This window comes from Littorina saxatilis, linkage group LG2, assembly GCF_037325665.1.
Source record: "Littorina saxatilis isolate snail1 linkage group LG2, US_GU_Lsax_2.0, whole genome shotgun sequence".
In the NCBI taxonomy this organism is placed as follows: domain Eukaryota; kingdom Metazoa; phylum Mollusca; class Gastropoda; order Littorinimorpha; family Littorinidae; genus Littorina; species Littorina saxatilis.
Window position 1 is genome coordinate 19,522,401 of NC_090246.1, and position 72,089 is coordinate 19,594,489.

The window sequence follows — 72,089 nt, forward strand, 5'->3', positions numbered from 1 at the left end:
CCCTACACGTATTATATCCCCATCGTTTTTTCGTTCACATTTGCCCAACAAGTTAATTTGCTGAGCGGGGTTAAATGTCATCTGCTACTGCTAGGCTACCTGGGCAATCGAACCACTGCAGTCTGCACTGAGTCTGCACGCATGACGCAGGCTGGTAATAAGTCTTATATATTCAGCTGGTATTTCCTTGTTTTTACTACCTATTCTATTCATGTTTTTATTACTTAATTAGTGGAAGAATCTGTTGTAATGTATGTTTGATGGTGTATGCTTTTAATCAAGCGTTGCTGACTATGAATGTAGATGTAAATGCTTGTATAACTGTGTTTGAATTTTAAATGTGTCAAGCGCAAAGAGCATAATTGTAAAGTTATGATGTTGCGCTATATAAATGCTCATTTATTATTATTATTATTATATATGGTAAGAACGTTCTGAACCTTACACGTTTTCGATTACGATTGTTCTTGCCTTGAAATAATAATTCGGAAACCATTCATTTTACTGAACTGATGTAGTCGTATTTCTGTGTAGTCTGCTACAGAGTCGATCGAGTCAGTCTTCCAAACTGGTCTAGCTGGTACGTTATCGGAATAACACTTGTGTTTTCTGTTAGCCGCTGGGAATTGTATACTAACTCATCATTTGGTAATGTGGATGATAAGCTACATGCCACTAACACGGCATATGAGAAGAATCTATGCAAGTCGGCGAAAATTAGATGAAACACAGCGGCTTCTATTTTTAGATCACTGGCACAGGCACATGCAATCTGTCAGAAAAAAACCCACTTCTGCTTTAATTGAGAAGCAGGGAATTTATGGTCATTTGGTATTGTGGAGAATATAAGCTACATGTCATTAATTAATTCTGAGGATGAGAGCACAGTCTCGCTTAGGCAAAGGGCGGAAGAATACGCTCTGTGGAAAAGTTAGCGCACTCCAAGAGTGCGCTAACAGTTTTAGCGCATCGCCATTAGCCAATCAACTGGTTCACATCAGTCATGTGACACCAGTACTTACTGACAATTATTATTATTATCATTATTATTATTATTATTATTATTATTATTATTATTATTATTATTATTATTATAAGATGTCCGTAGACACTTTTATTTGTTTACCGCATAATCCCTCTCTTGATTAAATCAAATCAAATCAAATTCATTCTAATATCTCAAACTGAGAAATTAAAGTGGTCTCGCATAAACATGAAGACACACGAAAAACTACATTAAAATACATGTACTAACTTATACGTTTCTCCTTGACCTAGCCAACACCGTGCTACAAAATTGACAAAATTCACACTTGAATTCCTCTTACAAATAACCAGCTACAGCACCATAAATGGCGCAATCATGTTATAAAAGCTTAAACAGCGCCATCAAAATCACAGAAACTAAATCTTACTATAAGGCTTCTATGTTGTTGGTGGTACGACGTATGATTACACATCGTAGCTTCTGTTGCAGTGTTCATCGTGTGTTGGAGTCCTTTCTTCATGTACAATCTACTGGAACTGTACGGAGCCATCCCTCAGAACGACCCTCTGTCCACTCTCATCCAAAGTGCCGCCCCTCTCAACTCTGCTGCTAACCCCATCATCTACGGCATCTTCAGCACTAGGATCTGCAGGAATCTCAGGTAGGTCTCCAAGGCATGGTGCGTATTAGTGTGCCCAAGTTGTTTGCTGTCTCAGGTAGGTCTCCAAAGCATTGTTTTGGTGTTCCCAGGTTGCTTGCTATCTCAGGTAGGTCTCCAAAGCATTGTGTTGGTGTTTCCATGTTGCTTGCTATCTCAGGTAGGTCTCCAAAGCATGGTGTTGGTGTTTCCATGTTGCTTGCTATCTCAGGTAGGTCTCCAAAGCATTGTGTTGGTGTTCCCAGGTTGCTTGCTATCTAAGGTTGGTCTCCAAGGCATTGTGTTGGTGTTCCCAGGTTGCTTGCTATCTAAGGTTGGTCTCCAAGGCATTGTGTTGGTGTTCCCAGGTTGCTTGCTATCTAAGGTTGGTCTCCAAGGCATTGTGTTGGTGTTCCCAGGTTGCTTGCTATCTAAGGTTGGTCTCCAAGGCATTGTGTTGGTGTTCCCAGGTTGCTTGCTATCTCAGGTAGGTTTCCCAGGCATTGTGTTAGTGTGCCCAGGTTGCTTGCTATCTAAGGTAGGTCTCCAAGGCATGGTACGTGTTAGTGTGCCCAGGTTGCTTGCTTTCTCGGGTAGGTCTCCCATGCATTGTGTTAGTGTTCTCATGTTGCTTGCTATCTCGGGTAGGTCTCCCAGGCATTGTGTTAGTGTTCCCAGGTTGCTTGCTATCTCGGGTAGGTCTCTTCCAGGCATTGTGTTAGTGTTCCCAGGTTGCTTGCTATCTAAGGTAGGTCTCCCAGGCATTGTGTTAGTGTTCCCAGGTTGCTTGCTATCTCGGGTAGGTCTCCCAGGCATTGTGTTTGTGTGCCCAGATTGCTTGCTATCTAAGGTAGGTCTCCAAGGCATGGTACGTGTTAGTGTGCCCAGGTTGCTTGCTATCTGAAGGTAGCTCTCTAAGGCATGGTACGTGTTAGTGTGCCCAGGTTGCTTGCTATCTGAAGGTAGGTCTCTAAGGCATGGTACGTGTTAGTGTGCCCAGGTTGCTTGCTATCTAAAGGTAAGTCTCTAAGGCATGGTACGTGTTAGTGTGCCCAGGTTGCTTGCTATCTAAAGGTAGGTCTCTAAGGCATGGTACGTGTTAGTGTGCCCAGGTTGCTTGCTATCTAAGGTAGGTCTCCAAGGCATGGTACGTGTTAGTGTGCCCAGGTTGCTTGCTATCTGAAGGTAGGTCTCTAAGGCATGGTACGTGTTAGTGTGCCCAGGTTGCTTGCTATCTAAAGGTAGGTCTCCAAGGCATGGTACGTGTTAGTGTGCCCAGGTTGCTTGCTATCTAAAGGTAGGTCTCTAAGGCATGGTACGTGTTAGTGTGCCCAGGTTGCTTGCTATCTAAAGGTAAGTCTCTAAGGCATGGTACGTGTTAGTGTGCCCAGGTTGCTTGCTATCTAAAGGTAGGTCTCCAAGGCATGGTACGTGTTAGTGTGCCCAGGTTGCTTGCTATCTAAAGGTAGGTCTCTAAGGCATGGTACGTGTTAGTGTGCCCAGGTTGCTTGCTATCTAAAGGTAGGTCTCGAAGGCATGGTACGTGTTAGTGTGCCCAGGTTGCTTGCTATCTAAAGGTAGGTCTCCAAGGCATGGTACGTGTTAGTGTGCCCAGGTTGCTTGCTATCTAAAGGTAGGTCTCCAAGGCATGGTACGTGTTAGTGTGCCCAGGTTGCTTGCTATCTAAAGGTAGGTCTCCAAGGCATCTAAGGTAGGTCTCCAAGGAATGGTACGTGTTACTGTTAGTGTGCCCAACTTAATTGAGACATATTTGCTTGCTAAGTCTAGTGGAAACCTCGTTCAAGAAGAGAAGATTTTCACTCATGCCAAGTGGGATGAACCCAGGCATGCTGTATGTTGTTTAATGTTATGATATGTATGTATTCACCACACGGGAATTGCTTTTTGCGAGATGACACAGTTTTCTCTGTCTATCTCTATGTCTATGTCTCTAAGGCATGGTAGGGAATGTTTGCTTCTTACGTGTAGCAGAAACCATCGTAAGGGTGGGAAAGGACTTGTACTCATGTCAGATATTACATGAATGAACCTTCGTGTTGATTTGCACAGCTGAGACAACGTCCACTCGGTCAGTCAAAAACATTCGTAAAGTTGATCTTCTTTGCTATCTGAGCTCTGGAGGCTTGCGCGAAATGGCAGAATGTCCAGGTGAGTTTTGACTTAGTTTTTAATTAAAGGTACGTATGGTAGTATGATACGTTTATGGAAGTATTTCAAGGTAAGTGAGTGTTTTATTTGTATGCACATGACCTTTACAACAGGCTTGTGACAAATAAACAAAACTGAAGGCTCCTCTGGTTGACATTAAAGGCGAAGACAGCAATCTTGAAATAAATCACAACATAGATATCCGAGGGGTTTACCATTCAAACACACGGCATATTCAGGAGAGCTGACAGACATGTTATGTACCTTATAGTGACAACGTATGCAAGAAGCGGAAACGAGAGGGCTTTGATTCAACTACCAGGTAAGTCACGGTTTAATAGTTTTATTCCAAATAACTTATTGCTAGAAAATATGGAGGGTTCAGATTTGACATTATGTGATTGTTCGAAAAAATAACATTCCCTGGAAAGCCATTACATCGATAGAAGCTTCTTTTATCAAGTATTAACACCCACAGCTGCCGGTGGATTTCGTGCAATATATAAATAGGTTACACACCTCCTAGTCCTGGAGGGTCGATTTTCAGATATTCCCGAGCCTCGGGGGAAGTAATACCTGAAAATCTACCCGAGAGAAAACATGCAAGCTATCCAAGACGAGGCGTATAACCTTATGATCCCTTGACCACGGCGTTTTCATTCAAAACACTAACTTGTTCAACACAACCACACCGGAGCCTGCTTTCCTATCGCCCAGACCTTCCGCATAACAATATTATGCGCTCAGCTAGTTTTCTTCCCCGCATTAAATCTGGATATGAGCAAAAACAAATCAACAACACAGAAAGCTTACATTTTCTTTTCTTTTTTTTTCGTCGAAAAAGTTCAGTTAGTTGAACGAGTGTACGATTATCGTTTGAATGACATTTCGTCGCTTAGGCACTACATTTAGAAAATTATAAACGTGTTTCTAATCCATAAGTTTTAGATAGCGACGAATCGTGTTTGCAGATCAATTGCTATTATATTTGCAACCGTTCTTAGGAAATTACGCAAACGAGGCTCTGTATCCATGGAATACGCTGCGGTAACCATGGTATACGTAGCGTATTCACCTACTCGGGATAGCAGAGATAAAGAAGCAGGTCATCGGATAATTTTATTTCCTGCTACATTTTCACTTTTATTACTGTATTATCCCATTATACTGGAACATTCGGGTCGCATATTCCCAGTGAAAAGCTTGCATCTTCAAGAGTTGCGCTACCTAGGCCTATGGGTGTCAACTGAGATGCAGCCACCTGCACAGCTGTGATACGGGGGTGGGACATGGATGGCGTCTCTTAGTGAACACATACAGTTTTCCTGGATTCGCGCCCGTGCCCCGAGGATCATATGCACAAGTCCAGTGCTTGCCAACTGTGCTGCCAAGCCCCAGTATTAACTCAGAACTCTCTATACTTAACGAAGGTTTGGTCAAACAAATCGTGGCTGACCCATGTGCTCACCGTACGAAATCTTAGAAAGCTGAAGTAGGTGTTGGTTGTATTTTCAGGAGACGGTTGATCCGGTACTGCATCAGGTAGGTCTGCATGGTCCCCGCTCTGCGACAGTGCCTTCTGCGGTTTGAGGTGAGTTTCTCAGCGGCCAACATAGTTTTGTTTCACGTCTGATTAAAACCGTCAGCAAAACGTGCACTGATGACCGGTAACATAGCACAATGGCATGCCATTAGTTTTCCATTAGGTTTTTTAATCTTTTTTTTTATTTTTATTTTTTACAAATCTTTGTATTTATGTTACATTTTACAGAATTATGATACTTTCCACTATCTTACGCGCGGTTGTCTTGTGTTCTGAATGTGTTGTCTTTCCTTTTGTTGTCCAATTGACAAAAACGACCATTTCCTGCAATAGAGAAGTCCTTTTTATGTTGTAATATTGTGATAGCGTGACAACGTCTATTCCAGTCGTGTATGTGTTGCAGAGGGCTGAAGGCAAGCATGATACTGTTGTTATCCAGATATAACATAATATGTCTACGACTTTTCATTGTAATTGTGTTCGTATTTCATTGACCGACGTTGTTTGCATGCACAGTATTTCCTCGATGGTAGGTTGTGATTTAGAGAAGGCATGACTACAACATTGCTTTCCAGTTGTGTTCGTGTTGCCAGCTGCTGAATACGACCATATGTTGTGATCTAGTCGTAGCATGGCGAGGATTTTACATTATAGCTGTTTTTTGTGTTTATAGCGACTGAAAACAAATGTATATTGTGTTCTAGTGGTAGAATGACTACAATATTCTCTTACATTTGTGCTCGTGTTACAAATCGCCGAAGACAACCATATAATTATGGTGATCTGGTCGTAGCACCACTACGACATTCCCTTCCAGCTACTGTCATCTTGTATGCGACTGAAGACAACAGTATTTTGTGATCTAGAGGTGACATGATTAACTTCTACTAGCCATTGACTACCTCCTTGCATGACTACCTTCAGTGTTGACTATGCCTTCTTGATATGTTCATGTTTTATTGGACTGATTACAGCCGCATGTTGATCCTAATTTAGTGCTAGCATGACTACCTTCTAGCATGGCGACCTTCTTGCATGACTACCTTCTAGCATGGCTACCTTCTTGCTGTTTTCGTGTTGTATTAGACTGAAGACAACCGCACGTTGTAATTAGGGGTAGCGTGACTACGACATTTCCTTCCAGTTGTGTCCGTGTTTCAGGCGGCTGCCGCTGGTGGCCTTGCTTCAAGACGCCATATGCCGGCGCTGCGCGAGGAAAGCAAGGAAAGACAATCCGGGTCCCGCGGCCAGGGGCAGCCGAGGAGGCAATGCAGCTTCGCTTAGTGACCAGACCCTGTCCACGCTCGACTCCCAGCACCGCGACAAGCGCACTACTGGGTCAGAGGTCAGCCCCGCCCACCGTTCTGGGCCCTCCCCTAGGGGCGGGGGTTCCCTCGCCAAGCGCCGCCCCTCGGGGCTGCCCGTGGTCCGGAGACAGCTGAGCGAGAAGGACGAGCAGCTCTTGAGACGCGTCATGCAGAAGTCCGTGCCTGTGGCCATTGAAAGGGAGGCCACCACTTGCATGGCGGCTGAAGGCACGACGGAGATTGCTTGAGAGTTGTCGCCCTTACGGAAAGGGTGGGCGGCCATTGAAAGGGAAGCTACCACTAACATGGCGTCTGAAGGCACTACGGAGATTGCTTGAGAGTTGTCGCCCTGACTGAAAGGGTCTAGGAATGGAGGCCACCGCTGATAATTATTGTGGATGAAGTGAAGACGGTGATTTTGTGAAAGTTGTCGTTTTGATTGTGGGCATATCGCCCAGATGTCGCTGCCTGCGGGGTTCCCTCACCAAGCATCGCCCATGGGATCTGCCCGACGCTCGAAGACAGCTGAACAAGAAAGATGAGCCGCTCTTAAGATATGTGTCACATGCCGGTTGGTCCCAGCAGTGAAGAGATAGGCCACAACTTACATCGCAACAGAAGGGGCGTCGGAAATCGTGTGAAAGATGTCGTTTCGTAAGGTGGCCACTGAGGTATTCATGGATCTATAATATGTGACCCTCCACCACGAAATGAGTCGCATGTCACCTTTGCATGATTTTAATATTTTTACATTTTCCTAAAGAGTTTTTTATGCTCTATCCAGTGGTGAAACCCGTTTTAGAAAAGAGCGAAAACTGTTTGAGTTATAAGCCTGTGACTAAGGTGACCCTCACACTGTTACCAGACACTCCCCGGACTTATATTAAGCCTAGCGCAGAACCGCGCGAGGTGACATGCGACTCATTTCGTGGTGGAGGGTCACATATGGACGTGTCATTCAGAGGTCGTTAAAATTGTAGGCCATCCACGTATATCACTTTTGACGGAATAACTGAGATCGTGTGAAAGTTGTTCATAATGTGGGAATGTCGCTTAAAGGGAGGCAACACTTACATCGCTGCCAAAGGGACGCCTCATAACGTGTGAGAGGTATCGTTTTCAACGTGGGCGTGCCTTGCACCGTTATGACACTTCCTATGGCTGAATGAGTGGGAGGCAAATGCTTCCGTTGCCACTGAAGGAACAAGTTCAACAACAGAGTTCGTGTGAGAGTTATCTCGACTCTGTGCTTCTGAAGAGTACATGGCTCAGTGATGTAGCATATCATGCCTGCGGTTGGAAAGAAAGGCAATCACATACATCCTTTCTGAATAGACGCGATAAATCGCGTGGGAGTTGTCGTTTTGAATGTTGGCGCGTCGTTGGAAGGAAGGCTACCACTTTCTTCTCTGCTCAACGGACGACAGAGGTCGTGTGATACATGTCGTTCTGAAGGACAAAACAAGGCGTTAACATGTTTCCCCCTTTCATTTGGAGAATACTACGAGCTCTCTCTTCAACTGACGTAACGGTTATGTCATCAAGCGGCGTGTTTAATGTGAACAGTGATTATATAGCAAACTGGTGTTTTTTTTAATAAAGTAGATGGTCGCCCTTTTGTTTAACTTATGGAATATTCTGTAAAACTTTCCGCGTGAATCCTTATGGGCATTAAGCCATTTAGAGCAGTTGAACCCGGTGGAGTTAACAGACGTACACAAGAATTAATTGTCATCGCATGACCTAAAGTACTCGTACAGTATAGTACCCAGCACGATTACGCACCACCTTCGCGCGCACTTTTGGGATTGATATTTTTTTTCGTTTTCAAATTTTCAAATAATAACAGAGGAGGAGGGGGGGGGGGGGGCGCGAGGGGACCTGGTTAGAGCAGCAGGTGGGAAGCGAGAGTTTGGCGTGAGTACCGCGTTTTGTGAAGGTCGCTCTTGTTACGTGTTACCTTGATATTCTTTTGTTCAAGAGTTCATTGGGCTTTGCTGTTCTCAATTCTTACTTTTGTACTTACTTATTTTCCAACTATTTATTGTTATGTTTAATGTGTGTTTTTTCCTTAGAAATGATAATTATGTTAGAAACGAAGGGAAATAAGCGCTTACTTCCCTTAACTTCTGAGATTTTGTCACGAGCGGTTTGCTTCACTTGATTATGATTGTGGTTGTGTTTTTTTTAACTTTGAAATGTAATGTTGTCTGATACGTATTCTTTCTTTTCTTTATTTGGTGTTTAACGTCGTTTTCAACCACGAAGGTTATATCGCGACGAGTCTGATACGTATGCCTTATTACATTTTCCTGCTCAGTTACGTTATACATGCATGGAATAAGGAAGAATTTCAAGAGGGATTGCAGATTCCCTTAATGAGTAATATTTCGTGGGTTCAAGCCCCCCCCCCCCCCCCCAAAAAAAAAAAAAAAAAAAAAACAGAAATCAGAAGCTTGTACTTTTTCTTATCGGGCTTGAACCCACGAAATATTACTATGCGCTTCGTTCAATAATGCATTTTCTCGATTTGCTCTATAAATCCCTTAGTGCACTGGGATGTCTCAATAACTTAAATAATAATAATTACGTCAGCGCAACAATTCTTCTGAAGTATGTTATCCATTTCTAATTAGAGTTAACCGACCATGTTTTATTGATAAATACACCAGGCCGAATATAACATGTTATAGACTATAGATTATAAAGTGTAACAGGTAAGCACTTCACCCTAATGGAGTGTAAATCGTCTTTGGTAGATGTTTTATGATTGTGTCTTTGATAGCAAGGTATCCGTCTCTATTGTCATGATACATATATAAATGTTTGTTTAAACGGATTCATATTGTACATCATTATATTGAAATTGTTGTGTTGCTCTGATCTATATATTTGTTATTTGTACTTACTTTTTCTTGTACGGGTATTGAACTCTAGCTGCTCCTAACGAATGTTGACGCACAGTGTAACTAACTCACGCATTCACACGCCCACAAGAACGCACGCACGTACGCACGCAGACACAAACATCCAAGCACGCACACACGCGCTCACACACGCACGAAGAAATTGATCCAACCTGAAAAAAGAGAGGAGGTGGGAAGAGAGAGAGAGAGAGAGAGAGAGAGAGAGAGAGAGAGAGAGAGAGAGAGAGAGAGAGAGAGAGAGAGAGAGAGAGAGAGAGAGAGAGAGAGAGAGAGAGAGAGAGAGAGAGAGAGAGAGAGAGAGAGATATCAGTACAGTTCATCCGAACTTCTTCTTCGTAGTCAGTTGTGGTTGTACATTTTTTGTCGACGTTAAATGTTACGTTGTTATCTTTCTACTGTTGTCGGGCCATAGTACACACTGGTGATTTTCTTTTAAAAACACAAAAACATGTTTTCGTTAAATTGATTGTTTAATCGTTTGAGTGCATACGTGTTTGGTCCTTTGTTTATTTTCTTCGTGATGGATGCATCATGTTTGTTTTTGTCATATATTGACCTGGCTATAATGAAACGCTTGTGTGAATTCACTCAGATGTGTGAGTATCGACAGATTGACTGACAAGTCATGCTCATAGTTCTCATTGGTTTGGTGTTGAAATACTAATGTTTTTCTGGATGAATGAATTATCATTTTGCCCGTCTAGCTGGGGGGTCGTAGCTCAGTTGTGATCATCGGGGGCACAGGTTCGAATCCGTTCCGAGACGAATATAAACAGGATCAACTTTATGTAATGACTCAAAGACGATATCCATGTTCCATCCCTGTGACACCGCCGTGCCACGTAAAAATCCTCGGTCATTCTGTCAAAAGTGCAGGTGGCTGGTTACTCCTTAACATGCATACACCTGGGTAGTACTTACTTTTTTGCCCTTATTTTTTTTATATTTTTTTTTATATCTCTGATGGCGAGGAGCATCCTTCTTCATAGGTCTTTTTTAATTCTTATTTAAATGTTGTTGTTGTTTATTCTACATTCCTTAACCGCAATTCATAATCAAACATATATATAGGCCCTGTATATAATTTCTCCTGGAGTTCCATACTTATAAATCCCTATACATATTTTTGCCATAATAATTAAAACATTAACACAATCAACAACTGCATGTAAATATTCAGAACAATATATCATACCAAACAAACAAGCATGTACATTTATATTTATCTTTACGTTATAGCCTACTTTAGTTGTGCGATAATTCTTGTTGTTGCAAGCTTTCCACTCGGAGGAAGCGAGCTGTGTCACATTCCCAGGGATGGGACGATACAGTAGAACATAAATGAGATACGATGGATGTGTTGATAAATCCATTATCAGTTTTTCATTCTTACTGTTGCATTGTGAATTTCAATTATCACTGACTGTTAGGAATGTTCTTCTGAAGTTGTAGAAGGTTCTGCCGACACGTTTCTGTTTACTTCATCGAACACAACATGCCGTTCAGCATCTGTGTGTTCATCTTGTTCTTCTTCTTTATTTGGTGTTTAACGTCGTTTTCAACCACGAAGGTTATATCGCGACGGGGGAAAGGGGGGAGATGGGATAGGGGAAAGGGGGGAGATGGGATAGAGCCACTTGTTAAGTGTTTCTTGTTCACAAAAGCACTAATCAAAAAATTGCTCCAGGGGCTTGCAACGTAGTACAATATATGACCTCACTGGGAGAATGCAAGTTTCCAGTACAAAGGACTAAACATTTCTTACATACTGCTTGACTAAAATCTTTACAAACATTGACTATATTCTATACAAGAACCACTTAACAAGGGTAAAAGGAGGAACAGAATCCGTTAGTCGCCTCTTACGACATGCGGGGTGCAGAGAAATAAGGATGTGGAAAAGAAGACTTTTGGTAAGTGAAATAAAGGTGATGGATCCAGTCAGGTAGAAATAAGACAACAAGAAAAGAATTGGAAAACTGCAGGGAATAGTAGGGAGAGTTTTCTTGGAAGGAAATATAGGTGACAGGACTGGTAAGGCAGAAATAAGACAAAAGAAGAGAAGTAAAGGGGTGGGGTAGCTTGGTAAAAACACTCCCGCCGCGTGAAGGCGACCCCATGGGAGCGTTCATCTTGTTCGCAGTATTGCATTTGATTCATTCTAAAAAATATGTATCCTGTTTTTGATATTCGGAAGTGCTGTTTTATTATTGCTGTTGTTCTGTTTTGTCTCAGCTGGAACTGATGTGATTGTGTGCCTCAGTATTGGTTGTCAAAAAATGCTTTGTATTGAAATAAGAACTGTTGTTCATACTCCGTGTCTTGGATGACTTTTGGTGTATATCTGTGTGTGTGTGTGTGTGTGTGTGTGGTGTGTGTGTGTGTGTGTGTGTGTGTGTGTGTGTGAACTGACAAGAATGACATAAAGGGTGTAGTGCACGAGAAAGTACCCTACTGGGTAGGAACCAAAGGCTGGGTCGGACTGGTTAAAACAGATTTGTTGGATATTCCAACCAATCCGACCCCGTGCTTGGGTCCCACACAGTTGGGTATTTTATCGTGCACACCAACCCTGTACAATCATTCACGGAAAATGGAGACTCTCTTCTCACCTGCATAGATACAAAAAACAAAACAAAAACAAAAGCCACATCATTTGAATCTTCGCAAACGAAGCGCTTGACGACAGTTTATACTTTGAATCTTTAATTATTACTTCAGTAAGAAAATATATAAGGATGCGCTTTTCAGTAAACGACGTGGTATACAAGAGACATTGAAACAGAATAATTATGACAGTGTACCATTTCAAACTGTGCGAAAAACAGGTTATCATAGTCTTTGGCAACCGTTTAATTTGAACAAGAAGAGGACACACTCTGAATGACATTTTTTTTAACAATTCAATAACGCAAAGACAAACGAGCCAAATCAGACACAAATAAATGGCAATGACAATGACGAGACTGCACTGCATTTAACTAGCCTAACACGCTGTCAGTCAGACAAGCCGACCTCTCTCTCTCTCTGTCTCTCTGTCTCTCTGTCTCTCTCTCTCTCTCTCTCTCTCTCTCTCTGTCTCTCTGTCTCTCTGTCTCTCTCTCTCTCTCTCTTTCTCTCTCTCTCTGGCGCCTTATTGTGGAACTCCATTCCTGATTTAGTTAAAATGCAATTCAGTGAAACTTCCTTCAAGGAACTCTGCATGCTGTTTCTCTTGGAAACAAGTAAATAATTATGTGATAATATTACATCATTGCTTGATATTCATAATGCATTTTGAAATGTCTTTTTAATCTTTTGACATGTTAATTATATAAATTGTATTGTAATTAACTTAACTTCTATGTCTTCTTGCTATTAATCGAGTTACCCTCAATGGGCGAGGGCCGGATGAAAAAAAGCATGTATACATTGATTATTCTGCTACCCTCGATAAATAAATAAAGTTCCAAAAAAAAGTTAAAAGTTATCTCTGTTCACATGTAGTGAGAAAATATTGCCAGAGTAGGCCTGAAACTTCTATCCTTACGTACAAAAGAACAATCAATCAATATCTCTGTCTCTGTCTGTCTCTCATTCTTTTCAAAACACACACATACACACACACACACACACACACACACACACACACACACACACACACACACACACACACACAAATATAGGTCACACCACAAGGTATTCACAAGTTATTCTGCAAAGTCGGTCTCTGAGTCAGAAAAGTCAGTGTCATAATCATCCGCGCTCGCACTGTTGACACTCTCATCATCATCATCATCATCATCATCATCATCATCATCATCATCATCATCATCATCACCATCATCATCATCATCATCATCATCCTCTTTCTCTCCGTCTTCGCTCTGGGCCGCAAGAAGACTTTGGTAGTAGTCGAGCTTTCTCTCCATCACTTCCACAAGAGCTTCCAGTCCCAACTGCCTGGCTCGTTCTACGACAGACAAGTATTCCACTCGCACACCTCTTTTATTCAAGACGTCGGATTCTTTGTCGGTGTCTACGTTTCCTTGCTCGTGTGCTTGGTCCGCATCCTGCTGAGTCAGGTCTTTTGCTTGTAGTTTGGTCTGCACTTGGTCTGCGTTCAGGTCTCCCTGGTTCTGGTCTACTCCATGGGGTTCTTGGCAGACTTGGTTTTCTTTCTGTGGTTCTTTTGGGTCTGCTTTTGTTTGACTTTTCTGGTCTGCTTTCTGCTTTGTCTGGTCCACTTCCTGGGGTTGCTGTCTCTCTGTTTGTGCCGATTCCTGTTCCGCTGACGTCAGGTCGCTTTCCTGTCCTTGGTCTTTGTCTTGTCCCAGGTCCGTTGCTTGTTCCTGGTTGCTTTCTTGCGTCAAGTTGATGGTCGCAATGAGTTCCATTTGCTGGAATCGTTCGGAGGATTGACTTAGCTCTTGTGATTCTGGCTCCACAGCGGTGTCTTGTGATGTCGATTCTGGCAGGGAGGGGGAAGACACGGAGCTAGTGTCGTCGGCAAGAGCTTCTCCGCTAACGATGTACTGTGAAATGAAAGTACGAGTAAAGTGCAAGAAAACGGTTTCCTGCGAAAAGTTTAACGATGTACTGTGAAATGAAAGTACGAGTAAAGTGCAAGAAAACGGTTTCCTGCGAAAAGTTGTCACTATATCTGTCTGCAGAATAAAGCTTTGAAAGCAACTTTAAGTGTCGTATACATCCTAACATAAACAGACGAGCTACTTAAAATGAAACCATGATGTTTAAGGGATGATAGCACACGTTAATCATGATCACCTATGGGTTTGTTGTGTTATAAAACGTTTTTAAGCTTATCCTTATCCTCCCGAGACATACAAACCTCTTGGCAAAATGCATTGTTCCATTGTCTTTTCTTTTTTCCTTTTGATTTGCAACCAAGAAGTAAGATTGAGTCGTTTCAAAACATACCTTCTCCTTACGCTTGAGATCAGCACCAAGATGGACCAAGTATTCTGCAATGTCCGTCTGCCCACAGTCCACTGCTAGGAAGACCAAGTCTTTGTAACCGTCCACCACCGGTGCAAGCTTCAACAGTCAAAAACGGGATGTTTCACACGGTTAGACTTAACAAAGTCTTCGCTAAGTGAACTTCGGGCTCAGTTACCATGTAGGAGAAGATACCTATAGTTACAGCAGAGGAGAGTTGACAGCTTCACCATCTGAACCGAAGGTACAGTGGTGCCCGCCTTTTAAGACCTCTACAAATCTGATAATACTGTAATACATGTCGTGCATTCATACCTGTGATACAAAGGACACCTTTGAAACTAGCCCAAAATGTCTCTTTCTTGACAGGTATTTGTGTTTTTTTATCAAGCTATTAGATAAAGGGATGAACAAATGTGTTCTTTGTTGGGGGAGGTGCCCTCTCATCGTACGGGGATTCGCATCACAGGTACCACTGTAAATACCATGACTACCAAATGCAGCAATAGCAGTTACATTAAGATCGTATACGTATGTGTACGTACCAAGTGGGCAAATGATGACACTTGGTGTTTGAAGTCCCTGACTGCAGTCTTGAAATCTGTCAGTGTTCTGCGCTTGTTGCGAACAAGTCTCCGCAGCTGTTCATACTGAAAACGGTAATGACCAATAACCTTTGTAAACAACTGCAAAGCGTTTCTAAGTCAATTTGTGTTAAACATATTTGCTACAGGATCTTGCTGTATATTGAAGGGTAATTTTGTTGTTGTTGTTTGTTTGGGGGGGGGGGGGGGCAGTTGTACCTACCTCTTAAATTGGACAGGAACTCAATCGGGAAATAGTTTTGGTATTATGTATCATGCCAACTATGCATATACGAGCATGCTTCTTTGTGAAAGAATCTAATGTGTTAGTGAGATATCCATGGAGGATGACAAACTGGTGAAACGTTTTCAGTCGTATCACACTTGAAGTGAACATCTCTCTCTCTCTCTCTCTCTCTCTCTCTCTCTCTCTCTCTCTCTCTCTCTCTCTCTCTCTCTCTCTCTCTCTCTCTCTCTCTCTCTCTCTCTCTCTCTCTCTCTCTCTCTCACGCACACTAGCACGCACACACATCGTCACTATTTATTCAGTAATACATCTACAACGATATAGCTACCTTGTTCAGACACTTCAGCTGCTTGTCCATTCCGTAAACCATCTAGGGAAAAAAACAGACGAGTAAGAAAGAAAACAACAAATGTAGTTTGAAATTTGCATGTAAAAGGTGCACATCGTTGTTCTCGTGCCTACCCAATCTTACAAAGTATTGATGAGTATTACTAACATCAATATCTATCAAGTAAGGTCAAGGTTACGGACACCATTTGCTTTTCGTAACGTTTGTTTTTGCGTTTAATGACAGCTCTGCCGTGAGCAGTATGTTGCAAAGTAGAAGATCTCAAGATGGTAAATTTGACTAACTAATAATACACAAAGCAACTTTCACATTGTGAATTAACTTAGGGGTCAAGATCATCATGCCGAAAAGTGGTAGGTCAACAATTAAGTTCTAACCAAGTGTTAACATTGAAGAGAGGATATGGGTTGTGGGCAGAATAGTAGTTCCAGATGCACATGGTAGGGCGCATCCACTCATTAGTATATCAATTACAAAATCTGAATGTTCTAACACTGACCTTGCGTTCCTTGTCCAGATCCATTGCTTTGTTTGGCATCCTTTCATAGTCTTGACCCGTCAGGCAACCCTGTGTACACCATGAAACACATGAATGAATGTATATATAGAAAGGGCGGATGTTTCTGTTCCAAGTTAAATCCAACCTTCTTGAAATTCCCAAGCATTGACAACGACTGTTTAATGAATGGAATTAACACTGCATATTGAGGGGGGGGGGGGGGTGCAGTACAGGTAGCATTTTTCCACCTTTTGAGTCTTCAGACAAAAACATGCATAAGATTAACTACAGTGCATCCTTGTTTTCTTAATTTATTTTCTCAGATGAAGCTAAAAAAAACCAATGTCTTCAACTTATAATAACTTGGAATTTTGTCTGATTTATCTGTACAATGCAAGACTGGAAGAATCAAATGATGAGGTTTGAAAGTCACTTGTAAACGGCCGCTTACACAATCCAGAACGTCTGTATCACATCCTGCCTGTTGAAGCTGGGATTTAAAGTCTTCTCTCTCCTCCTCCTTCATTGCACAGGCGTAGTGGTAAGCTGTATGAAAGCGCTGCCAGAAAAACAAAGAAATGAATCGAAAAGTGACCTTACTATGGGAACACGGACACGATTGAGATGACACAACACAAAGGCAATCTGTAATGCAAAAGACTGGTCGGACTGCTAAACCAAAATGCGGAGAACGCTAACATCTTTCGTGCATTTCATATAACAATAAACATCGTCATTCATTGGAGAGAGAAAATCATGAATGTTAAGACACACGCCTTGCTTTTTATATTTTACAAATATGCAGAAGGAAATGGGAAAATAAACGTTTTCACGACGTTTGTTTTGTTCACAAGACAAAAGAAAAACATAAAGAGGTTTTCACTTTTGTACACTATTGGCAGAAGAAATGTATGACGACAGTTCTCTTGTCGGAACGACTGAGACAGAGACGGATATCTTGCCCATTGTAGAATCGGTTGGTAGGTGAATAAAACACAGTGCAACATCAAAGGTACTATGCGTGTTTCATATATGTTGAGACGCACAAAAAACAAAACGATCATCCATTATTTCATAAGTCCATTTTTCTAAAAATGGAAAGAAGGAATAGCCTAGGACACTTACATTGTCCTGCACATCGAAGTCTATGTAGGGCAGAGACAGGAGGTACTTCATCACGTCAGTTCTCCAGTGCAACACACACAAATGAAGCAAGCTCCGTCCTCCCTGAAAAAAGTTGATAAATAATAATAATAATAATAATAAAGATAGCTTATATAGCGCCGCTTCACAAATTTAACTATGCTCTTAGCGCTGTACATCGAGATATAACAATTTCAATAATATAAATACAAAGATGATATTATAATAATACACATTTACAAATATCACTCACGTGCATACATCCTCGTGCACACCACGCGCATACACACTCCCACTCATTAACAAGTGCTTCCATCCCCCTGCCACTGAGATGTTCATATACCCCCCTGGACAAGCTCACACCATGTCCGTCTCCTCTCTGGACTGTACATACACTCAGCAAGAAAAAGAAAGAAAGACTAAATGACAAATATATGCAGATATATACAGAAAACAAATTTGGAGCGGAAGAATGCTGTGTGAACATTTTGAAGACAGGACGTCAAGAACTACCTCCAGCATCTTAGCACAACTTTCAGAGGCAACTTACCGTACTGACACACACAAAGCTCACTGCATTCAAATGAGAGAGAAAAATGCATGATACACACGATTTCCTCATATGTTTTCACATTATTTAATTGTCTTTGACCGGATGGTTGATTAGTTCGTCTCAGATTTGACATGGCAATACCTTCTTCACAATTCAAGGCTTCGTGTCCTCATCTTGTCGATGCAGAAACGTTACAATTGAGGTTCGGAAAGATAACCATGCGTCAATGCAGTTGGTGTGAAATGTAAGACAATTTAACGCTTGATGTTCTCAAAAGACGAGTCCTCACTTTGTCCTTGCAGTTTGCCAGCATGTAGGGATTAGGGTAGTCTTCAATCAGCCGTCTGATGGTTTCCACTGGTTCCTTTCTCACACCTTGTCTCAGTTGGTAGGCTCGCAACTGAAACCAGCAAAAACAAAACCCCACACTATGCAAGATCCACCACTGTCAAAGCATATTCTAGTACTGTGTTGGAAAGTGTTTCAGTATTATGCATGTTGCTTCGCATGTTGCATGTTGCATGTTGCTTCGCGGCGGAATCTACTGCCAATCAGGATTATGAAAAACGCTGTATTTTTACGAATGTCATTTAAAACCAAGTGACTGCTAAACAGCAACCTACAGAGACAAGGCAGTTCACGATATCCCTCTCAATACAACATACACACATGTTGCTTTGAATAACACCGATAAATCTTCGCGTTACCTCTACAGCTCATCACCACAAAGTGTTTTGTGGGTGAAGAACACCTGCATTGTTCAAGACACGCCTTTTAAGTTTAATTTTGACAAGTTCATCAACTGTTATCTAACAATATTTGGGATCACATGGATTAAACGTCACAAAAGGAATACAGTGGAACCTGCCCTGGAGACCACCTGTCCATACAGACCACCTGTCCATACAGACCACCTGTCCATACAGACCACCTGTCCATACAGACCACCTGTCCATACAGACCCCCTGCCCATTAAGACCACCCCAAAGGATCCTCGACGGTTGTTACGACTATATAAATCACCTGTCTAAAGAGACCACCTGTCTAAAGAGACCACTTGGCTGGTCTCCTAAGACAGGTTCGACTGTACAATTTCAGTAAAACTGTGACGATGCACTTACCTGGAACGCCGGAAGCTTCTGCACAAACTGTACCACGACATCTGTTTCGTTGCCACAAGCATAGATGTATGTGTCTCGGTACTGAAAATAATAATAATGATAATAATACGAATATTTGTAACGCGCACATATCTCACCAACAGGCGACTCAAGGCGCACATACACTCATTCACACACACGGAGACTTAAAGTCACTAACACACACACACCATCAACCATCTAAGGAAAACAATGTGAGCATTGCAACACATATTTGTCATTGCAGACTGTGGGTCACTTCGGGTTACGTTTTTGTGTGTGAATGTTTCGGGAGTTTAACATTTTCTGGTGGACCCTTTGGTGAAGATTTAATTTCGCCAAATTACAAATTCGAACACATATCATACTCTCTCCAAACTACGCCTCCAAGTAGCATAACATCAACATATTATCTGTATTTGGTTTACAAAGTAACATGGACCTTGAGCGTTCACATAACCCTATATCAGTAAAAACCCAGTAGTACTCCTCATGCATCGTCAAATAGTACAGTTTGCCTGAACAGACTGCCCACACACTGTTTAAAGATTCAGTCAAGTTAGCCCGAATCCTTCTACACGTAACACATACTATACATAAAAGGGTCCAGAAATTATAATTCTCTTTTCCTGTGTGTTACCGACGATGTGATATAGGTCTGTATCGGCCAAGGATGATGTGGTAGGTTCACAGAGACATGCGCCATACTCATTATGTATCATTTGAAAACTGAGTTTGCTGTCAAGAGCAGACAAAACGAGTTCACTCACGTTGAAGTCGATCAGCATGCTGTCATAGCCATCTTGGGCCAACCTCTCCAGTTTCAGCATCTCCTCTTCTCGCAGTAGCTTGATGTACATCTGTGGACAAAAGACTCTCCTAATTGAGACCGAAGTTGACGTCGCAAAGACTTCGCGAAGCCTTTTTATTAAACATGAAGTTTCAAAGCTTTGTGCAGCGAGCTTCGTGAAGTTGATTTCGCGAAGCCGACTTCGCCCAATATTAGGCTTCAGCTTCCTGTTGAAATGTTCATAAAGACATATAATTAACCTAGCACATAGTCTTCAGATCCTCAGTAAACGTATAACTAACCAACTTGCAGATGTGGAAAAAAAATCATGTAGAGCTGACACAGTACGCACAAATGCCGGTGCAGTCTTAGAATTATACCTTTTTCCCCTAGCTTTGTGTACAGCTTTTGTGAAAAAGATGACAGAGTTTTACGGCTTCGACTTTCTCAGAGACAACTCCTCTATGAATCCTTATACAGTGAAAAAAGCAGCATGTAGTTATCAAAATATTAGCTGCTCCTGTAAACTGCGGATCAGAACCAGAGTCATCAAACCGTACAGAAGTTCCCACCCCTTCCCACATGTTTGATTTTTGAACGCACATATTGCAATACTTATTGAATCACATACGTACTTACCCTGTCCAGTAGTTTGGTCACGTCGTGTCTTCTGGCCAGTCTGGCAACATCCCGTGTCGTGATGCCTGTCTGTAACATGCACGTACACAAGATACCTACGTGTAGTCATTGTTGACACAATTGACACGACCTCATTTACATGATATACACACGTGTGGTTTGAACAATATTGTTATCTCATGAGTGGTTGTTGACATAAATTCTGCACATTTTTTTCCTCCAACATTACTATATCACGACAGGTACTTTCAGCTGGACATTGACATTCCATCCAAAAATTTAGTTTTAAAAATGAGAACAAACAGTGTTTAAGTTTATGATGCGCGCTAGAAACAGACAGCAAATGGATTTATAGAGGGGGGGGAGCACGGACAGAGACATAGATAAAGACAGACAGACAGACATACAGACACACAGACACACTGACAGACAGACATAGACAGCGAGATCTGATGTAGCAACTGACCATATCTCTGTCTGCCAGGTAAACGCCGTTCTGCATCATGAACTGAATAATCTCCAGAGGTACTTCTCTGTTGCTTTTGTCCAAAGCAAAAACCACCGCGTTTCTGCCTCTCTGGAAAAAAAAGTAAAGCATACTCGTACTGGACTGTTTCTTTTGTTTTCCCCAAGGTCGGATGATACAAGGTAAAAGAAAAAGTATAGGTAGAGACTGTTAATAATATATGCATTAAGTCAAAACACACAGGCACACAGACTTAGACTGAGACACAGACACATATAGACACAAACTGACAGAGAGCCACACAGAGGCAGACAGACAGGCAGACAGACAGACACACACACAGACACACACACACACACACACACACACACACACACACATTCTGACACACACACACACAAACTGTGACACAGACACACATACACATATCCTCCCCCCCATACACACACACATATACTGACACACACACACACACATACTGACACACACACACACACACACACACACAACCACACACACACACACACACACAAACACACACACACACACTAAACACTAACACACTAACACACAAACACACACACACACACTAACACACGCCCGCTCAAAAGTACGCACGCACACAAGCACAAACGCAATAACAGCTGTAAAATTGTCTCACCTGATCCTTGAGCAGAAAGTCCGGTTTGGACTTGAGCACTGTCCAGACAATGTCCACGGGCAGACGAGGACTGATGGCCGCAAAGTACAGAGGTGCCTGCAATGATCAGTCCTCGTGTAAAGCAATGGTCTAACCAGAATTATCCCAAAACAAATCAAAAATCTTCGCAAACGTTTTCATTCCTATAAACTGGTCTACTCGTGACCATGAAAGGCTTAACAAGATTTGCTGGAAAGTGTAGTGGAAAATGGCTAGTGGAATCTACTTATTCGTGTATATATATATGTATGATATTAGGTCTTTCGAACGTAAAGCACTGAATTGCGGTCTTATGTCCCAAGAAGTGGGTCACTGAATTCAACTTCTCTTTTCCTGTGTGTTAGCGACAAGTGGCGGTTCCATTCCCTGTCAAGCTTCTGGTTTTGTTTGTTCTTGTTTGCTTGTTCACTGAATTTGTTTTGTCACAAATTAACGTTCTAAAAACTAACCGTTCTTGTTTTGTTTATATTCTGAATTTTTGAACGTTGGCAGTCTATCCGTATTGAATTTCTTTTTTTGTGTTAGTGGCTATACCTTGAGATAGTTGTGTAGCGTGATGGGCAGGTTGACGTTAGCACCAGCTCGACAGACAAGCTGCACCATCTTCAGATGTTAGTAGTCTATCTGTGTTGAATATGTTTGTGTTTGTGTTAATGGCTATACCTTGAGATAGCTGTGTAGCGTGATGGGCAGGTTGACGTTAGCACCAGCTCGACAGACAAGCTGCACCATCTTCAGATGTTAGCAGTCTATTTGTGCTGGATTCGTTTGCTTTGTGTTAGTGGGTATACCTTGAGATAGTTGTGCAGCGTGATGGGCAGGTTGACGTTAGCACCAGCACGACACACAAGCTGCACCATCTTCAGATCCTTCATGCGCAGCGCGTGCAGGAGGATATGCGTCAGCTCAGACGCCTGAAGACACACAACCATGACACGACTGAACACCACGACAAACTACACCTACTTCCACTCCGCTAAGCCTCAAATTAATTGGCCAAAGTCGACTTCGCGAAGTCTATTTCACGAAGCTCGCTGCAGAAGCTTTGGCACTGAAGTTTTGGTAACAAGATATCGGGAAGTCTTCGGAAAGTCAACTTTGGGCTCAAGAAGGGAAGACCTATAAGCCTCAAATTATTGGGCAAAGTCCACTTCGCAAAGTCTAGTTAATGAAGCTTGCTGTACGAAGCTTTGGCACTGATTGTTTGGTAGACTTCGTTTGGTAGAAGTCTGCACGAAGTCAACTTTGTGCTAAATATTAAACGACAGTCTTATCTGTTGTAGCGTTGAATTCACCTCTGAATAAGGAGCTTTGGTGGAGGCTGTGAAAGTTTGATAATCGTTGCAGAACGGATGACATTCAATTCACCGCAAAAAAGGGTACCCCCAAAATCGACCTAACAAAAACGTAATGTGCCTAATTAAAAGCCGAAGCAAAATTCAGAATAGGCCCACCTTGGCAACGTTTACATACAAGGAGAAAGTCCCATCAATGATCTTTCCAGAACAGGTAAGGTTACAAATGACACGGGAACGAATGACAAGCAGCTATAGGGAGGACGTTAGTCAGCTTTGTTTATCTCACATAAACTCATTACTGACTGTTCCCCTTCTCCACTAAAGTGATGCTGATCGAACTTTGGACCATGTATTCCCCTCATGGAGTGTAATTTGTGACGAACATTTTTATTTTGACTTTGAAATGAGCTTCAACGCAATCTATTAATTTCAAGGGATCGTCGCGATATAACCTTCGTGGTTGAAAACGACGTTAAACACCAAATAAAGAAAGAAAGAAAAGAAAGAATTTCAAGGGACTTAACCACTCAGTGCGTTTTCGAATAAATTGAATTTGGGGGTAAAATCGATCGAATTTTATCACAAATCTGCTTTAATTGCAAGATCTTGACATGCCTTTCTCCCTGTAGATAATTGTACAATGTACCTTGTTGAGGTAGTTGATATTGCATTTCTCGCTTTGGGTTGCGTGCTCCACCTTAGCGTGGTTCACCTCAAGTACTCCAAATATGGCGTCCTGGCACAAACAATATACAATTAAACACGAACCAAAAGTCGAGGTACGAGTTATAGGAAGAATTACAGTCCAGAATACTCCAGTAACATTCTGAATGACAAACTCCTTTAAGTTCTGGCATTCACCTTTTCTTTTTCTTTTTCTTTTTGCGTTTGAAGACACATTTAATTTATTTTATGGAAGAGTGCGTGAAATAATTTTTTCGAAGCAACATCCGTTCAGAGTACTAGTTTTGAAGATCACAACAGAGGTGTTTGCACAGTGTCAGTACTTATTCCAAGTATCTTCGCACACACACACACACGCACACACACACACACACACACACTGACACACACACACACACACACACACACACACATAAACACTGACGCAGGACCGCACACACACACACAAACAAATATATATCTCTACCAATGTCTGTCTATGTTGATCCAGCAAAAGCACAAGGTCATGGTGCTTTCTGGCGGCTGCAAACTGGCGTAAAGTCAGGCCATCCTGGAAATTTAAAAAAAAAAGCATGGAATTCGACGACCGTTGAAGCGGCAATCATGTGTGACTTGCGATACGATTTTGTACCCCAGTGAGGGAGGGGGGAGAGAGAGAGAGAGAAAAAAAGTCTAGCACCATTCGGGAGGGGAGACAAAGTCTAGCACCATTCACTTGTTCGACCAACGCAGAGTTCAGAGCTATAGTACGATTCGTGCCATAAAATATTTTTATTACTATGGTATTAGTGTAATTATTTTGAACTGACGTTTGCAAGTGTTTTCTTTTCAATTCACAAGATACAAAACATTAATTTACAAAACACCTTGAACCATAATTATAGCAAAATACAAACATTTTCCATTTATGATTGTTTTCGTCAAACTTCCATGAAACTTTCGTCAGACTATTGAATTGCCTAGCTTGTAATTTGGTTTTTCAACGTAACCGACCCTACCTGTGAATACACTAACACTAGTTAGATAACTTTTACTGACAATGACGTCATCAATTCACGTCACACCTTACCCTCATGGCGTCAGCACGGCTCCAGCAATGAAGGAGATACTTGAATCGTTCAACGTCATACTCTTCCACGGCACCGAAAATACCTGGCTGAAACACAATACTGTTGATGGATTGCTCTTCTGATCAATCATTGTGATCGAATTAGTCTAATGTTGATCATGATGGTACGTAGGCTAGGCCTTAATCAAGTTGCTGTCTTTTGCAAAATTTTCCTTTTGGGTGAACATCAGAGAACAACGTTCTTAATAACCTTGAACAAAGATAAGAAAAAGAAAGAGAAAGGGAATATCTACACATGTGGTGTATCCCTTACTGAAATGAAAAACAAAAACTTGAGATTAGATAAAAAGAACAAGTACAGACACTGTATTTCATAAACCGTTTTTGCGAAATTTATGTGTACCTGATATTTGTCGTAGATGTTCTGCCAAAACATTCCTTTCTGGTACATTTCTGCCGCAATTTTTCCATCCTGAAAAAAAAGAGTACAGTTTTAAGAAATCGTAAAAAAATACAACACTAAACACTTTGGCAAAGAAGCTACGAAACACTGTCACGATCGGGTGACAGAGACCAAGAAAGCGTCACTCAGTGGAGTGCCTGTTCTGGGTCAATGTATGATAGAAAGCGCCTGTGCGTGATATTGGACACAGCAGAGTTTTTGCTGACAGTGCTCCCGAGCACGGATGTTTTGAAACGCACGAGCTTCACAGTGCAGGTTTCTGCTGTCATAGGGCTGACGGTTTTTTTCGCTGACAGCGCGCACGGGATTTTCAGGGATTGAGTTTCTCGTGTCTTTTTTCCTGCTTGGGGAGGCAAAACTGTGTATAGCTGGACTGGTTTGGTGACAAGGTCAGTCACGTGTATTTGGCTAGGTGGTCTGTCAGAGACTCAAGGACGACACACTTGACACCCAGCGGCAGAAGGGGAAGGACCTAACACACAGTTACTAGAGTATGATGGTTTTTCACCGAGTATCATATTCGGCACTCTAGGGGAACTTCCACAAGTTATTCCTTTCCTCTGCCACGTATTTTGCTGAGGACAAGTCGTCACATTTCCTTCGTCGGCGATGGCTTTCGCATAAGGATTCGACAAGGGGTTCTGGACGTTTTGGGTCACTGTTGACGAACAGAGACTGTTCCAGGGAGGAGGCGGACTTTGCTTCCATTGAGAGTTACAATCATAGGCTTTTGAGGTAATAAATCATTATTTAACGCTGTTGATGAGTCTGTGTTGTGGAATGAAATACTCTCTGTTGTTCTTTCCAGGTTAGCGCATAATTTACTCTCTGTGACGCTAAAATACTAATCTGTATATGGTTTTGCAGATAGGGAGAGAAGGACGGAAAATGGCTGTTTTGTTGTTGTAAAAAGTCAGTTTTGTGCAGGCCCACGTGCTCGATGAGATATTTAAAGATGACATGTTTTAAGGTGGTGGGTGAGGGGTAGCTGACATGTTAAGTGCACCGATGCTTTCTGTTTGCAGCCTTCCTTCGTTCGTTCGTTACGTTCCCGTAACATCGGCACGGCTGACTCTGGCGGGAACTGTTGAGGCTACGCTAACCAGGAGACCGGCTAACCAGGAGACCGGCTAACCAGCGAACCGACTAACCAGCATACCGGCTAAGCAGCAGCAGCAGAGATAAAGCTAAGTGCACCATGTCGTACGCACCCCGTTGACCACCGTTGTCTTTTCGTATCTATGATTTCATTGGAGTAGTGACAACGTGGGGTGTGTGACACCTGCACGAACTAGAGCTTTTCGAACAGAACATTCTCATTTCGACTGTATTTACACGGGTTCAGCGTGTTACTATAATTTTCTACATAGTACTGGCATTTTGTCAGTGAACACTGGTTTTTTACGTGTTGAGAACGTAAAAGGAACATATTTTGAGTGAAGGCTCGAGGGAGGTGGAGAGTTTATACATAAACAGGCGTCTGAAACTTATACTTTTGTTGACTCTATTTAATTGTATGACTGCGAGAGTGGATCGTGGTGTGGTTAGTTAATTAGTAGTAATTAACCGGTTCATAATCACCTTGAGTGATATATTGAAACGTGACACGTGGGGGCCAAGCCGGGATTTACTCAGTTAATTTCCAACTGATAAAGACCCACCAATTAAGGAGAACTAAGAGCAGATAATCTCGTCAGTGCTCGACTTATTTTCTGCTTGGTGCTACCCTTTTTTGTATAGTTTTGATCATATACCACACCTTAAGCGATTCACATCTTGCAGGAAATGTAAATTGTAATTTGTGAGTTATTGTATGCGCTAACTGTGATTATCTCCCTTTCCTTTGTTTGTGAATCTTTGTTGTTGTACGTTCAGAGTTTTCCGTTGCAGAGAGCTGAGCGGGGTTAGCGGATTTGTTATTCGTTTTACTCAGTTTTCTCTACATTGTTGTTTCGCATTCCGTAACAGGTTACATTTTCTACCGTCTTGTTTTACTTGGATTTTTCTCCATATTTTGACTTTGTTGGAATTTTGGGGGGGAAGGGTCCGAGGACTTCTGTCCTAACCAAGGCTGTGGGAAACACTCTGTTTCACCGCAAAAAGCAGCCGATAAAGTAGGCCACGGCTGTGGGAAACACTTTGTTTCACCGCAGAAAGCAGCCATAAAGTAGGCTACGCGATTTGTTCTACACCGTTTGGATTTTTCTTCTGCATTTTCCGGTTGCTGGATTTTTGTATCCACCGCTTTCGTCACCGCGTATTCTAGCTATAGCTGCGTTAGACTTACTTTTGTGATAAAGCTTTGCTAAAACTAACCATGGCTACAGGGGGATCTCCGACGAGGAGAAAAACTTTCGAGACTCCTGGCAGCGAGCAACCGACTGAGCGAGACGCACGCGTTAGAGCCCGAAGCGTTCTAAAACGCTTAGAAGTAGAACGGAAGGAAGAATTTGAGCGACTGACAAGAAAAGAAGAACGTGACCGACAGGACAAGAAGGACGAACTTGACAGACAAGAAAGGGAACGACAGGCTGAACGACAGGCCGAACGTGACCGACAGGACAAGAAAGAGAAAGACGAACTTGACAGACAAGAAAGGGAACGACAGGCTGAACGAGACAGACAGGAAAGGAAAGACGAACGTGACAGACAAGAACGGAAAGAGAAAGACGAACGTGACCGACAGGATAAGAAAGACGAGCTTGAGAGACAGGAACGACAGGCCGAACTTGACAGACAGGAACGGAAAGAGAAAGAGCAGGCGGATCGCGATCTCCAGCTAGAACTAGCTAGGCTACAGGCCGAGAAGGGTACGCTTACTCAGGCTAGCGCGCCGACGTTTGTTGCCGACCGTACGAGACTGCCGACGTTCGACGATGACAAGGACGAGCTCGACGACTTTTTACGCCGGTTTGAGCGCATTGCATCTGACCAGAAGTGGGAAGAGGCCACGTGGGCTAGCCGCCTTAGCACCTGCTTAAAGGGACGCGCATTGCAGCTCTACAACGCTTTGGAGGACGACGAGGCGAGAGACTATCAGGCACTTAAGAAGGCGTTACTCCAGCGCTTTAACCTGACTGCTGAAGCCTACAGACGACGTCTGCGTAACAGCAAGAGACTGAGCGGCGAGCTGAGTCATCAGTTTGTGGCACGCCTTAACCTCTACCTGCGGCGCTGGGTGGAGATGGCCGAAAAGGACTGGACCGTCAACGACCTTGCCGACCTCATAGTCATGGAACAACTGATGTCCAGCCTGCGACCTGAGGTGGTGACCTTCGTGCAGGAGCACCAGCCCAAGACTACTCAGGAGGCAGCCGACTGGATCAGAGTGCACGAGGACGCCCAGGCGATCTCCGGCAAATCTTCAGGCTCACGGCCAGGAAAAACGGGAAATTCGGGTTCTTCAGGACCCAAGGACGGGAAGGACGATCAGGGACACAAGGGATCGAGTTCCAGAACTGACATCCAGTGTTACTACTGCAACAAGCGGGGCCACGTGAAGAAGGACTGCCACAAGAGACAGGCTGACCAGAAGGGCGTACACTTTGTTGGCAGTGAGGAGTTCAGGGACGTCACGAGCTCATGCACCATCCCACAACTCTGCGTTCCGTGCTCCAGGAAACATTTCCAGCCCCACTGCAACGTCTACGTTAACGGAGTGAAGGGCGAAGGTCTGCGGGACACAGGGGCAGACATGATAGTGGTTCGGGCGAGTCTAGTTCCAGCTATGGCCTACACAGGAGACAGCATCAGGGTGAGAATGGCCGAGGCATCTCACGCTTACGACTTGAACACGGCAGTGATCAAGGTCGTAACCCCGTTGTTCACGGGGACCATTGTGGCCGTCGTCATGGACGATCCTCCATGCGACCTGCTCATTGGAAACCGGGTTCAGTTTGTGGACGGCGTCACCAGGGAGGTTCCCGTTTATCGGTCTCCCGACGTCATTTCAGTGCTCACGCGGGCACAGGCGGAGCGAGAGGACAAACCTCTCAAACCCCTACCTGCTGCACGAGCTGCCCTGGGGAACGTGACCCCCGCGCTTCTCGCGAAGGCTCAGGATTCTGACCCGACCTTAGCTACTCCTCGGGAGCACGCGAAGTCGGGGAAGGTGAAGCTGAGCGGGAAGCATGGGAGGTCAAAGTTCCTCAGGGACAAGAAGTTGCTCTACCGTGAGTTCAGCAACCAAGAAGGTACATTCAAACAGGTTGTCGTGCCTCGCGAGTTTCGCGAGGGTGTCATGGCAACGGCACACGACTCGATTCTGGGAGGTCATCTTGGTACCAAGAAGACCACGGATCGTGTCTGGCGCCACTTTTACTGGCCAGGCATCTGCACGGATGTCCGACGTTTCTGTGCGTCCTGCGATAAGTGCCAGAAGGTGGTTGCCAAAGGAAGGGTGAGGAAGGTCCCCTTAGAGAAGATGCCGCTCATCGACGAACCCTTTCGTCGGGTGGCAGTGGACATCATCGGGCCCATCTTGCCTGCGTCTGAGGACGGAAACAGATACATTTTGACCATGGTGGACTACGCTACTCGATACCCAGAGGCGATCCCTCTGAAATCGATTGAAGCCACGCGAGTAGCTGAGGCTCTGGTTACTATGTGGTCCCGGCTGGGAATTCCATCAGAGGTACTCACCGACAGAGGCACGCAGTTCACGGGAGGAGTGATGGCGGAGGCAGCACGACTGCTATCACTGGAGCAGCACTTCACCACTCCTTACCATGCTCAGTGCAACGGACTGGTGGAAAGGTTCAATGGCACCTTGAAGACCATGCTGAGGAAACTAGCTCAGGAGAAACCACGCACGTGGGACAGGTACATCCCAGCATTGCTTTTTGCATACCGCGAGGTTCCTCAGGAGAGCTTGGGTTTTTCCCCATTTGAGTTGTTGTACGGCAGACAGGTACGCGGTCCCATGGCTATCCTGCGTCAAGCTTGGACGGACGAAGAAGCTGACGAGGAGGTGCAGACGACAGCGACCTACATCGTAGAACTCAGGAACAGGATTGAAGAGACCTGCAAATTGGCTCAAGAGAACCTGGGAAGAGCAGCACAGCGTTACGCGCGAGGATTCGACCGCAAGGCACGGCCGCGCAGCTTCAAGATTGGAGAACGGGTGTTGCTACTTCTACCTGTCAAACACAACAAGCTACAACTGCAGTGGCAAGGACCTTTTGAGGTGACAGCGAAAGTGGGCCAAAACGACTACAGGATCATGATGCACGGGAAAGCACGCCTGTACCACGCCAACCTGCTGCGCGCCTACATAGAGAGGACAGCCTACGGGGAGAAGAACAAAGACAAGAAGACAGAGAAGGTTGCAGTCATCAGGGGTGAAACGAGGGGTTGCTCGTTCTTGAGGACGACCTTTCTGTCTGGAAACAGACCATCAACCTCTGCAATATCTTCAGGTTGCAAGGTTGGCAAACGCCAGACTTATGCGCTGGGCGTTGATTCTCCAACCGTACCAATTCACGGTACGCGTCATTCCGGGCGCCAACAATGTTGGAGCTGACTTTCTCTCTCGGGCTGGAGAGGAGAACATGACTGTGAGCGAAACCGAGGTTTCGTCTTGAAGAGGGGAGGTGTGTCACGATCGGGTGACAGAGACCAAGAAAGCGTCACTCAGTGGAGTGCCTGTTCTGGGTCAATGTATGATAGAAAGCGCCTGTGCGTGATATTGGACACAGCAGAGTTTTTGCTGACAGTGCTCCCGAGCACGGATGTTTTGAAACGCACGAGCTTCACAGTGCAGGTTTCTGCTGTCATAGGGCTGACGGTTTTTTTCGCTGACAGCGCGCACGGGATTTTCAGGGATTGAGTTTCTCGTGTCTTTTTTCCTGCTTGGGGAGGCAAAACTGTGTATAGCTGGACTGGTTTGGTGACAAGGTCAGTCACGTGTATTTGGCTAGGTGGTCTGTCAGAGACTCAAGGACGACACACTTGACACCCAGCGGCAGAAGGGGAAGGACCTAACACACAGTTACTAGAGTATGATGGTTTTTCACCGAGTATCATATTCGGCACTCTAGGGGAACTTCCACAAGTTATTCCTTTCCTCTGCCACGTATTTTGCTGAGGACAAGTCGTCACATTTCCTTCGTCGGCGATGGCTTTCGCATAAGGATTCGACAAGGGGTTCTGGACGTTTTGGGTCACTGTTGACGAACAGAGACTGTTCCAGGGAGGAGGCGGACTTTGCTTCCATTGAGAGTTACAATCATAGGCTTTTGAGGTAATAAATCATTATTTAACGCTGTTGATGAGTCTGTGTTGTGGAATGAAATACTCTCTGTTGTTCTTTCCAGGTTAGCGCATAATTTACTCTCTGTGACGCTAAAATACTAATCTGTATATTGGTTTTGCAGATAGGGAGAGAAGGACGGAAAATGGCTGTTTTGTTGTTGTAAAAAGTCAGTTTTGTGCAGGCCCACGTGCTCGATGAGATATTTAAAGATGACATGTTTTAAGGTGGTGGGTGAGGGGTAGCTGACATGTTAAGTGCACCGATGCTTTCTGTTTGCAGCCTTCCTTCGTTCGTTCGTTACGTTCCCGTAACATCGGCACGGCTGACTCTGGCGGGAACTGTTGAGGCTACGCTAACCAGGAGACCGGCTAACCAGGAGACCGGCTAACCAGGAGACCGGCTAACCAGCATACCGGCTAAGCAGCAGCAGCAGAGATAAAGCTAAGTGCACCATGTCGTACGCACCCCGTTGACCACCGTTGTCTTTTCGTATCTATGATTTCATTGGAGTAGTGACAACGTGGGGTGTGTGACACCTGCACGAACTAGAGCTTTTCGAACAGAACATTCTCATTTCGACTGTATTTACACGGGTTCAGCGTGTTACTATAATTTTCTACATAGTACTGGCATTTTGTCAGTGAACACTGGTTTTTTACGTGTTGAGAACGTAAAAGGAACATATTTTGAGTGAAGGCTCGAGGGAGGTGGAGAGTTTATACATAAACAGGCGTCTGAAACTTATACTTTTGTTGACTCTATTTAATTGTATGACTGCGAGAGTGGATCGTGGTGTGGTTAGTTAATTAGTAGTAATTAACCGGTTCATAATCACCTTGAGTGATATATTGAAACGTGACAAACACAAGACAGAGCAACGGATTAAAAGGCTGATACAGACCAAGAAAAAGACAGAGAACCAGACACAAAGACAGACTATTCAAACGACAAACTCACTAATTTACTTACTTAAAACAATAACTAGATGTCGTGGTAGATTATGGCTGGAGTGAAAATCACCCAAAATCCCCAGCAGGCATAAACTTAGTACAGCAAACAAACATCAACAGAAAAAACAGAATAATCTTCACAGCATATAATCCTACTAGATGAATACCCGCTTCGCCGGGTACGGCTTCGCCTGGAAGAAGTCGAGCCGAATACCCGGCTTTGCCGGGTGTACGCCGGCTGTGCCGGCGCACCGCACGAAGGAAGGGAGATAAACGCGCAAAACACTGGAGAAGAGTAGTGACCTTCTAAAAATAGTATAACGGGAATATGGATTGAGCGTTGTCGACAGTGACCTTCTAAACATAGAAACGGGAATATGGATTGACGCCACACGAAGGGAGGTAACCGCTGAAAACACTAGAGAAGATAAGGAAGAGTTACTGGAAATGGATCCAGAGAAAAACCAAAATCGGTTCAGCGCTGCGCGCTGAGAGCACGTGTTGAAAATTCTCATCGACCCGATTGTGTCCGGGGTCTCTCTGAATAAGCCCACCAAATTTGAAGCAGATCCATCGAGAACTTTGGCCGTGCATCGCGGACAGACACACAGACACACATACACTAGTCGTATATTATTTACTAGAGGAATACCCGGCTTCGCCGGGGTGAATCGCGAGACAGAGACAGACAGCGTGGGGGTTCATCACAATCACCTCTGCAGGCGAAGTCCTGTCAAACGGGATTGGGAATTTTAGAGCTTATTTCTTAGCCCTATATTATCTGTTGTGGCTTCTCAAATGCCAGAACATACAGACAGACAAAAGCCGCTAGACCCCCATCACAAACAGAACTCTACAATCCACAGGTTTTTGCCCACACACACACACACAAACACACACACAGAGAAGCCGTATATATATATATATATATATGTATATCTATATCTATAAATATATAGAGATAGGTGAGAGTGTATTTTTCGCGTGGCTATAAATTGATTCGACCTTTTCACTTTGACAGTAAGAACAACTTACGGGTGCAAGGGAAGCGTTCTGGACAGCGCAGTGACATTCTAAAAATAGTTACTCAGAAACGGGAATTTGGGGTGAACGGCGCGAGACAGAGACAGACAGGGTGGCGGTTCACCACAATCACCTTTGAAGGCGAAGTCCTGTCAAACGGGATTGAGAATTTTAGAGCTTATTTCTTAGCCCTATATTATCTGTTGTGGCTTCTCAAATGCCAGAACATACAGACAGACAAAAGCCGCTAGACCCCATCACAAACAGAACTCTACAATCCACAGGTTTTTGCCCACACACACACACACAAACACCCACACACACAGAGAAGCCGTATATATATATGCATATCTGTATCTATAAATATATAGAGATAGGTGAGAGTGTATTTTTCGCGTGGCTATAAATTGATTCGACCTTTTCACTTTGACAGTAAGAACAACTTACGGGTGCAAGGGAAGCGTTGTGGACAGCGCAGTGGACAGCGCAGTGACATTCTAAAAATAGTAATAGTAACTTAGAACTGAACGGGAAAGCCACACGAAGGAAGGGAGATAAACGCCAAACACTGGAGAAGATAAGGAAGAGTTACTTATAATGGTGAAATGAACACAAAAACGAAAATCAGTTCAGCGCTGCGCGCTGAGAGCACGTGTTGAAATATCTCATCGATGATATTGTGTCCGGGGTGTAGCTGAATACGGTGTCCAAATTTGAAAAAGATCCACCGAGAACTTTGGCGTTGTGATGTGGTGTAGCGGCTATGGTGTGTCGGTATGGGGGCCCGGGTAGCTGAGGTGGAACCAAAATAGCTGAGTTGGAACCAAAATCGGTTCCGCGCTGCGCGCTGAGAGCACGTGTTGAAATATCGACCAGGTTGTGTCGTGTCCCGGGTCTACCTGAATATGCCCACCAAATTTGAAGCAGATCCATCGAGAACTTTGGCCGTGCATCGCGCACAGACAGATACACAGACACACAGACACACAGACACACAGACACACAGACACTAGTCGTATATATATATATAGAAGCTCATTCCTGGACAAGTGTACGCAAACACCAACGGAAATAGAACGAATCCATACAGTGCAGTAGCCCCGAACCATCACTACTTCACTCAATGTCAACTCCGTCGCTGCCTACTAACGACTCGCCAAGAACCAAGAATGTTCTACAAAGGGAAACAACTGCTGTAAATTGCCCTTTTACTTGCAACAAGCTGATTGCCTCCCGTTGAGACCATTCAGATTTTGACTGCATGTTTTAGTGTGTGTGTGTGTGTGTCAGTGTGTGTGTGTCAGTGTGTGTGTGTGTGTATGTGGCTGTCAGTGTATGTGTGTGTGTGTGCGTGTGTGTGTGTGTGTGTGTGAGTGTGTTTGTGTGTGTGTGTGTGTGTGTGTGTGTGTGTGTGTGTGTGTGTGTGTGTGTGTGTGTATGTATGTGCCAAACTCGCCCTGTTCTTGATGAATGGGTCGATACCATAGGCCATGAGATCGCTGACATGGCCACACTCTTTGTGTAAAGCTGTGACGTGAAGGGCAGTATTCCCGTGCTGCAATAACAAGACATTTTCTAAGATACGATTCCCCAAGCAAGAGGAAAAAGAATACTAGCAGAACACACGCACTCGCACACTCAAACACGCATGCACGCACACATGCACACACACACACACACAAACACACACACACGCACACACACACACACACACACACACACACACACACACACACACACACACACACACACACACACACACACACACACACACACACACAGGTTCGTTGTTCTGGATGTTATGCCAAATCAATACCAACAAAAAGAACAACAAGAGAAAACACAACGTACCCTGTTCTGGGCGTTAATGTTGATGCCAGACGCCGCCAGAATATTGAAGATATAGGGTCGGTACATGGTGCAGACATAATGAAGGTATGTGTTCCCTTTCTGGCAGAAGAAAACATATCACAATTAATTCTCGTATAGCTGTAATAATAATAATAATAATAATAATAATAATAATAATAATAATAATAATGATAATAATAATAATGATAATAATAATAATAATAATAACTGGACATTTTAAGTGCCTAACCTATGGCTCTAGACCCTTTACAAAAGACCATATATACAAAATAGAACAATTAAATGTACAACCTACATAAAACAATTAATCATACGGACAAAAATCACCACATGAATGGTGCGACAAGAGTGCACACAAAGACTTTTCCCTTTTTAATGGAGATCAGCATATTTTAACAGATTTGAAGAAACAAATATGAAAGTTATGAAGTTTTAGAACCTTCTTTTTTACAGTGATAGTTTTGGAGCATGGAGTTTGCTATGTGAACTAAGAAAAGAAACAAACTAGCATAGGTCTCGATGAATATCAATATCAGCTGTAGAGACAATACAAAATAATAACAAACCAACTAACCAACCAAAATACACACACACACACACACACACATACACACACACACACACACACACACACACACACACACAAACACACACAAACACACACACACACACACACTGATTCCCCCACACACGCAGACTTACTCTGTCTTGAAAGGTAACGTTTTCGCCTGCTGATAGAGAATCCTGCAGCGCTGTAATAGAGCCACGCTTGATGGCGAGGCCTATCCTGGTCTGAAAAAAAGATGTAGTTTACAAAATGTACGAAATGTGTGTACACTAAAGGTTCTGTGTACAGCTGAACCCTGCTTTTAAGAACCCTGGATTTTAGACTGCACCTATTTTGTTCAGATTATCTGTTCATTTATGATGTAACTAGAGGAATACCCGGCTTCGCCGGGGTGAATCGCGAGACAGAGACAGACAGCGTGGCGGTTCATCACAATCACCTTTGCAGGCGAAGTCCTGTCAAACGGGATTGAGAATTTTAGAGCTTATTTCTTAGCCCTATATTATCTGTTGTGGCTTCTCAAATGCCAGAACATACAGACAGACAAACGCCGCTAGACCCCATCACAAACAGAACTCTACAATCCACAGGTTTTTGCCCACACACACACACACAAACACACACACAGAGAAGCCGTATATATATATATGTATATCTATATCTATAAATATATAGAGATAGGTGAGAGTGTATTTTTCGCGTGGCCATAAATTGATTCGACCTTTTCACTTTGACAGTAAGAACAACTTACGGGTGCAAGGGAAGCGTTCTGGACAGCGCAGTGACATTCTAAAAATAGTAACTCAGAAACGGGAATTTGGGGTGAAGGGCGCGAGACAGAGACAGACAGCGTTGCGGTTCACCACAATCACCTTTGAAGGCGAAGTCCTGTCAAACGGGATTGAGAATTTTAGAGCTTATTTCTTAGCCCTATATTATCTGCTGTGGCTTCTCACATGCCAGAACATACAGACAGTTAGTTAGTTAAAATTAATATTAAAAGTCCTACGGTTTTGAGCCATTAAGGACTTGAGTGTTTGTCCGCTTTCAAAAAGAGGAAAGAAAGAAACAAAAAATAAGGAGAGGAGGGCAGGGGGTGGGGTTGAGTTGATAATGCTCTGTGGAATTTGTTAAAATGAAAAGTAGTTAAGATGTTTCTTGGTAAGAATTATAAGTCTGTATTCTATATCTTGAATAACGGGCTTGTAATATTTTAATTCAAATCGAGTTAAAAAGTGGAACCTTTCAGGATCACCAATAAAACCAAATAGATGAGCAAGTAAGAGGAACACGAACAATAAATCTCAAAACTTTTTACAAATAAAAGGATTAAGATGTAAGCCACGAAGGCCGTGGTAATAAAAACAATATGTACAGTTTGGCGACTAGTGGGCCTTGGGTGAGGATATGTTGTCTAGAAGGTAGTCGCTGGAATCAGGAGGGATGGCGGGAGCCACTCGACCTCAAACTGAAACACGCTGATGTGATAATCTGGGCTTAGTTATACCCACAGTCCCATGTCCGAGTCCCTGACCAGTCGGCACAGCAGCAAGCTGTGTGACCAGCCTAGAGAACTGCTACTGCGCAGATAATCCTGGGGACTCAGACCATGGAGCTGCATATGGTCATATAAGGTTTTAAAGGTAATTCTATTTGTAGCGCATGGAGCGAAAATGTGTTGAAATGAATAGGGTTCTCCACAATGGCAGGACTTGTTAAAGATATGGAAGCGGCAGCCGCCGGCACGGAGGCGTCTGAAGATAGTGAGGAGGTTTGTTGGGAGATCGGGGTGTAGATCGTTCATATCAATGGGTTGATAGGACAGAGATGTTACGTACTGACTTCGAATGAGTTTACGGATTTTACTGTAGAACTCGGTTACTGAGTAGCCGATGTTAGTGTTAGCTGGGCTATATTCTGCCGCTTCTTTGGCAGCGACATCCGCCAGTTCATTTCCCCGGACCCCTACGTGAGAGGGGACCCAGAGAAATGATACGGATGTGCCGGATGAGATTAACTGGTGACATATAAAGAGGATTTCTCTTTGTAGCTCTGCCCGATTTGATGTGTTTCGATGCAGAGCTTGTAATGAAGAGCGCGAGTCAGAGCAGAAAACTACCGCACGCGGTGTGACTGGGAGGTCATTTATAAAAGTGCATGCCATGAGCAAGGCAAATAGCTCGGCTGAGAATATGGAGATGTCTTTATTAAGAGTGTATTTCCTTGAGATTTTGAGATCTGGGATCACAAAGGCGCAGCCAACGCTGCCGTCTTCAAATTTGGATCCGTCAGTAAAGACTTTTAAATGCTCCGAGAATTTGTAGTTTAGGGTTTCTTTTGTAACAGTAGCTAGGTAGACGGGGTTATCTTTTTTGGTAGTATTATCTTCACTGTCGTATATGATAGTAGGGGTTTCCTCAAGCCAAGGCGGGTAGGAGGGCGGGGGGACCCTGGCCAGCTCACTGACCTTCACCCCGCTATCGGCTAGAATGCGGTTTACTGTGTCGGATAAGGGTAGCGTTTTGGCCAAGAGTTGAGTGCTATGTTTGGTGTTGGCCTCATAATTTTGGTGCTGAGGAAAAAAGTCAGTCAGGACCTCGCAGGCAGAGTTCTCTACCGCGTGGGCTCTGACAGCATACTGAGCTGAACGGAGTTTTATCTCATCCACAAGGGGCAGCCACCCACACTCGCTGTAGACTCGACTCTTACTCGCTTGTTGGGAGAGTCCCAGAGCTATTTTGAGCGCCCTGCACTCTATAATAGCCAGTTTTTTCATGAGCGCCGGGCGCGTCGCGAAATAAGCTTCGCACCCGTAAAGGAGGCGGGAGCGAATTAATGCCCGCACTACCTCTGTGACACACTTACGTCCTCTGGCCCAGGATTGGGACGCCAGGTAGCGTATGATATAAAGATCCTTGTTGGCCTTATTGATCAGATGTTCGATATGACTGGTCCAGTTAAGTCGGGTATCGATGATAACGCCGAGGAACTTAACTTCTGAGCTCGGTTTGATAATATCACAACCTATCTTTATACTGCAGTTCCTGTACAGTTGTCTACGGGAGACAACAAGAAAGACGTTGGAAGCCGTTGGTGTACATATATTGACAGAGGTTGTCGATTTTAGTTTGGTAAGAAGATAAGTCAACAGTGTTGGTAACTCTGTTATGGCGTGGTCTATTAGTGTCTATTAAGGCGAGGTCGTCCGCATACAGAAGTACACTGGCACCGTCAACCCTAACAGAAGTAATGTCATAGAGCATGATGCTGAATAAGTTTGGCGCGATGATACTGCCCTGGGGAACCCCCATGTCCAGCGCATGGGTTTCGGACACCGAAGAGCCCACTCGGACAGACATCTTGCGATTGCTGATGAAGTTTTTGATGAATTGGTACATGTGGCCAGAGACACCGATTCTGCCGAGTTTTAGGAGTAGACGAGCATGCCAGACGCTGTCGTACGCAGATTTAATATCAAAGAAGGTTCCAAGAAGAGAATTATTACTATGTGCCAAGGTCTTTTTGATTTTTTCAGTGACGTGCACAATGTGGTCCGCACACGAACGACCTTGCCTAAAACCTGCCTGGCATGTAGGAATGATATTGTGTTTATTGAGGTGGAACTCCAGCCTCTGGTTCACCACACGCTCAAAGATCTTGCTGAGGTGGGGGGTTAGTGATATGGGGCGGTAACTGCCAGGTAGATTGCCCGGTTTTCCGCTCTTCAATACTGCTACTACTTGTGAGTCTGACCACGCTGCGGGGATAGTATCCTTTAACCAGCATAGGTTGAAAAACTGAGTGAGCAACTTAACAAAGTTAGGTGGTAGATGTTTTATCATGTGATATGATATTGGGTCTAAACCTGTGGATTTTTTTGGGTCTTTCACAGAAGAGATGGCGTTTTGGACTTCTTTTGCCTTAAACATGCAGTTTATAGGCAACTGGTTGTCATCTGGGGGGTATGTGAAACCCTTCTCCTGATCTAACCTATAATTGAGTCGTTCAGTATCTAGGGATTTTGATTGACTATTTTTGGCAAAGGTATCTGCTAATAGGTTTGCCTTTTCAGAGTCAGTTGTGGTCATTTTATCACCCGATAATAGTGGCTTTTCTTTAGTTCTGTATCTACATTTAAATCTGCGGATTTTCTTCCAGATTTTGCCACAGTCTTTGTAATCTTTAGTTTCTTTGTGGACAAAGTTTTCCCAGTTTTGAAGTTTAGCCTCAGCGGTGATCTGGTTAAATTGTATTTCAGCTGACTTCATATTCGTGAAGTTAGCGTCTGAGCAGTGCCTGAGATATGTCCTAATGTGATATCGCTTGTTTGCCAAGGCTTCATCACAGTCTGCATTCCACCACTCATTCCTTTTGGCCTTACAGTTAGGATTTACTGATTTAAGCGGAATGTGATTATTGGCAGCAGTGAGTATACATTGACGTATGTTATTGTAAGAGGCTTCGATGTCATCCGTAAGGAGAGTTTCCTCCCTGACACCCTCGAGCTCCGCACGGAAGCTGTCCCAATTTGCCTGTTTGTAATTGTACTTTTTTCTGACCTCCGAGTTATTGCGATTAGGGGCGAAGTGGCGGAAGGTAAGAACAATGGGTAAGTGATCGGAGCCGAGGGCGTCCGGGAAAACGTTCCAGTCGATGTCAGTGACTATGGCATTTGAGCAAAGGGAGAGATCGATTGCTGACGGGGAATGGTCAGCTCTGTCTGGAAGTCTGGTTGCCGAGCCATCGTTTAGTATACAAAAGTCAGTTTCCAAAATGACGTCAGCAAGGTTGCTATTGGCATGTTTGTATCTAGGGTTAGCAGAGTCCCACAGAGGGTGGTGATTATTAAAATCACCCATCACGCACCAGTGTGCCCTGCCATGATCCAGGGATTTTAGCCAGTCGGTAGTTCCTTTTTTATTACACCCGTGGGGGTAATATATGTTAACTATGTTGAGGTTTTTGGATCCTTTTATTTCGATTTCAACAGCACATGTACTGAGATTTTCTGAACTAGGGATGAGAGGTGCAAAGGGTTTGTAATTTAAGGAAGACTTTAGATAAATAGCTGTTTGAATGAGTTGCCCTGAGCCCTTTTGCTCTACTATGGGAGGGAAGTCAAAACCATCTATAGAAGGCAGTAGGGAGCGTTTTCTCTTGACTGACTGGATAACTAAGATGTCAGCAGAGTGATTTGATATATAATTATATAGCTGAGAGAAGTTAGAGTTGATAGAGCGACAGTTCCACTGTAATATGATAAATCCGTGACCGCTTTCACTTTGTTCAGCCATTTTAACACGCACAAAGAAGGTAAGTTAAAGGGCAGATTTAAAATAGGTTAAAAAGTGGTTTTGACAGCTTTCATATCCGTCACGGACAACTGCTTGGCACCAGCAAGGGCGCCCAGCGCCAGAGTGGCGCCGCCCGGAATGAAGCGTTCAACCTTGGTGTTGGAGAGTTGTGTGTATGTAGCTGAGAGGGAGTCGATCAGGTCGAGAGGACTCTGCATCTGTCTGGCCTTAACCATGAAGCCGAGGCACTGCTCGATGAAACCTTGAAGGCCTCTTTGTTGTTCATTTAAATTTGCATATTGCTCTCCTGTTTTTAGCTTATCTAGTGCAGCGTCGGCTAGCTCAAGCTCTGCCTTCTCCTGCTCCTCCCTCATCTGCTGCTTTATTTCCTGTTCAGTTTTAAGTTTGTATTCTCTGAATCTCTGGGCCAATCCCTCCTCCATTCTCCCCATCAACCTCTCGAAGAGCTGCTCTTCTTTCGAGTCCTCCTTCCTGTTCTGGGCTTTGCGTAGGAGGGAGGCCTTTAACCCGGGGGTCCCATGAAGCGGCGCCTCTGCCCGAGCCGTCTGGGACTTACAGGGCGCCTGGGGGCCAGGATTTGGATTTTGCGAAGTTGTTTGGTGCTTCGCGGTTGCAGCAGAACTGTCCGCATGAACTGGAAGGAGTGTATTGTCATGTTCGGTCATTTTGTTTTTGATTTCTTGTATTTTATTTACTTGCCCACCCAGGGGGGGTCTCTGGACAGCCAAAGAGTACCCGGACCGGGGGGTTGAGGTCCGCCGGATCGGTTGCGGAGGGGGACGCCAGAAGGAGTCCCTCATTTCCGCTGGGGCAGTCGCTGTTTTATTTTGTTGTTTGGCGAGCTCGCGCCGCGCCCGATCCAGGGCCTCAGAATATGGTATGTATGCTGCCGACCTGATCTTATTGGCCTGCAACCTCAGTCTCATTTCCGGGCATCCAAGATAAGCGGCGGAATGCTCGCCCTTGCAGTTTACGCAATGTTTGGCCTTGGTGCACGTCGCTCCGTCGTGGCCCTTGGAGCCACATCGGGGGCAGATCTGCACTTTTGATTTGCATTGTTGTTTTAGGTGCGATAGTCTCTGGCACTTCGTACAGCGCCGCACTGGAGGAGTGTAGGGTTCGACGCCGTACACCTCACTCTCCAGAACGACGCTGTCTGGAAGAATTGCCGTTGTAAACGTGACACGGACCGCCTGAGACGGTTTCCCATCCCTAAGGAGAAGACGGCGAAAAGATCGAACCGAGGAGGGGCCCTTTTCTACAAGACTCCCATCCTCCATCCGGACGCGCACGCTCACTGCCATCTCAGACAGGTCTGTTCCTGAATGTATTGTGGGTATGCGTTTAATGACACCTTCGGTTGTTACCTCCGGACGGTGGCATTTCACTTTGATGCCGCCGATCGAGTCCAGCCTCAATAGCTTGTTTTGTTGTGATGCTGAGGAGCACCCTACCAGGACGCTCCCAGCTGCCAGCATGCGTATTTCTTTGACCTCGCCGATGGCAAGGTCAAAAGTTTTTTTCCTCCTGAGGCCGAGTCCCTGCAATGTTGCAGGGCCCTCCTTCAGGTCCTGCACCACCACGGGGAACTCTAAGAAGGAGGGAGGAGGTTGCTTGGGTTGGTAAAGAAGTTTTCTTCGGGGTCTTTGTTTTGTGTGTGTGTGTGTATTGGCAGGTGGTAGTGGCTGTTGAGTTGTCTGGTTTTCTTGTGATTCAGTTAGGGGTTGGGAGGTGTCGACCCCCCGGGCAGATGTTGCATGGGAAATACCTGTGTTTCCCTGAAGAGGGGGACCCTCGCAGAGGACCTTTTGCTTCTTTTTCTTTTTGGGCTTCTTACGATTGACTTCGGTGAAGTCTTCCTCAAAATGATCAGTAATCTGAGAGCGTGGGGGGCTATCCCGGAAGAGAAGAGATTCCGGAGAGCTCTGCCCCCCCTCAGGGTCGTCCTCCCGCAATCTCTTTCTCTTGAAAGGAGAAGATATGCTGGTTTTCTCATTGGTGATTGCTTTATTAAGCTGTTTGGATTTTGGGGACTGACCAGTCCGGCTGGCCCGGTCAGTCTCATTCAGTGATTCCATGGGAATATCTGGGGCGCGGTCAGAACCGCTTGCTGTTTGGTCCATATTAAGGGACCAATCTTGCTCCCTCAGAGCAGTGGTGTCCGTTGGAAGGTAGTTATCTACCCAGATGAACGTTTCCCGCCTATCAGCAAAGGTGGTGTTTGGCAGTTTGTGTTTAGCAACTTGGCTCATCACTTACAAGGTACGGTACGGTCACCAAGAAAAAACAAGCCAAACAGCTCAGGGTTAAAAAGGCAGGATAAAAGCAGGGTAACAAAAGCGTCCCTAGACAAAGAGTGAGCTGAAGCTCACCCCTCTAGCGACTTTCACTTCTCTCCCGAGAAACACGAGGACTCCTGCAGGGCGAGTGGGAACGCCACCAAGGGCAGCTAGCCCCCTTTCTGGACCCACGCCAAGAGCAGAGGGAGCTGTGTCGTGTGTTTAAGACACAACGAAAATGTGATTGTCCCCCTTTACCCTCAGGAATTCGGGAGAAAATCGCTATTTGAGCACTGACTTGGCTATGTAAGCTCGAGGTGCGTTAAAGCAGTCGCTATGTAATCAGCATGTCTGCTTGTGAAAGACGCACTCTACGGGCCAGCAACTGCAGTGAATTACTCGTGCTGAGTCTGAACAGACAGTTAAAATTAATATTAAAAGTCCTACGGTTTTGAGCCATTAAGGACTTGAGTGTTTGTCCGCTTTCAAAAAGAGGAAAGAAAGAAACAAAAAATAAGGAGAGGAGGGCAGGGGGTGGGGTTGAGTTGATAATGCTCTGTGGAATTTGTTAAAATGAAAAGTAGTTAAGATGTTTCTTGGTAAGAATTATAAGTCTGTATTCTATATCTTGAATAACGGGTTTGTAAAATGATTTTTTTTTTAATTCAAATCGAGTTAAAAAGTGGAACCTTTCAGGATCACCAATAAAACCAAATAGATGAGCAAGTAAGAGGAACACGAACAATAAATCTCAAAACTTTTTACAAATAAAAGGATTAAAATGTAAGCCACGAAGGCCGTGGTAATAAAAACAATATGTACAGTTTGGCGACTAGTGGGCCTTGGGTGAGGATATGTTGTCTAGAGGGTAGTCGCTGGAATCAGGAGGGATGGCGGGAGCCACTCGACCTCAAACTGAAACACGCTGATGTGATAATCTGGGCTTAGTTATACCCACAGCCCCATGTCCGAGTCCCTGACCAGTCGGCACAGCAGCAAGCTGTGTGACCAGCCTAGAGAACTGCTACTGCGCAAATAATCCTGGGGACTCAGACCATGGAGCTGCATATGGTCATATAAGGTTTTAAAGGTAATTCTATTTGTAGCGCATGGAGCGAAAATGTGTTGAAATGAATAGGGTTCTCCACAATGGCAGGACTTGTTAAAGATATGGAAGCGGCAGCCGCCGGCACGGAGGCGTCTGAAGATAGTGAGGAGGTTTGTTGGGAGATCGGGGTGTAGATCGTTCATATCAATGGGTTGATAGGACAGAGATGTTACGTACTGACTTCGAATGAGTTTACGGATTTTACTGTAGAACTCGGTTACTGAGTAGCCGATGTTAGTGTTAGCTGGGCTAGATTCTGCCGCTTCTTTGGCAGCGACATCCGCCAGTTCATTTCCCCGGACCCCTACGTGAGAGGGGACCCAGAGAAATGATACGGATGTGCCGGATGAGATTAACTGGTGACATATAAAGAGGATTTCTCTTTGTAGCTCTGCCCGATTTGATGTGTTTCGATGCAGAGCTTGTAATGAAGAGCGCGAGTCAGAGCAGAAAACTACCGCACGCGGTGTGACTGGGAGGTCATTTATAAAAGTGCATGCCATGAGCAAGGCAAATAGCTCGGCTGAGAATATGGAGATGTCTTTATTAAGAGTATATTTCCTTGAGATTTTGAGATCTGGGATCACAAAGGCGCAGCCAACGCTGCCGTCTGCAAATTTGGATCCGTCAGTAAAGACTTTTAAATGCTCCGAGAATTTGTAGTTTAGGGTTTCTTTTGTAACAGTAGCCAGGTAGACGGGGTTATCTTTTTTGGTAGTATTATCTTCACTGTCGTATATGATAGTAGGGGTTTCCTCAAGCCAAGGCGGGTAGGAGGGCGGGGGGACCCTGGCCAGCTCACTGACCTTCACCCCGCTATCGGCTAGAATGCGGTTTACTGTGTCGGATAAGGGTAGCGTTTTGGCCAAGAGTTGAGTGCTATGTTTGGTGTTGGCCTCATAATTTTGGTGCTGAGGAAAAAAGTCAGTCAGGACCTCGCAGGCAGAGTTCTCTACCGCGTGGGCTCTGACAGCATACTGAGCTGAACGGAGTTTTATCTCATCCACAAGGGGCAGCCACCCACACTCGCTGTAGACTCGACTCTTACTCGCTTGTTGGGAGAGTCCCAGAGCTATTTTGAGCGCCCTGCACTCTATAATAGCCAGTTTTTTCATGAGCGCCGGGCGCGTCGCGAAATAAGCTTCGCACCCGTAAAGGAGGCGGGAGCGAATTAATGCCCGCACTACCTCTGTGACACACTTACGTCCTCTGGCCCAGGATTGGGACGCCAGGTAGCGTATGATATAAAGATCCTTGTTGGCCTTATTGATCAGATGTTCGATATGACTGGTCCAGTTAAGTCGGGTATCGATGATAACGCCGAGGAACTTAACTTCTGAGCTCGGTTTGATAATATCACAACCTATCTTTATACTGCAGTTCCTGTACAGTTGTCTACGGGAGACAACAAGAAAGACTGTTTTATTTGAGGCTAGTTGGAAGCCGTTGGTGTACATATATTGACAGAGGTTGTCGATTTTAGTTTGGTAAGAAGATAAGTCAACAGTGTTGGTAACTCTGTTATGGCGTGGTCTATTAGTGTCTATTAAGGCGAGGTCGTCCGCATACAGAAGTACACTGGCACCGTCAACCTTAACAGAAGTAATGTCATAGAGCATGATGCTGAATAAGTTTGGCGCGATGATACTGCCCTGGGGAACCCCCATGTCCAGCGCATGGGTTTCGGACACCGAAGAGCCCACTCGGACAGACATCTTGCGATTGCTGATGAAGTTTTTGATGAATTGGTACATGTGGCCAGAGACACCGATTCTGCCGAGTTTTAGGAGTAGACGAGCATGCCAGACGCTGTCGTACGCAGATTTAATATCAAAGAAGGTTCCAAGAAGAGAATTATTACTATGTGCCAAGGTCTTTTTGATTTTTTCAGTGACGTGCACAATGTGGTCCGCACACGAACGACCTTGCCTAAAACCTGCCTGGCATGTAGGAATGATATTGTGTTTATTGAGGTGGAACTCCAGCCTCTGGTTCACCACACGCTCAAAGATCTTGCTGAGGTGGGGGGTTAGTGATATGGGGCGGTAACTGCCAGGTAGATTGCCCGGTTTTCCGCTCTTCAATACTGCTACTACTTGTGAGTCTGACCACGCTGCGGGGATAGTATCCTTTAACCAGCATAGATTGAAAAACTGAGTGAGCAACTTAACAAAGTTAGGTGGTAGATGTTTTATCATGTGATATGATATTGGGTCTAAACCTGTGGATTTTTTTGGGTCTTTCACAGAAGAGATGGCGTTTTGGACTTCTTTTGCCTTAAACATGCAGTTTATAGGCAACTGGTTGTCATCTGGGGGGTATGTGAAACCCTTCTCCTGATCTAACCTATAATTGAGTCGTTCAGTATCTAGGGATTTTGATTGACTATTTTTGGCAAAGGTATCTGCTAATAGGTTTGCCTTTTCAGAGTCAGTTGTGGTCATTTTATCACCCGATAGTAGTGGCTTTTCTTTAGTTCTGTATCTACATTTAAATCTGCGGATTTTCTTCCAGATTTTGCCACAGTCTTTGTAATCTTTAGTTTCTTTGTGGACAAAGTTTTCCCAGTTTTGAAGTTTAGCCTCAGCGGTGATCTGGTTAAATTGTATTTCAGCTGACTTCATATTCGTGAAGTTAGCGTCTGAGCAGTGCCTGAGATATGTCCTAATGTGATATCGCTTGTTTGCCAAGGCTTCATCACAGTCTGCATTCCACCACTCATTCCTTTTGGCCTTACAGTTAGGATTTACTGATTTAAGCGGAATGTGATTATTGGCAGCAGTGAGTATACATTGACGTATGTTATTGTAAGAGGCTTCGATGTCATCCGTAAGGAGAGTTTCCTCCCTGACACCCTCGAGCTCCGCACGGAAGCTGTCCCAATTTGCCTGTTTGTAATTGTACTTTTTTCTGACCTCCGAGTTATTGCGATTAGGGGCGAAGTGGCGGAAGGTAAGAACAATGGGTAAGTGATCGGAGCCGAGGGCGTCCGGGAAAACGTTCCAGTCGATGTCAGTGACTATGGCATTTGAGCAAAGGGAGAGATCGATTGCTGATGGGGAATGGTCAGCTCTGTCTGGAAGTCTGGTTGCCGAGCCATCGTTTAGTATACAAAAGTCAGTTTCCAAAATGACGTCAGCAAGGTTGCTATTGGCATGTTTGTATCTAGGGTTAGCAGAGTCCCACAGAGGGTGGTGATTATTAAAATCACCCATCACGCACCAGTGTGCCCTGCTATGATCCAGGGATTTTAGCCAGTCGGTAGTTCCTTTTTTATTACACCCGTGGGGGTAATATATGTTAACTATGTTGAGGTTTTTGGATCCTTTTATTTCGATTTCAACAGCACATGTACTGAGATTTTCTGAACTAGGGATGAGAGGTGCAAAGGGTTTGTAATTTAAGGAAGACTTTAGATAAATAGCTGTTTGAATGAGTTGCCCTGAGCCCTTTTGCTCTACTATGGGAGGGAAGTCAAAACCATCTATAGAAGGCAGTAGGGAGCGTTTTCTCTTGACTGACTGGATAACTAAGATGTCAGCAGAGTGATTTGATATATAATTATATAGCTGAGAGAAGTTAGAGTTGATAGAGCGACAGTTCCACTGTAATATGATAAATCCGTGACCGCTTTCACCTTGTTCAGCCATTTTAACACGCACAAAGAAGGTAAGTTAAAGGGCAGATTTAAAATAGGTTAAAAAGTGGTTTTAACAGCTTTCATATCCGTCACGGACAACTGCTTGGCACCAGCAAGAGCGCCCAGCGCCAGAGTGGCGCCGCCCGGAATGAAGCGTTCAACCTTGGTGTTGGAGAGTTGTGTGTATGTAGCTGAGAGGGAGTCGATCAGGTCGAGAGGACTCTGCATCTGTCTGGCCTTAACCATGAAGCCGAGGCACTGCTCGATGAAACCTTGAAGGCCTCTTTGTTGTTCATTTAAATTTGCATATTGCTCTCCTGTTTTTAGCTTATCTAGTGCAGCGTCGGCTAGCTCAAGCTCTGCCTTCTCCTGCTCCTCCCTCATCTGCTGCTTTATTTCCTGTTCAGTTTTAAGTTTGTATTCTCTGAATCTCTGGGCCAATCCCTCCTCCATTCTCCCCATCAACCTCTCGAAGAGCTGCTCTTCTTTCGAGTCCTCCTTCCTGTTCTGGGCTTTGCGTAGGAGGGAGGCCTTTAACCCGGGGGTCCCATGAAGCGGCGCCTCTGCCCGAGCCGTCTGAGACTTACAGGGCGCCTGGGGGCCAGGATTTGGATTTTGCGAAGTTGTTTGGTGCTTCGCGGTTGCAGCAGAACTGTCCGCATGAACTGGAAGGTGTGTATTGTCATGTTCGGTCATTTTGTTTTTGATTTCTTGTATTTTATTTACTTGCCCACCCAGGGGGGGTCTCTGGACAGCCAAAGAGTACCCGGACCGGGGGGTTGAGGTCCGCCGGATCGGTTGCGGAGGGGGACGCCAGAAGGAGTCCCTCATTTCCGCTGGGGCAGTCGCTGTTTTATTTTGTTGTTTGGCGAGCTCGCGCCGCGCCCGATCCAGGGCCTCAGAATATGGTATGTATGCTGCCGACCTGATCTTATTGGCCTGCAGCCTCAGTCTCATTTCCGGGCATCCAAGATAAGCGGCGGAATGCTCGCCCTTGCAGTTTACGCAATGTTTGGCCTTGGTGCACGTCGCTCCGTCGTGGCCCTTGGAGCCACATCGGGGGCAGATCTGCACTTTTGATTTGCATTGTTGTTTTAGGTGCGATAGTCTCTGGCACTTCGTACAGCGCCGCACTGGAGGAGTGTAGGGTTCGACGCCGTACACCTCACTCTCCAGAACGACGCTGTCTGGAAGAATTGCCGTTGTAAACGTGACACGGACCGCCTGAGACGGTTTCCCATCCCTAAGGAGAAGACGGCGAAAAGATCGAACCGAGGAGGGGCCCTTTTCTACAAGACTCCCATCCTCCATCCGGACGCGCACGCCCACTGCCATCTCAGACAGGTCTGTTCCTGAATGTATTGTGGGTATGCGTTTAATGACACCTTCGGTTGTTACCTCCGGACGGTGGCATTTCACTTTGATGCCACCGATCGAGTCCAGCCTCAATAGCTTGTTTTGTTGTGATGCTGAGGAGCACCCTACCAGGACGCTCCCAGCTGCCAGCATGCGTATTTCTTTGACCTCGCCGATGGCAAGGTCAAAAGTTTTTTTCCTCCTGAGGCCGAGTCCCTGCAATGTTGCAGGGCCCTCCTTCAGGTCCTGCACCACCACGGGGAACTCTAAGAAGGAGGGAGGAGGTTGCTTGGGTTGGTAAAGAAGTTTTCTTCGGGGTCTTTGTTTTGTGTGTGTGTGTGTATTGGCAGGTGGTAGTGGCTGTTGAGTTGTCTGGTTTTCTTGTGATTCAGTTAGGGGTTGGGAGGTGTCGACCCCCCGGGCAGATGTTGCATGGGAAATACCTGTGTTTCCCTGAAGAGGGGGACCCTCGCAGAGGACCTTTTGCTTCTTTTTCTTTTTGGGCTTCTTACGATTGACTTCGGTGAAGTCTTCCTCAAAATGATCAGTAATCTGAGAGCGTGGGGGGCTATCCCGGAAGAGAAGAGATTCCGGAGAGCTCTGCCCCCCCTCAGGGTCGTCCTCCCGCAATCTCTTTCTCTTGAAAGGAGAAGATATGCTGGTTTTCTCATTGGTGATTGCTTTATTAAGCTGTTTGGATTTTGGGGACTGACCAGTCCGGCTGGCCCGGTCAGTCTCATTCAGTGATTCCATGGGAATATCTGGGGCGCGGTCAGAACCGCTTGCTGTTTGGTCCATATTAAGGGACCAATCTTGCTCCCTCAGAGCAGTGGTGTCCGTTGGAAGGTAGTTATCTACCCAGATGAACGTTTCCCGCCTATCAGCAAAGGTGGTGTTTGGCAGTTTGTGTTTAGCAACTTGGCTCATCACTTACAAGGTACGGTACGGTCACCAAGAAAAAACAAGCCAAACAGCTCAGGGTTAAAAAGGCAGGATAAAAGCAGGGTAACAAAAGCGTCCCTAGACAAAGAGTGAGCTGAAGCTCACCCCTCTAGCGACTTTCACTTCTCTCCCGAGAAACACGAGGACTCCTGCAGGGCGAGTGGGAACGCCACCAAGGGCAGCTAGCCCCCTTTCTGGACCCACGCCAAGAGCAGAGGGAGCTGTGTCGTGTGTTTAAGACACAACGAAAATGTGATTGTCCCCCTTTACCCTCAGGAATTCGGGAGAAAATCGCTATTTGAGCACTGACTTGGCTATGTAAGCTCGAGGTGCGTTAAAGCAGTCGCTATGTAATCAGCATGTTTGCTTGTGAAAGAACGCACTCTACGGGCCAGCAACTGCAGTGAATTACTCGTGCTGAGTGTGACATGACATGCACGTGACAGAACACGACATGACATACAGACAGACAAAAGCCGCTAGACCACATCACAAACAGAACTCTACAATACACAGGTTTTTGCCCACACACACACACAAACACACACACACACAGAGAAGCCGTATATATATATGCATATCTGTATCTATAAATATATAGAGATAGGTGAGAGTGTATTTTTCGCGTGGCTATAAATTGATTCGACCTTTTCACTTTGACAGTAAGAACAACTTACGGGTGCAAGGGAAGCGTTGTGGACAGCGCAGTGGACAGCGCAGTGACATTCTAAAAATAGTAATAGTAACTTACAACTGAACGGGAAAGCCACACGAAGGAAGGGAGATAAACGCCAAACACTGGAGAAGATAAGGAAGAGTTACTTATAATGGTGAAATGAACACAAAAACCAAAATCAGTTCAGCGCTGCGCGCTGAGAGCACGTGTTGAAATATCTCATCGATGATATTGTGTCCGGGGTGTAGCTGAATACGGTGTCCAAATTTGAAAAAGATCCACCGAGAACTTTGGCGTTGTGATGTGGTGTAGAGGCTATGGTGTGTCGGTATGGGGGCCCGGGTAGCTGAGGTGGAACCAAAATAGCTGAGGTGGAACCAAAATCGGTTCAGCGCTGCGCGCTGAGAGCACGTGTTGAAATATCTCATCGATGAGGTTGTGTCCGGGGTCTCTCTGAATAAGCCCACCAAATTTGAAGCAGATCCATCGAGAACTTTGGCCGTGCATGGCGAATACACAAATACACAGACACACACACAGACACACAGACACACACACAGACACAAGTCGTATATATATATAGATACATCTGTAATTTTACCTATCTCTTTTAACTCATTGTCTCCCAGGTACGGATATATCCGTACCCACTTATATGGCTCTATCTGACCCGGTGCGGATATATCCGCTCAGACTGTTAGCTTCAGTCGCTTCCTGTAACGTCCATCTAACGCCTGCATTCCAGCGTGTTGATACACAGTTACTACACAGTTACTACAATTATGAGTGACCTGCTGCAGCACAGCTGGTCTCGGCTAAAAACAAACTTGGTCAACATAGGTGGGGTAGAAAGTGTTAAGACCTTATTCAGCAGTTTTACAGATTTTCGCTGTCTAAACAGGTGTTGCGGAGGGGTTGAGAAAAATGCTTTTGGCTCGATACAATCTCTACTAATGTAGCTCTGAATCAATCAATCAATCAATATGAGGCTTATATCGCGCGTATTCCGTGGGTACAGTTCTAAGCGCAGGGATTTATTTTTATTTTTTTATTTTTTTATTTTCTGCAATTTATATCGCGCACATATTCAAGGCGCAGGGATTTATTTATGCCGTGTGAGATGGAATTTTTTTTACACAATACATCACGCATTCACATCGGCCAGCAGATCGCAGCCATTTCGGCGCATATCCTACTTTTCACGGCCTATTATTCCAAGTCACACGGGTATTTTGGTGGACATTTTTATCTATGTCAATTTTGCCAGGAAAGACCCTTTTGTCAATCGTGGGATCTTTAACGTGCACACCCCAATGTAGTGTACACGAAGGGACCTCGGTTTTTCGTCTCATCCGAAAGACTAGCACTTGAACCCACTTATGTCTGAAGTGTCACTGTGTGTGTGTGTATGAAGTTTGGTGAGCACTTTGTATTTTGTTGTGTTTGAATGATATATTGAATGTACTCAACCCAAGCACTATTCCTAGTGTACTGAACATGATTGAAATAACATCTTATCATGCTTACCCCTGCGAGAGCCCACATCTCCCCCGCCATGGTGACAGATCCAGGTAAATGCAGGTAAGATCCAGGTAAATGCAGGTAAGATCTGGACACTGAAGTATTCAGGTTCGGATCAGTAGGCGCTAAACACCTGAAAGACACCATTATATCATTGCGACAGTTGTTAATCATATAATGTCGTGCTCGAACTGACTTGTAAACAAACACACTCTCACTTACATAATCATGAAAAAAGAAAAAACACAGACGCACACACAAACGCACGCACACACACACACACACACACACACACACACACACACACACACACACACACACACACACACACCACATAATAACGCGTTTACATCGTGTCCACGAAGAGAGAGAGAGAGAGAGAGAGAGAGAGAGAGAGAGAGAGAGAGAGAGAGAGCTTATTAGGAAGGGCCATCCAGAGAAAGAGAGAGATTAGGAACCTCATGAAGACGAGAGAGAGAGAGAGAGAGAGAGAGAGAGAGAGAGAGAGAGAGAGAGAGAGAGAGAGAGAGAATCTGGTGAAAACTGATGAAAAACACCTTATTGCTGCATTCCTACTTTCTGTTTCTGCTACAGTGGACAAAAAAATATTCGTATGACGTCATTTATGACGACTACTTAATATGACGTCACCGCCTTACTTTCGTCTGGAAGCCATCAACACCATTTTGACAGAAGTAGTGAAAAAATGCTGCAGCTTACCTCAAATGAGAACAAGAATCTCCTGTAATTGCATTTTCCTTCTCTTCTTTGGTGAGAAAATGTGTTATTCTTCGTTCACATTTCTTTTCTTAGCTGGCTTATACAGCATGCGCCTTCTCTGTTATGATATAGGCCTACCTGTTGAAATGTTGTTGCTAGTTTCCTACTTTGTGAATGTATTTTCCAAATGCTTGAGCTCGGTATCACGCACCCCGTCTTCCTTCTGTCTGTCTGTCTGTCTGTCTGTATATCTCTGTCTGTCTTCCTCTCTGTCTCTCTATCTAATTCCCTCTTTCTCTCACACAAATACACAACACACACACACACACACACACACACACACACACACACACACACACACACACACACACACAAATACACAACACACACACACACAAACAAGCACGCACACATACATGCAAACATGCTAGCTACGCAAACACACACATACACGCACGCACACACAAACACACACACCACACACACACACACACACACGCACGCACGCACGAACACACACACCACACACACACACACACACACACACACACACACACGCGGTCTAGAAAGAGCCTCGAGCGGGATGACTTGGATTGAGTGGGGAAAAAACCCACAACAGCAGTCGGACAGATATACCTCCCTGTGTACTTACAAACATATTCACCACAAAACAAAATCGGAGGGGGTGGGGGGGGGGTGCCCCTGGGCCCCCTAACCCACATGGCATTTTGCTCCTTCAACAACGTCCCAGCAGATTATTATTGACCTGGTCAAATGACCCATGACCTTTTTACCCTGCTTATGTATATAAATTACATGAGAAATCTAGCGTGCTTCCACCAGTCCAGCAATTTAAGTCACAAACACATTTCATGTTCAGAAAGTGTGTCCCATGGTGACAACATGCAGTGATGTCTCTTGGTCTTTAATGCACACTATCATACATGCACTGTTAATTTGTATATTTACCTTTAATTTATTTATTACGCCTAGCACAACTGACATCAACATTGATAGACGTGAAACAGAGTGAACCCTGATCAACATACTTACAACATAAATGTAGTACGGCTTCATTGGGTCGAATATGAAGATAATGTTGAGCACTGTATGTGCATTTTACTCTCAGTATCATTTCTGTCACTTTGTACAAGGAACTTTGAACAGATTAATCATTTAATGACAACTAAATTATGTGCATGTCGAATTAAACGAAAAACAAAATAATATGTTTGCGAATTCAGAAACAGAGCGTGAAGACTTAAAATAAACGAATATAACTTTTCATCCTGCTCATCCCCCTCCCCCTCCAAACACAACTGCCCAGGTGTTACCTGCCTCAAAAAGAAGAGTTAACGGAAGTCTTCAGTGAACAGAAAACTATCTAAACAAAATTATATCTGAAGTAGCATATGATTTCGTGAACACAGAAGCTGATTAATTGAAATGACAGGTAAAATGCCAATTGCTAAAGACAGGGAGAATAACCACCCATCAACATTTCGACATAACTGATCATGTAAATCTATAGATCTATATCATTTCTATTGTAAAAAGACAGGGAGGATTCAGGAATAAGTACCCATCGCTCTTAAACAAATGTGCTCTAATTGAGAAAATGAAAAAAGAAAAAGTGTACGGGTGAGGTCCTGCCAGCTCTGAGCCGCGCCAGTCTCTCGGGCACAAAGTCTAACGTGGCAAATCGGTGGCCGAGACTCCGTCAATAACACATGATGACCGATTGTCCAGTAGAGTGGAGTGTTCGCAGCCAGCCGAGCCGAGCTTTAACCTGGCAGACCTTATTCTTGCATCTCTTGCTCATTAAACAAATGTTTTCTCGTTAATAAATGTTTTCTTGTGTGTGCATTGCGGAGAAAGAAAGAAAGAAAGAAAGAAAGAAAGAAAGAAAGAAATGAAGGAAGGAAGAACTGAGGTAACTTAGAAGGAAAGGAAAGATGAAATTTCATATACACATGAAATTAGGAAAATGTAACCAAAGTTTGACGCAGCGTTTGTAGGAAGTGAGCGGTTATCTTATGATGCTGCTGCAAACTTTTTCAGATAAAACAAAATAAAGTAAATATAAGAAGGAAGGAAGGAAGGAAAACAGTACCGAGCAAGGAGGAAAGGAAGACAATCAAGTAAAAATGAAATTTAAGGAAAGGGAAACAAGTCTGACATTGAATTTGTAGGAAGGGGTTATGTTGTATGCTGTTGCTGCCCATGTTTTTGGATTTAGCAAAGGAAGAGTAAAATAAAGCAAGGAAAAAGGTAACAAAGGAGGAAAGGAAGACAATCAAATAAAAACTGAAATTAAGGAAAGGACAACACACTTAAATAGGAGGAATTTGCAGAAAGAGGTTACTGAATCATGGTGCTGCTGACCATAATTTTGTTTTAAATGAAACTTGTCAAACAAAGAAAATAGTGACAAATCAAAAGTAATTCAAGGTTAGATGTAGGGATGTAGTACTTATAAAAAAAACCATGAAGATTCAAAACGTGAAATTATAATAATTATTTTCTGGACAAGCCATATTTATGCATAAAATTAGACACACACACACACACACACACACACACACACACACACACACACACACACACACACACACACACACACACTCAAACACACACACACACACACAGAATAATAATCTGGTTGTGTCAGTTATCACATCAAGGGAAGTAAGCAGTGCAGATCCACTAAAATGACTTTCTATAAAGTTGTGTCCCTTGTTTTAAGGGGAGAGAGCTAGTATTTTCAGTTAAAAAGATTCTGTCTAAAATTTGTCTACGTCTGTCTTTCTGTTTATTACATTACATTTTACATGTAACTCTGTCCCAGAATTTTAATTGGGAGTAAGAATACATTCTAGGATTAAAGAGTGTTAAAACTAAGTTGGACAGCATGTATTTTAAATGATCAATTCTCCTCCTGTCAAAGTATGCTTAAAATTCTCATGCTATGAGAAATTTCAGAAAGTAAGGGACATGAGTGCTCTTCATATGGGCAATATGACTGTGCAATAAGAGTAAGTGAGTGTTTTGCAGAACCAGTCTCTTAAATTCTGAGAGAATATAACAAGCATTGAAATAAACAAGCAACTTTTATCGGCAGAGAATTTAAGTCTCAGATCCTGTTATACTAGTGCTCTGCCTCATCACAGTATCAGTTTATGTATTCAAAACAATGGGTGTCAAACATAGTGGGTTACTGGGCCGCTCGCTATGCAAAAACTGTAGTTTACAGCTTCAAATTTCTTCTCTTTTAACATCATTACTCAAGCGAACAAGAAGCTAAGAAGAAGAATACATCATTACTCAGAGGGATCTGCATGTGCTGGACTTGTTTTCATTATGTTGGTGTCAGTCATTTCATTATTTAGTTACTCATTAGCTCAATTGTTTGATAGGCTTGTTTATGCTGCTTGTATGTGCATTATTTCTTGCATGCTCGCTTTCATTAATTTATTAGTTTGCTTTATTTTGTTTACTTGGAAGTTGGAGCCTGTTTGGCAATAGTTAAAATAATGTCTACTGAAATAACCAGCAATAACTGCTGTTAAGGACAAACTTGCAATCCAAAAAAATGTCTCTATTTAAGTCCTCATCTGATTATTCACCCCCCCCCCCCCCACCCCACCCCCTATAATTATAATTATATTTAGGAAAGCAAGATGGGTTATTCATCATATACTTTCATAAATGATTATTTATTTATGTCAAGAAGTTTATTTATGAATTGAAAGTAAAATGCATTTTAAAGTGGATGGAAAAAAAAACACTTTAACTTTTTAACTTTAATTAACTTTGTGTATCACTTTACTTCACACTTCATTTATTGCTACTTCTGATGATACTGTTTTCCCAAGTCATACATTAGAAAAGATGTTGCTAGCTAGGATTACACATTTTGTATTGTATGTGTTTCAAAATGCCACATCATTAGTTGGTCTCCACATCATTAGTTGGTGTTGTTGCCTTGTCATCTTCATGTAATTTATGCGTAAGGGTATATGAGTGTGCTGGAGTTGTTAATGCGAAAGAATGTGTATGCGTCCGCCTTGAGTCGCCTTGTGGTGAGATGTGCGCGTTATACATTCTCGTATTATTATTATTATTATTATTATAACTGTTTTGTTCAAAGATTCTAACTATTGGTGTGTGTGTGTTTTTTGTAGGTAGGAATCACTATGTTCCACAGACTGAAACGCTAGAAAGAACAATTTCTGCTTATACATCAACAATTTCGGCAGTCAAATTATACTGTATGTATCGTAGTGTATCTTTATCTTTATTCATGCATAGACCCTGAATGTTCAGCTTTGATTGTATCTGAAACTTCTGTTGCTCTGAATGTAAGCAAACGTTCCACAACAAGGGCGGATCAATTCACTTTGGAGGGGGGGTTACAAAATGACTGCGAAGATACAAGTTGACGGCGCCGAAGGCGCCTAAGCCTCTAGGGAGGTCCGGGGGCATGCCCATCCGGAAATTTTTTTTTATCCAAAGAAGCAAAATAGAGCTATCTGGTGCATCCTGAGCCAATAAATTACCTCTTTTTTGGGGTGGTGGGGGGGGGGTAACCCGTGTAACCCCCCCCCCCCCCCCAGATCCGCCCTTGCACTATTTATTTCATCAAACGCCACATTTTATCATGCTTTGATCAGTCGTCCAAGGTTTTTAAGGCCACACGTTCGTCGAGGCAAATCGCTCTTCTGTACTTCGGTCAGCTCGACGATGTGGTAGCCTAAGTTCTGCGATCTCCAGGCCGATTGAAATCCAGGAATCACAAGACTTTTTCGCACTTCAATGGAAGACGAAGCATACATAACAGTGGGTAACAAAGAGTATGTACTTACCAAAGGAAGTTAATTCAAAGAGTGAGTACGAAACATCGTCGACGTTCTTCCTTGCGTATCCACAGTAAACAAAGGAAATAGTTAGGAGTTGCTTCCCCTGAACCAGTCAGAGTTGTAATAATTACCGTGTGCTCTGACTACCTACCTGCATTCCGATTTGACTTGTGACGCCAACACTGTACTGTACTGTACTGTTGTGGTTGTAGTGTGTGTTTGTGTGTGTGTGTGTGTGGAGGGTGTGTGTGTGTGTGTGTGTGTGTGTGTGTGTGTGTGTGTGTGTGTGTGTGTGTGTGTGTGTGTGTGTCAGTGTCTGTCTGTCTGTCTGTCTTCGTTGGTGTTCTGTCTGGTAGCCTGAAGCTGTCTGTAACTGTCCGTCTGGGTGTCCGTGTGTCTGGGTGTCGATCACTGTGTACGTGTGTATAATCATGTGACTGTAGGCTATATCTTGCAGTTCTAAATGTCTGCCGTCTTCATTTGTACTCATAACCGTGTTCTGTTCGATGAACAAGGGACAGCTTTTAAGAAAAGGCAAGTACCACATTGTCATAATTATATTGATGGCTATATTAATTATGTATTGCTTGATTTATTTATCTATTCATTGGTTTATTGCTTGATTGATGATTGATTCATTTATTTATTCATTCATTCATTCATCCATTCATTCATGCATCCATTCATTCATTCATTCATAAATTCATAAATTAATTAATTAATTCTTTCATTCATTAATTCATGCATTTATTCATTTATTTTATTCATTCAATTTTTTTTTAAATCATTCATTTATAAATTCAATTGATTTTACATGGGAATGTAGGTGTTCGATTCGGCGTTGCCTGCGGTCCGGGTCGAAACCTGTCCCTTTTAGCATATAGTAAAAATAATTAGTTTTGACACGTTGGAAAATATGTTATCAAGAAGTATTTTAATGGAGGAATGCAGTGCAAGAAATCCTAAGACAAACAACGCAGTGCAAGGGGCAATCGTTCGTAAGCCTTTTTGCATTTGTAACAATTAGAGTAAGACAGAGAGAAAAACTCTGCTCCTTTAGCTTATAGAAAAACACTAGTTCTGGCATCAAGGCAACCAAAACGCATTAATGAAGAAATGCATTTCCTGGAGGTCTGAGACAAACACCTCAGCGCAAAAAGCAATCGTCCGTGAGCCTGTTAGTACATGTAACAATGGCCCTTAGCACAACAGTGGCGGACACGGTTTACGGTTGACCAGGCGTGTTTAATCGACTGGAACTAAGCCTGAACGCTGATTTCCAAGGCCGAATTAATAGGATATTATCACGCTTTTATCAACCTGGTCAACGGGTGTGGTATCAGATTTAGCAATCTTGTATTTTCTTCCGCCCAAGTTATTCGGTTACAAGGGGTGGACAAAATAGCATGTTGTCACACATCCGTGTTAAAGCGGAAAGTGTTTAAGGCACACTCCTTTCCCGTATAAACAGTTCGGCTCACCATCTCAGATCAAGCCAGGCTTTTTACATAGATAAGAACATCCCTCCACTTGGACATCTACCAACACTCAACATCCTCATCAACTTCTGTGCAGAGTTGACATTTCGTGTGAATTCATTTCTGCAAGAGCCACAACTAAGTGCCTTTTAGAAAATTCAATCTTTGAAAAAAAATCTACGCAGAGAGCACCCATGCTGTTAATTTTTGGCATGTGTCTAATTGGAGGGATGTTCTAATCCCATGTACCTAAAAGCCTGGCCAGGACTGAGGTTGTGAATTTGTCCTTTCACGGAAAGGACTGTACGTGCGTCTAGGCGATAGGAAGCCGTCAGCTTCTTGGGCCACCACCGTCTCGGTCTACCAGAGAGTGAAGTGTATGACGGCTTACCAGTGCCAAAACCTAGGGTTACCATTTCCACGTGAAAATGAGTCATTAACACGTGAAAATGAGTAATGAACACTTGAAAATTAGTCTTTTTCACGACATGATTGTAATTTTCTTGTGAAAATATTAGTAACTTTCACGTGTTTATTACTAATTTTCACATGTAAATGACTAACTTTCAGTTTTGGCACTAGTAAGCCGTCATAGAACTGATCGGATGGTAACTGGGATCTGGGTTTGGAACTCGATGGACCGAGAAGCCAACGATTGGCCTGTGGCTGTATGACGTTGCTAGCTCTGCTGGTGAAGTTACGGGGTTGTCAAGCTCGCGTTCAGTTCACAGTTTTACACTTTATTTTTTACTTTTTATTTATATATATATTTTTTTTCAATTGCATAAAGGGGCTTTTGCATTGAAACAAACTTTGCCATACACAGGTTAGCATGAACAACACGCAGACATGCTTGAAATGAACAACAAACGCATTATTACACAAACCGTGAAAAAGCAATTAACCAAATTATACAAGGGGCTTATTTCACAGAAATCATCAAGAAATAACAAAATAAATCAAAAACTTCTCCTCAATATTCAACCAAAACATCTGCATTTATGTTCGTGAATACGACATCAGCAGTGGTGCGACGGCACAGTTTCATAGTTTCCATGTCACAAACTTCACACACACGAATCTGAGAGAAGAGAAGAATCTTTAACAAACATTATAAAGTCAATGGAAATAAATAAAGAAAAGAAAAGCATCGCGAACAATAATCCCTTCATAATGTACCCAGCATCTGTTACAGAAAACATTTGCACATTAATGCCGATCTCAGTTGTGTTCGCAGTGTCGCTTGAGTGGGGTCGGGGGAGGAGGGTGGGGGGGGGGGGGGGGGGGGGGAGGAGGCCGTAATGCCTGTCGTATGTATAGGAGATATACACTTAAGGTACACACTAATCGAGTTTTCGCGCCAAAATGAGTTCGTGGGTTTTTGCAAACATTAATCTTTGTTAGTTTGCGTTCCGTTACTCTGACGGGATTGGAAATCCATCCTTTGGATCAATAGTAACAAGACCACTGCATATAAGGGTAACCACTCTGCTGTCTTGGGTTCGGATCTATGCGTGGATAACTTCACGACGTTGTCGGAAATCAATTCATGCACTTGCATTATGGCTGCTTGTAGTTATACAAATCTGAGCATTAGTAAAGCAGGAATGAACAAAAGGTTATGTTTTATTTACAGACAGAAGTGTCTTTCTGATTTAATCGCTGCGTTTTGTCTCTTCAGGAAAGGTCGTTTTGTGAATAATATATCAAATCATTATCCATTCTTGCGAAACCCTCGTTTATCAAATGTTCGCTGTCTCAAAGTGACATCAATTCTTAACAAATTCTTTCTGTTGAGGGTTATTTTGAGCTTTGTTATCGCTTGCTATCAATCATTCCCCGACATGTTCTGCTCATAACATGCAGGTGAGACAGAAATCCATTGACAAAAAGGTTGTAAAGTGGTGCTTGTGAACCCATTCAGACTGGAAGTGGTGTAACTTGAGTGACAGTAGGAAAACAAAGGAGTGGAGATGAACGATGGGATGATAAAATAATTTGATGTCGCCATAGGTGTTCTGCAAACCTACATAATCAGGCAGACTCGATTCCCACCCTACACACAGAATTAAAAAAAAAAGGTAATTTGATGACAGCAACCAGTTTGTGTAATCGCATCATTTTCTTCTCTTGTTCACGGTTTAATTTTGTCTAGTAAAATACTTGACATTATTGCTTGACATGCATACTCCGTGAGCGTAGAGGGAAGATAAAGCAGAAGGCAACGGGTTCCTGTGTGTTCTTTTGTCCTTTCGTTCAATCATTCATTTTGTTTGTTTGTTTGTTTGTTTGTTTGTTTGTAAGTTTAACATACAAGAACAATTCATGGTCACAAAACCTTCAAAATTCACAAACAGTGTTTGTTTGTTTGTTTGTTTGTTTGTAGATTCAACATACAAGAACGATTCATAGTCACAAAAGCTTCAAAATTCACAATCAGTGTTTGTTTGTTTGTTTGTTTGTTTGTTTGTAGATTTAACGTACAAAAACAATTCATAGTCTCAGAATTCCCAACCAGTATTTGTTTGTTTGTTTGTTTTGTTTTTAGATTTAACGTACAAAGAACACTTCATAGTCACACAACCCTCAAAATTCACTACCCATGTGCAAAGCAGATGACCTATATTACATCTTGGACAGAGAGGCACCATTGTAACATGGGTCGCGTCCTTCTTCGCATAAATATCCACGAAGGCAGGCAGCTCGCTCACAGCTGAGCTAACAAGCGAAGCAAAGGCCAATGAGCAGTAATGTTAGCCCATTAAACCGCACAAGGCCGGGAGTTTAGAGTGATAAACTGCGAGTTGATGGTTTGTTACGGTGCGTAGAGAGACTAGATAGAGAAGCGGGCAGAACCAGTGCCGCAGTGGCATGGGTAGGCATCCATCATCAATTTGTGTTGATATAACGGCTGACAGGGAGGAGAAACAACGCGGAAAACAGCAGTAAATTAGTGAAGTTGAGGATTACTGAAAATAGTCTTTGGGTGAAAAACACACACACACGGGCACGTACGCTCACACGCACGCACGCACCTACGCAAGCATGCACGCACATAATCTCTCTCTCTCTCTCACACACACACACACACACACACACACAATTAAGGACGGAGAGACAGACAGGCAGGCAAGCCGACATCCATCCCTCCAGACACGAACGAACGCACACACGCACGAACGCACGCACACACACACACACACACACACACACACACACACACACACACACACACACACACACACAAATACACTGAACGTTTACAGTAAGTCAGTCATGCTGACTTTGCGTGAATGTATGTTCAAGTTACTCAACTTACCGTAGCTCTTCTTGAGAATGAAGTGTTTCTAATATGTCCTTCACTGCTTAACAGTAAGTGAAGTTTACTTTCTTGAAGCAGTTGACGTGGATCTTTTTATTACGACTGCTGTAGCGTTTAGTGGCGAGCAACGCAGGTTTATTACAATCATGTGTGCGAGTTGAAAGATGACCGTCAGTATCGGTTTATGGGACGTGTTGCGTTTAGCGGTGTTAAACGGAATCAAAGTCAAGCCCCCTGAGTCTCGCGAGTCTCTTTCGGGTTTTACAGCTTCTTAATGAGGTCTTTACCGACGTAGCAGCTACAGTCGCATGCAAAGAGCCAGGCCTGGACATAGTTTGTTAACTATATAAACCTGCTTTTCTTAAAGGCAGCCCTTGATTAAACCCGAAGTCGACTTAACAAAGAAGACCTCAAAGACTTTCTCTTCATAACCTCGGTAAATGTATCCCCATTTTAAGACTCCCTTATGTTTAAGACTCGACTTTCTCGGATGTTGGGGGGGTCTTACAATGACGGTTTCACTGTACCGAAAATTAAGTGCCAAAGCTTCGTGCAGTCAGCTTCGTGAAGTTTACTTTGTGAAGTCGACTTCGCCCAATCAAGATCAGGCTTTGGAAGCGTCGATGCAAAGAAATCCTTACCTGGAGTACAGCTGATACCTCTGGACAGGCTTGGAGGTACGTTCATGCACAGCTTTTCCAAGCTTGTGTTTTAGTGTGAGTTAAAAATAGCCCAGCAGAGAAAATAGTTTGGCTACCATCAGCTGTAGCCAGCCCACTGTTGAGCTCGCTTGCCTGTTATACCCAACTGCTTCCGCGCTATACTGGAAGATTGGCCTTTTCAGTGCATAGCACCGAGAGAGCTACTAGCTGCTGTGTTATCTCTGCTGTGGGGAAAGGATGGGTGCTAAAAATAGCCTGCAGCTAGAGCAGCAGAAATGAAGCTCTTTGAACAGCCTCTAGGTAAGCTTGGCACCACGACAGCTACTGAAGTTACAGGTAGCTGTGGTGTAAATCAGAATCAGAAAACGTGCCCCAAAAAAATAGAAAGTGACCGCAACACGAGGACTGAAATGCTACAGTTTACATCAAATCAGTCTCAATCATAATCATGTCCATAACACGGAGGGGGGACTTCAGCCTAAAGTTTTTGCCAGTGTTTGACCTCCCCTCAAGACCACATGTACAGTGGCCTAAACGAGTAAGTACTGCAGAACCTGGGTTAATTCAAAGAAGTCGGCTTGACCTGGCTCAGGTGACACGAAGGACGTTAGTGGTCAGTGGTCACAGTGTTGGGTTGTAGTAGTCGCCCCTTTGTTTGTAATTAGCGAGGATAGAAAGGTGGCAGATTTGGTCAGGACCGCAGTGCACGCAGACTGTCAGCAACAATTCAGTGACTGCTATCGTCTTATAAACCTGGCAAGAAAAATCTTGCAACACTTAAAGAAATAACTTAAATAGGGAGATAAAACTGTAAAAACAAATTATAAAAACATGTAACTGGATACACGTAGATAACTGATAGATCGTTCTTTCCATTTGCAGACGTTGTTGAAATTTTGTATTCTGAATTTGAGATTGATGTTTTTTGTCGGACCGATTTTGGAGAACCCTCATTTGATTGGCTGCCGCATGACCCCTCTGCAAAAAAAGAGCCACATGTTTGGAACGCACCTGTTTTTGTGTGTTTTGTTGTTGTTGTTGTTGTTGTTGTTACTATTGTTGTTGTTGTTGTTGTTGTTGTTGTTGTTGTTTGTGTTGTTTTTGTTATTGTTGTTGTTGTTGGTGGTGGTGGTGTTTGCTTGGTTTTTTTTGGTTTTTTTTTTTTTTTTGGGGGGGGGGGGGGTATAGAAGGTGTCAATGCATTAAGTTTTTAGTTGAGATAACAAACAAAAAAAGGTGCAATATTGTGTTGTTTACCAAGCTAAGATGGTGTAGGATGCAAAAGCGGAGTTCAAGGGCCAAGAAGTGAAGGAGGTTTCCACGGCTTAGAGTAATGATATGTGTACATAAGATGGGTTCCGAGCAGGACATCAGTGGTTAACATCCCTACGTAGCACGTCCGCAGAGGCCAATCAGAGACCAGTATTTTGAAGTTGACCAGTCGTCTACCACTGCCGTTGTCACTGCCTTCCGGTTCTTGTCACTGCCTGTCGGGCGTTGCCTCTGCCCTGCTCCTAGCCAATCAGAATAGCTCTTACATGCGTCACAAACCGGAACAGACATCTCAGTTTGTTCTGTTTGTCTGCTTCTCAGTGTTGACTTTGATGCGATCTTTAACTGCATCCAATGCAGATTTTTTAGTAAACACAACAACACAACACGCCAGAAGCCCCGTAAATGCTACAAGTTCAAGAAGGCTAACTGATGAGAAGTGACCTTGAGGCACGTTTCATGATATTGAGGATTGCAGTTTCCCTCTCACACACAATATTCCAAAATAATAAATAGTCAAACAGGGGCCAAAAAACAGTTTGCACCAAGAGTTCAACTTTTTATCTATCCAAAACAGTAAAAAAAATTATATGAACATTCGTATTTCCAAGATGATTGGCGTTCCAAGACGCTATATCCTAAAAACCCCAAAACATGCTTTTACAACTTCAGTGCATAATAACTGCCCAAAGGTGCTGTTTAAAGCAACCATTGATAATAATTTTTAACATACTCCTTGAACACATTAATTAAAAAGGTTAACTTGCAAATAAAGGGACAGTATTGATCAGAACAATGGTAAGATAAAGGACGCTACTTATATTTTGTACATTTTTTATCTTTATCGTTTCCTGTAGACCTCAGAAGTTCTAACCAGCTTAAGAAATCATTCTAAAATCGAAAAACAAACATCTATACAGTTTGTACGCAAAGTAGATTGATATTTGACACAGTCACACAGACATACGTGGGCTATGGGGCAACCCTACCCCCTAAATTTGAAAACGGGGTCAATTTCTTAACTGCATGCATTCAGCAAAACAATCCCTAAAAATTTATTTTTTTCACAAATGAACTTATGACTTTAGAAAAGCATTCAAAAATGCATATATACAACGCTTTTTCTTTGGTCCCAATTCAAGGGGGTGTGCTATTCTCAGGTAACACTGTGAACGCTCAAATGAGACTTGGTCACATGTCAAAATAGTAATCCCCCCTGTTGTTCATGGTTCGTTGGTGGGATTTTTTTTTATCTGAGCCATTGGCAAGCATGAAATGTCATCAACATTAGGAAAGACATAGTATCTCCCATTGTCTTTTGCGCGCAAACACTTCACACAGATCTCCTCTCGATCTGGCCCATCGGGGAAATGGGTTGACTTGGGGATGATCACCGCCCTGTATCTCTCCACCTTTCCATCCATGCTGACAAAGTCAGCGGTCACAAAGTCCCCAACTTGAATGTCTCACTGTGGGACAAAGAACCTGGTTTTCACGACTGGCACCACGCGGCATCCAGTGGCGTGTTGTGGGTAGACGTCCATTGATTTTGATAATAATTTTTATATTTTTAATTTTCAGACCTTGTTTTTAATCCGAATATAACATATTTATATGTTTTTGGAATCAGGAAATGATGAAGAATAAGATGAACGTACATTTAGATCGTTTTATAAAAAAATAATTTTAATTACAATTTTCAGATTTTTAATGACCAAAGTCATAAACTAATATTTACGCCACCAAGCTGAAATGCAATACCGAAGTCCGGCCTTTGTCGAAGATTGCTTGGCCAAAATTTCAATCAATTTGATTGAAAAATGAGGGTGTGACAGTGCCGCCTCAACTTTTAAAAAAAAGCCGGATATGACGTCATGAAAGACATTTATCGAAAAACTGAAAAAAACGTCCGGGGATATCATACCCAGTAACTCTCATGTCAAATTTCATAAAGATCGGTCCAGTAGTTTACTCTCAATCGCTCTACACACACACGCGCACACACACACACACACACACACTCACACACACACACACACAGACACACATACACCACGACCCTCGTCTCGATTCCCCCTCTATGTTAAACATTTAGTCAAAACTTGACTAAATGTAAAAAGAAAAAAAAAAGAAAAAAAATGGGATAGCGGCGAAACGGGATTGCGCCAAAATGGGATGCGGTAGTAAAATGACGCTTGGCTTGTTAAATGTCGCCAAAATGGGACGGCGGCAAAACGGGATTGCACGTAAATGGGATATTGCGCGAATTATAAACGAAGGAGTAGGCCCTAAGTTTCTCGTACGAGATGTTTACTGGGAGTAAATATTTGGGGAGTAAAAATTTAGTTCCTTGTGAGTTCTTTTTTCGTACAAGATTTTTACTGGAAGTTTACTCCGTCCGAGTCAATTTTTCGTGGAGTAAAAATTTTGTGTTACACCGGTTCATGACCGTTGTGGTAACGAGCGCACATTGTTGTCTCTATATATTGTGTTCCTACGAATCGAAAGTACGATCGCCAAGCCAGTCTGTCATTGAAGGCAACGTTCGATATTTCCGTCTGTCAGCGTTGCCAACGTTCGACAGATTTTACTACTGTTACTCACAAACTTTCAATTTACACAATGAAATGCCAATAACATGTACACACAAGAATGGGAGACGAAGGGAAAACCTACTAGCGATTGAAATTATGCAAACGAACTCACAAATCCCTCACTTTCCGAATGCAAACGCTGCAAATCCGTATGCGTGCGTCGCTGTGCCGAACGTTGGGTTGACGAACGTTGCAGACAGACGCAACAAAACTTGATCAAAAGGCACTAAAAACGATTAAATGTTTTACTCACTGGGTATCGCATTCCTCTTTTTCTTCCTGCAGACGATATGAAGCGGTTGAAACGTCGTTTCCGATTAAAGGCTCGGTTATTTCCGTTAAAAACGAAGTTTGCCGAACGTGTGATTCAGTCTACAGACACCGGTCGGATCACAACAAAAATGTTCATTCTTTGCGATTTTGTGATACTGTTGATGATACACCTGCTTTCCAGTGAAGAACATCAATAAAATGATGTTCACAAGCAAGAATAACAGACAAAAGCACGCGATGTGTAAAATTAGGCTTTGCTTTGCAAACAAAGCACGTGTTTTTTTTACTGACAGACACTTTCGGTGGTGATTGAAAATTTTTCCAGAAACGGTTTTATGCTCCCATTTGATATTGTTTCCCTATTTTCTCTAGTCAGAGACTAACCTTGTGTATTAATTGAATCAATAACCCCATTATCATAAGTTTTGTGTGTTATTTTTGTGTCTGTTGAATCACACTTTGAGATGGGGTCATGTGACAGAAGGAAATGGTGTCTGTCAGGATTCACACGTTCGCTTCGAAAAACGCGCTCAAATAATTGCTCAAACACAAACATTTTAGCTTTTATTTATTTTTTTGTATTGCAAATACCATACTTACTCATGCCAAGCAGAAAAAATGATGAAAATCAACACAGTAAGCAAGTAATTTGAAGGCAAAGTTTACACACATCAAAGAGTCTGATTACCGTGAAACCTGCCTTGACAGCGCCGCCCAAACCGTGGCTGATGAACACAAGGAGGGAAAAGACGTCGACACCCTATGGTTCACATTCAAGAACCTACTTCTGAACACCATGGAAACCAACATCCCAACCTTTACACTAAAACCATCGCAGACCCTACCCTGGCTAACCGTCCCTCTGAAACGTATGCTGAAACGTAAGAAACGCCTCTTCCACCGAGCGAGATCCTCCAACAACTGGCCCCCTTACCGCCGATTCCAAAAACACTGCAAAAGGGAGTTACGCCGAGCTGAGTGGAAGTACATCAACGGCACCATCCAAGAAGGGCTAGATAGGAACGACACCAAGCCATTCTGGCGGTTCATCAAGGCCAGGAAACAGGACAATGCCGGAGTAGCCCCCCTCAAAACCAAAGGCCAACTCCACAGTGACAGCCAGTCAAAAGCGGACATCCTCCTTAACCAGTTCAAATCTGTCTTCACCAAGGCTTCCTCCCAACCCCTCCCCCACCTTCAATCCACCGCCCCTGACATCCCACCCATTACCATCACAGTCCCCGGAGTCACCAAGCTGCTACGACAACTGAAAGTCAACAAGGCGTCCGGGTCAGACGGCATCCCGAACACCGTCCTCAAGACCCTCGCCGACAGCGTCGGCCCAGCGCTTGCACTGATCTTCCAGACCTCTGTCGACAGTGGACGCCTACCCAAGGACTGGTTGTCAGCCAACGTGTCGTGTGCCTTTAAGAAAGGGGACCGCCACGAGCCCGCAAACTATCGCCCAATCTCCCTTACCTCTGTCCTCTGCAAACTCCTCGAACACATCATCTTCCGCCACATTATGTCCCATTTCCAAGCCCACAAAATCCTTACAAACCTGAACCACGGCTTTCGATCTGGCTACTCCACGGAAACCCAACTACTAACCACCACCAGCGACCTACTGCAATCTTTTGATCAAGGCAAACAAATTGACATGGCCATACTAGACTTTTCCAAAGCATTCGACATTGTCCCCCACGACCGGCTCCTCCTCAAGTTGGCCAACTATGGCATCACAGGCCCCCTCCACACATGGCTTCACTGCTTCCTCGCGGAACGCAGCATGCAAGTCGTCGTTGAAGGCAGTACGTCCCAGCCCACTATCGTCGACTCAGGCGTCCCACAAGGCACCGTGTTGGGCCCACTCCTCTTTCTCAGCCACATCAACGACCTCCCGCAGGCAGTTAGATCCCAGGTTAGGCTGTTCGCCGACGACTGTCTCGTCTACAGAGAGATCGACACCTTCAACGACCACCACACCCTACAAGAGGACCTGAAGCGTCTAGAAAGCTGGACAGAGAAATGGGGAATGCGCTTCAACGCCACCAAGTGCTATGTCAGGAGCATCTCCCACAAACCACCCTCCACGTTCATGTACTCCCTCAACAACACCATCCTCAAAACTGTCCCTTCCAACCCATACCTAGGCATCCTATTTTCTGACAACCTCAAGTGGAGAAACCACATCAGCAGCATCACCAAGAAAGCAAACAGGTAGTACTCTTGGTTTCCTACGCAGAAACCTCCGCCACTGCCCGGCAGCCTGCAGACGAAATGCCTACCTGGCCCTCGTCCGACCCCTCCTTGAGTACGGAGCCGTAGTCTGGGACCCATACCAAGCGCAGGACATCGATAGGATGGAACGCATACAGCGCACTGCAGCACGTTTCATCGCCAACGACTACCGATCAAGACGTCCTGGCTTTGTTACAGGCCTCCTGACACGCCACAACCTCCCGACTCTCCAGGAACGACGAGTACACCTCCGCCTGACTTTTTACTACAAGGTGGTTGAGGGGCTGGTGCCGGCAATGCCTCCAGACAAATTCCTGACCCCTCAACGTGCTGGCCGTATGATTCGACCCAGAAGACAAACAGCAGACTACGTTGGTAGCAACCCCATAGACAATTACATAAAAAAACAACAACAGGTGTTTCGCTGTACCACGCTGCAACACCGAACAATACAGACAGTCGTTCTTACCACGATCCACAATAGAGTGGAATCACCTGGACAACATAGTTGTCCCCTCAGACTCTACTGAGGCATTCAAGTCGGCGCTAACCACCAGCCGCCGCTAGACGACGTCGCTGCGCACACCCACCCGTCGCGCCAAAGCCAGCAATCTGGATGCTAGCGACGTACCCTACAGATACAGATACAGATACACAAGACAGGAATCGTTCACACGTCCCGGGTTTGTAAACAACACGGCTGGCAGCGCCAACTGATATTATTGCCTCTCTTCAATCGTGACAGGCTCCATAGACTCTAGTTAGGATTCATGGGTCCGATACTACCCTGAATCGGTACCACATCTGAGTCGGCCATTTTTTTCTATCTCCGTGGTGCCGGAAACCGAGTCACGTGAGTTGATCGTCCGCGCTCATTGGCTGACTACCATAACGTGTTTTCAGATTTTAGAGCATGCCCTAAAACCCAAAACACGATGCGAAAACACGAAACAGTGTTTTCTGAAACGAGTTTTGGGGGATGTCACACCGGAAACACGCTGTTTTGTGTTTGCTTTGAAAGAAAACACTGTTTTGTGTTGTGCGTCTGACATGGTCATTATCAGAGTGGAAATAAGTGAAATTATTAACTTCCACAAAAAGAAGACTATTTGTTATAATATTATTTGTTTTAAATCTCGAGGGCTAGTTATAGGTTATTTCCAGCAAGCTTCTTAATGAAATAATGAAAATAGACTTTAGCTTTTATTTTCTTCGATTTGTTGAAGGTGGTCCATATTAGGGGACTCGCACATACTTTGAGATTTTGCTATTATTTTTTGATTGCAGTAGAAACTCGGGGTCAACACTGCTAAAATGTAACAAATACGGTCTTAGCTGTCATATATAGCAATTTGTGTGTGATAAAAGCTTTGGCTGTGGACAGAAACGAGTCCGTTTTAGGCGGCAAATTTAGAGTGAACGCTGCCAAAAGTGAAAAAAAAGAGAAAAAGCCTAACGGTTTTGAGAGTTGTGTTTCTGCAACTATTTTGACATGTGCAAGTTATCCAGAGAGGGTGAATACAGCGAATAAAACTTTTTTGAGCGCTCTAGCGCCGTTAGTTTGTCAGAACAGGAGGTGGTCCATATTAGGAGCCGGTCCATATTAGGAGCCCTTCCCCTAATTGTGTGCGTCATCATGTCGCTGGTGTTGGAATACAACTCTAAGAACAGAACTCGATGCACACTTGACAGAGATATCAATTCAGTGATTTCAAGGCAGACTGCCGATATTTACTGTCGCCATGTGTTAACTTTACCTATGGTACAAATACAGTGATATAGAGTTCAAAAATTGTGGGCAGAGAGGCCTGATTCCATGCAGAGATTCCGAATGGTTGCCCGTGGAGAGTGATAATATACTATCACCTTAACTGCTGTTTCACATGGGACACAAACGTCAGTTACACTTACAGCAATCTTCTTCTTCTACAACACTCCACGTGGGGTTTCACATGTGACACAAACCACGGTCAGTTACAGCAATCTTCTTCTTCTACAGCATTCCACTACAGCATGTGAGCTCGTTTGCCCAT

At 43.9% G+C, this 72,089-nt stretch overlaps 2 protein-coding genes across 4 annotated transcripts; one reads left to right on the forward strand and one right to left on the reverse strand.

The window, feature by feature from the left end:
- Positions 1-12,406: 12,406 nt before the first annotated feature.
- Positions 12,407-58,284, reverse strand: LOC138958423 (uncharacterized). Of its 2 annotated transcripts, XM_070329565.1 has the most exons (23): positions 58,221-58,284; positions 52,642-52,768; positions 35,933-36,022; positions 35,210-35,308; positions 34,815-34,913; positions 25,073-25,141; positions 24,670-24,756; positions 24,067-24,150; positions 23,563-23,652; positions 22,410-22,532; positions 21,580-21,675; positions 20,919-21,029; positions 20,453-20,521; positions 19,794-19,883; positions 19,006-19,086; positions 18,174-18,284; positions 17,314-17,415; positions 16,640-16,747; positions 16,189-16,257; positions 15,669-15,710; positions 15,055-15,159; positions 14,492-14,608; positions 12,407-14,085 (listed from the first exon to the last, which is right to left on the reverse strand). In XM_070329565.1, the coding sequence occupies exons 2-23, from the start codon at positions 52,669-52,671 to the stop codon at positions 13,261-13,263; spliced, it is 2,697 nt and encodes an 898-aa protein (XP_070185666.1). In that variant the 5' UTR covers positions 52,672-52,768; positions 58,221-58,284; the 3' UTR covers positions 12,407-13,260. The 2 variants fall into 2 exon arrangements, with proteins under 2 accessions (XP_070185666.1, XP_070185665.1); XM_070329564.1 differs by lacking the exon at positions 58,221-58,284 and having other exon boundaries at positions 52,642-52,893.
- On the forward strand, positions 25,221-32,234 carry LOC138958421 (uncharacterized). 2 transcript variants are annotated; one of them, XR_011453400.1, is made up of 3 exons: positions 25,221-25,867; positions 26,158-31,373; positions 31,665-32,234. XR_011453400.1 is itself a non-coding variant. In XM_070329563.1 (2 exons), the coding sequence occupies exon 2, from the start codon at positions 27,450-27,452 to the stop codon at positions 30,651-30,653; it is 3,204 nt and encodes a 1,067-aa protein (XP_070185664.1). In that variant the 5' UTR covers positions 25,221-25,867; positions 26,158-27,449; the 3' UTR covers positions 30,654-31,658. The 2 variants fall into 2 exon arrangements, 1 of the variants encoding a protein (XP_070185664.1); XM_070329563.1 differs by lacking the exon at positions 31,665-32,234 and having other exon boundaries at positions 26,158-31,658.
- Positions 58,285-72,089: the final 13,805 nt, after the last annotated feature.

Coding starts and splice junctions, on each gene's coding strand:
- LOC138958423 (XM_070329564.1), bottom strand. CDS start 52,809: ATGATTAACAACTGTCGCAATGATATAATGGTGTCTTTCAGGTGTTTA. Junction 22,533..23,562: donor ATATCAACTACCTCAACAAG/GTACATTGTACA, acceptor GTGTGTCTTCAG/GCGTCTGAGCTGACGCATAT. Junction 15,711..16,188: donor ATCTGGACAAGGAACGCAAG/GTCAGTGTTAGA, acceptor TTTTTTCCCTAG/ATGGTTTACGGAATGGACAA.
- LOC138958421 (XM_070329563.1), top strand. CDS start 27,450: ATGGCTACAGGGGGATCTCCGACGAGGAGAAAAACTTTCGAGACTCCT.